The 72089-nt window shown below is 34.9% G+C and overlaps 3 protein-coding genes, 1 non-coding gene and 1 pseudogene across 14 annotated transcripts; 1 reads left to right on the forward strand and 4 right to left on the reverse strand.

Annotated features, from left to right (window-relative positions):
• Nucleotides 1–5217: 5217 nt before the first annotated feature.
• LOC126716292 (small nucleolar RNA R71) lies at nt 5218–5326 on the reverse strand. The gene has a single exon (XR_007652094.1). It is a non-coding gene; the product is annotated as a small nucleolar RNA R71 (small nucleolar RNA).
• A 7776-nt stretch (nt 5327–13102) lies between these two features.
• Nucleotides 13103–13435, reverse strand: LOC126699846 (uncharacterized mitochondrial protein AtMg00310-like). Its single transcript, XM_050397824.1, has one exon. It carries the CDS (start codon nt 13433–13435, stop codon nt 13103–13105), a length of 333 nt encoding a protein of 110 aa, XP_050253781.1.
• Nucleotides 13436–15556: 2121 nt separating this feature from the next.
• LOC126706603 (nuclear transcription factor Y subunit C-4-like) lies at nt 15557–18348 on the reverse strand. The gene is made up of 7 exons (XM_050406142.1): nt 18105–18348; nt 17916–18009; nt 17540–17610; nt 16486–16689; nt 16313–16396; nt 16073–16165; nt 15557–15760 (listed from the first exon to the last, which is right to left on the reverse strand). Exons 1-7 carry the CDS (start codon nt 18264–18266, stop codon nt 15758–15760), a joined length of 711 nt encoding a protein of 236 aa, XP_050262099.1. The 5' UTR covers nt 18267–18348; the 3' UTR covers nt 15557–15757.
• A 17371-nt stretch (nt 18349–35719) lies between these two features.
• LOC126713841 (zinc finger CCCH domain-containing protein 14-like) lies at nt 35720–44676 on the reverse strand. 11 transcript variants are annotated; one of them, XM_050413721.1, is made up of 3 exons: nt 43340–44674; nt 42185–42550; nt 35720–36233 (listed from the first exon to the last, which is right to left on the reverse strand). In XM_050413721.1, the coding sequence occupies exons 1-2, from the start codon at nt 44027–44029 to the stop codon at nt 42221–42223; spliced, it is 1020 nt and encodes a 339-aa protein (XP_050269678.1). In that variant the 5' UTR covers nt 44030–44674; the 3' UTR covers nt 35720–36233; nt 42185–42220. The 11 variants fall into 11 exon arrangements, with proteins under 11 accessions (XP_050269678.1, XP_050269682.1, XP_050269687.1 ...); XM_050413725.1 differs by lacking the exon at nt 35720–36233 and adding an exon at nt 36246–36509 and having other exon boundaries at nt 42533–42547; nt 43340–44676; XM_050413719.1 differs by lacking the exon at nt 35720–36233 and having other exon boundaries at nt 41677–42550; nt 43340–44035; nt 44271–44674.
• A 6476-nt stretch (nt 44677–51152) lies between these two features.
• LOC126699856 (protein FAR1-RELATED SEQUENCE 11-like) lies at nt 51153–53535 on the forward strand (annotated as a pseudogene).
• The last annotated feature ends 18554 nt before the right edge of the window (nt 53536–72089 follow it).

The raw sequence follows: 72089 nt of genomic DNA on the forward strand, positions 1-72089 counted from the left end.
GCTATTCTCGGTCCGCACAATAGCCCCCATGATTCCATTGCCAAATCATGGGAGTGGGATCGTGGTCGTGTCCTCAGCACATGGGAGATCGTGTTTGATGTAACCATTGCCTTTCGGGATGCCACACAACAGGTAATTAATGCACCAGATTTGACAGCCTACCCTTACTCGCATGCATTGAGCCAACTATCTAGATCAATGATCAAGATTGCCTAACCATTCAATTACCGAGGCGCGTTTGTATTGAAAGGCATGAGCGAATGGTAATTTTCTAGGTGAAGCATTAATTACTCCACCCTTATAAATAGTACCTAGGTTTCTCTTATTTGCTTTCTTACATTTCATTCTTCGCTCTCAACCTCATACCAAGGCCTCCTAAAGTTCTAAGCCTCCTTCTCGAGAATACTCTTCCTCCCGAGAATGTCTCTCTCCTTTGTAAGTCTTCTAACCCTTACCTCCTTCATTCCTTAATTTCCATAATGGGGTTTGCCCATCTAGTTAATACTGCTGCCGCCATAAAGGTCTTTAAGGCCAAGTACAATATTTCTCGATACATATTCATTGAATATTTCTTGAGACCAAAGAGTGTCAAGGGTGGTCTTTATTCCCCTAATGGCCGTCCTCGAGGGTAGGGTTAGGTTCCTATTAAATCCCTTGTTATTAGAAACCCTTAGGTTTTACGGGTTCAGCCCCAACCAGTGTCTACCCAATTTTTATAGGGTGGTTAGTTGTGTTAGTCGGTTAAATAGGCTCTACAACCTAAGACTCACCCACCACAACATAAACTTTCTCTACAGTTGTTGTGTTAGCTTTAAGAATGACAACTACCTCAAAGTCCAAGACACCTGAATAAGGCTGATTTCTTGCCTCTTAGGCTTTAACAAGAATTCTTAAGGGGAATTCATAAAGGTGAGCAGAAACTGGCTTGCTGATGAGCTTACTTGCCCGACTTCTCCTTAGAGGGCAGGTTGGTATTCCTAGGTTTTTTTTTTTTTTTTTTTTTTTTTTTTTTTTTTTTTGCATTCCCCCCCCCCTTTTTTAACTTACCATATTGTTACTGCAGATTCCAGGCACACTAAGCCGAACATCGGCCTTGTCTAAGTTCAGGATCTAAATAGGATCCTCTGTTCTGAGGTGTTTGTACACACCGACAAGCAGCTCTAAGCTTCACATCAAATTCTCGGGTGCACCCCCTCCTACACAGGGTTCCAAGATCCGGGAGACGTGTTTGGAGCGAAACATCCCCTGTTGTCCTATATCAATGTCAAGCTGAAAAAGTTCCTGCCAGACATCTCGAAGAACGAGGCTTGGTAAAGAGGCCCCTGTAGAAGAAGGGCAGATTCCCCAAAGCCATTTAATGACGATTCGGGGGATATAGTGTTCCGAGCAGAAGCTTGGCATATTCCTGTGAACGAGCTCGAGGAAGTTCAAGTTGACGAGGCAATGGTCCAACGAAAGGACATCCAACTGTAAAACTATTTCCCTGGGGCTCGAGTTCTTGCGAGGTAAACACCTCCTCCTCAGCCCACGATGGTCGCCCCTACACATGGAAGAAAAAGGCCGAGGGTTGTTGATAGCCCAAAGGGCTCAGACCGATGCTCCACCACTGTTGTAGCCAATCCACTAGCTTCCTAGCTAAGAGTGCCCAGTCAAGGGCCGGCCAACCCCCTACTGACCGTCGGGATAGAGAGGGCCTCATCCTTTACTCCCCTGCCTTCGAGCTATAGCCCCAAATTGTAGGCCCACCCATTGAAATAGTCTTGGCCCATCTCAACCCATATAGCCGAACAGTGTGAAGTTGGCTGAGCATATAAGGAAGTATCCCCAGACATGTCGTGAACATGAGGTAATGCCTTAAGGGAATCTTTCCACTAAGTAATAACCGGCGTCAGGCACGAGTTACTAGGAGGTAATGTCTTTAGCAAAAGGTAGGTCCCCTCTGATCAATGATATGATATGAAGGGACCCACCGACATGGGAAATATCCTCTCATCATGACAACCCCACTGAAAGAATGATATAAATAGGGGAGGAGAGATAGGAAGTGGGGGTTGGGAAAATTTGGGAGAGATACACAAGAGAAGTAAGGAGAAAGAAATCTCGGGGAGAAGGAAATCCTATTCGGATTCAAGAAACGGAGTACGACTGTATAGTAGTCTTCCTGGCAGAGTTAAAATGAAGGAAGTTTAATGCCTAAAATGATACTAGAACTCCGTCAGTGACACCAACAATCACTTCTTAGACATCCCATTATGGGATAAGCTCAACCCAAAGTACAAATAAATTAGGGGTCCAGGTCCAAAAACCCAAGGTTATTTGGAATGAACTACCATACTTTTTATCTCAGTCCAAATCCCATTATCTCATGGATTAGCATTTTAAAATTTTATTTTAAAGGAAAAGAGGCATATTTGGGTATCAAATCTATGCACAGCCCCCCCCCCCCCCCCCCCCCCCAAAAAAAAATTGAATAGAATAAATTAAGAAACAAAAGCCTTAACTTGGGCTAAATTGTTAGAAGCCTTGCAACACTACTAGTTGGTACCACTTACCTCTTAGTATTTTTAACGGAGACATTAGGACTTAGATAGTCTTTGTGAAGATTATTAGAGGAACTTTGATGTTAATTAATCCGATTCTTCACGTACTGGATCAAATATTTTGTTATCGATTTCCAATGCATTCTAACTTCTTTTTTTTTTTTTTTTTGAATATCAAGAATATTTCTACATTAATTCACTCAATCTCCTTTTTAGAGATTTTTTTTTTTTTTTATTTTTTATTTACATGGATTAGTTAATAATGAATATATTAGACATTGACTGTAAAAGGTAAAAATAATAGAAGGGATAGCCTTTAAAAATATATATATAAAAATATAAAATCGTGTTGAGCTTAGTTGGCACATAAAGAATACCTCATCATGACAAGTTAAAGGAAGGATTTAAATAAAAACAATATATAACATTAGGTTTTTATTTTATTTTATTATTTTTTTTTTTTTGCCTTTATGAGAATTAGGGGTATGGATGGACAACCTGACCTTGGTTCAAATTCCACCGATGGCAATTTTAAGAATTATTTCTAGGATGATTATTAGGAAACTTTAAATTATACAAAAATCTAATAAAAATAGAACTTCATATATTGACAACCAAATAATGATAATAATAATAATTAGGGGTGGCAATTCGTGTTTGATGTGCATTGATAATAGCTTAATTTTGCATCTTTATATCATTGTTAGAAAGCATTATCATACTTATTTTGAGTCATTTCATGCATTTTATATATTTTTTTGGAATAATGTTGAATAATCAATTTTGTGCTTAATTGAATCTTATTGCATGAATTTGCCTTTTGTAGGAGAATGGAATTAAATAAGTGGATTTGTGCAAAGAAGAAAGCTAATGGACTTTACTTTTACAAGGGCTATGATGAAGTTAAAGAAAGTCAGCCCAATTAAATCTAAGTCCAATTCGGATTAGGATTCCAAACTGCACATCAGTTGGTATTTTTGGCACAACTTTCGGCTTAGAAGTCCAATTGAGATGATTCAATTTGGAATGGAAAGTTAACTTAAAGGGATAAAACTTTGTAGTTTACTAAAAGTCCAAATTCTAACGTTAAATGGGCCAAAATCATCCGTTAAGTGAAGCCTATAAATCTGAGATTTTCTCCAAACGGGAATTCAACTTGTAATAGGATTCCTTGACCTATTTAAAGGCTCTTTAGGGCAAAATTCAGGGAGGCTAGTGCTAGGGTTGAGGGCTGAATGTATAGAGAGCTGTGGCTACCTCTTCCATGATAGTTAGTTTTATTTATTTGTCTAGTTTAATGCTTAGTATTTTATTTTTGTATTTTCTTTCAATTACTATGAGTAGCTAAATTTATAATTAGGGTTGAGGATGAAACCTTATTAAGGATTATTAGTAATATTTATGTGATTTGATTTTTCCCACAACAGTTGTTCTTTAATGATTTAAATTGTTCTTGCTTCATATCAATTGACTCAGATGAGATTCTAGATATGAGTTCAATAATATTTTTCTCATGATTTAGGATTTATCTTAATTAATTGAATTCTTGGTTTATTAATTCTTGATTATAGAATTGGATATCACTTGTGATTTTTCTGTCAATGGATAAAATTTATGATTTGATTTTTAGATTTGGATATATCTTGTGATTTGTTCGACTATGGATATAATTGATGATTTGATTTTATACTTAAGAAGCAAAGAAAAACATACTTTAGATATTTAAATAGAAGTTTTAATGATAATATTTTCCATGGTAGTAAGATTGATTTCTAGATTATCATGTAGTGGTTGAGAAAAATTAATGATAATAAATATATGTTGATATGACTTACAAGGTGGATTCCAAAATTTTAATTCCTTTCTCTAGATTGTTTACATCTCTTTACTGCTTTATATTATATCTTTACTTAGTTTAATTTTTTGTTTAGTTTATTTAATTGCAAACAACCAATTTTTATTAAACTTGATTAGGATTAATTTGGTTAAGTCTTAATTAATTTTCCTACGTTCATTCAAGTCCTTGTGGGTTCAACCTCATTCTTATCAAACTATACTTTGGTACGGTTTGTACATTTGCGAGTACTTTAAAATTCACAAGTTTTTGACGCTGTTGCCGGGGACTTGGTTAGAAAAATAAATTAGGTCTTAATTGAATTTTTTCCTTCTACTAGTTGTAGTTAAAATTTATTTATTTTTTTAAATATAATTTTTTTTTTTATTTCTTTGTGCTTGGTGTATGAGAACTTGGATATGTGATAAAGAAAATCATTTTGTTAGTTTTGATTATTCATTCACAATGGGAGAAATAGGAGATGATTCAAAAACTCTTAGGGAGTTGTTCTCACCCATAACCACCAACCCTCCATCTTGCATAGTATTGCCTGCAATCACTGCTACACATTTTGAATTGAAGCCACAGATAATCCACTTTCTTCCTACTTTTCATGGATTGGATAGAGAAGATCCTTATATGCATGTGAAGGATTTTCGTGAGATTTGTGCTGCTTGTAAGTTCTAGAATTTCACGGATGACTCTGTTCGCTTGCATTTATTCCCTTTTTCCTTGAAGGATAAGGCAAAAGCATGGTTTAATTCTTTGTCACTGGATCTATCACTTCATGGGAATTGTTGGTTACAAAATACCTCTCTAAATTTTTCCCAATGGCCAAGACCAATGCTTTGAGGAGAGAAATTGCAGATTTTTATCAGGATGAACAAGAGAAATTTTATGAGAGTTAGGAGAAATTTAAGGACTTGATCTTAAAGTGTCCCCATCATGGTTTTGAAACATGGAGACTAGTACAAAATTTTTATAATGGTTTGACTCAGACAAATCATAACATGATTGAGTCCATGAATGGTGGTGGATTTTTGAGTCTTATGAATGATGAGGCATACAAATTTCTTGAGAATTTATCAGAAAGCAAAATGGGATTTTTCCAATCATAGAGAGAGATCTGCCCCTGCAATTAAGAAAGGGAGGATTGTATGAAGTCAGTGAAGATTTAGACATAAAAGCTAGGTTGTACAATCTCACTCATAAGGTTGAAGCTTTAGCTTTAGGTAGAAGGATGAATTCTGTCAATCAAGTTCAAAGTAAAACATGCTCTATTTGTGCAAGTCCTATGCACACAACACAAATGTGTCCTTCCACAGTTGGTTACTCTGAATACTGTATTGAGCAAGCAAATGCACTAAATAATTATGGAAGGCCACTTGCTAGTCCATTTTCAGAGACATACAATCCAGATTGGCAAAACCATTCTCCCACAAATATAGGTGGATAACAAGTGCATCAACAAAGTCAATTTCGTCCACCTACTCAAGCATTTCCTCCCATTCCTCAATCAACTCCTCATTATGGCACCACCAAGACAACAATCATCTTTGGAGGAGTCTCTCAAAACTTTCATGCAATCAACTAGCCAAGCCATTCAAGAGATAAAAAGTTCCACCCATTTGAATACTCAAGCTATTTTAAAGTTGGAAAATCAAGTTGGCGAGTTAGCAACCCAAGTTGGAGAGAGGGAAAAAGGAAAGTTTCCTAGTCAACCTATACCTAACCTAAAAGGGCAGTATGTAATTAATGGTTCTTCTAGTTCTACTCATGCACATGAATCTGTTCAATTTATTACTACCCTTAAGTTTGGTAAGCAAGTTGATAATCAAGTGAAAATGCCAGAAGTGGAAGATAATGAAAATACTATGTTAGAGGAAAAAGGAAGTCACAGTTCAGAAGATGATCATAAAGAAAAGAAGGGCAACTCAACCTCAATTCCAATTTAGGATCTTAGTTTTCCCCTTGGTAGGAGGTTTGTTACTAAAGCTCCATTCCCTTAAAGTTTAATCAGTCCTCAGAAAAGTGTACAATTTGGAGATATTTTAGAGGTTTTTAAGCAAGTGTAAATTAATATTCCATTTCTTGATGCAATTCAGCAAGTTCCTACTTATGCTAAGTATCTAAAAGATCTTGTGACAATGAAGAGAAAGACAAATGTTCCTTAAAAGGCATTTTTGACAAAGCAAGTTAGTTCAATCATTTAGAATAAATATCTAGTGAAATGTAAGAACCCTAGATCTCCTACAATTTCATGCAAGATTGGGGATTGTCTCATTGAGCGAGCTATGTTAGATTTAGGGGCAAGTGTGAACCTAATGCCATATTTAGTTTATTCACAGCTAGGTTTGGGGAGCTGAAACCCATAACCATGATACTCCAGTTAGCTAACAGATCTGTGAAAATTCCTAGAGGTATTGTTGCGGATGTGCTAATTAAGGTGGATGCATTCTATTTTGCTGTTGATTTTGTTGTGTTAGAGACTAAGCCTACTCTGAATGCCAGTACACAAATCCTTGTCATTTTGGGTCGCCCTTTCTTAGCCACATCCAATGCTTTGATAAATTGTCGAAGTGGTGTGATGAAGATTTCTTTTGGGAATATGACTGTTGAGCTTAATATCTTTGACATAAATAAGCAAGTACTAGACAATGAGGATATATGCGGAGTTAACATGATTGAGGGCCTAGTCCATGATGCTTTCATAGAATCAAGTTGTGAGGATTCCCTAAAGGCTTGCTTAACCCGTGTTGATTGCAATTTGGATACTGAAAAATCAATTGAGGAGGTCAATGCATTATTGGATTATGTTCCTTTCTTAAGTATTAATAGCTGGCAGCCAAAAGTGGTCCCTATTCCATTTTCTTCATCATCACTTCCATCTACTGTAAAACCACCAAAGTTGGATGACGTTTGGGAACATCAATTGGTAAGTATACTTCAAAAGCATAAGGAAGCTATAGGTTGGACAATTGTTGATATTAAGGATATTAGTCCCTTTGTGGTTACGCATAGAATTCACATGGAAGAGATTGCTAAAGCCTCCCAACATGTTTTTGACCTAGGTAAGTTACAATCTCATTGGACTAGTCCATTCATAATATGCATTATTTATCTCCATGGTGTTGTTGAGGTTTGGATGGTCTGTTTATCAAGATTGATCTCTACTTGTGTTAAATCTTTTTGCCAAAAGAAAAAAAAAAAATCTTTTTCTTGTTTATTTTCTGATTTTCGATTAATATATTTGTGTTTATTTTCTTGTTTAGTTTTATATTATTTTGTTCTAGCTAATATTTGATAGAAATTAAAATTAATAACAATCAGCTTGATCAAGGTAAGTCTCTTCCTTCTCCTTACCTTACTTGTTTCTACTTGGTTCTCATGTTGCATATTAATTTTTTGCTTTCTTTTCATTCAAGACATATATTTGAGAGTATCATTTTTAACATTGAGGACAATATTTTGTTTAGGTTTGGGGGGGATGTACATAGATTTCTATCTTTTTTTTTTTCTTTTTTTTTTTTTTTTGTGTTGTGTTAAATATATATATATTGCCTAGCTTGAGGTTTATGTTTTGAGTTCGTTATACTACTCTTTCTTAAAGAATTTCATTGCTTTCATACTCAATTCATTGCACATGCACGTAGCCACTCAGACACAACTTGTTGTTGAAGGATAAAAGTGATTAGAAAATCTTGAAGATAACAATGTGGAGACTGTAACCCTTGTGAGTTTTGAGCCAATCATTATTTTTTGGAGGGTTATTTATTTTTCTAATCTTAAAGTTCATTTGGAAGTGCGTAACATATTTCCCTAGTTGTAATCTCATTGTTCTTTCTTTTGGTCAAGAAAAAAAAAATGATTTTATGCCACACTTGAATCTTTTGAAGCCATTGATGTTGAATGAACTATACTAGTCTTTGAGAGATGAGATTAGGCCATTTTTGTCTACTTTGAGCCATATATGTGTTTATCTTTTTTGATACATTATCGCTAGTCACCCCATTGAGCCTTTTAATTAGCATTTCTTTCTTAAAACCCTTATCCATAGTGTTTTAAGATGGAATTTGACCAATTTGTTTCAATGTGGTGGTTTGTGCAAGAATTCAAAAAAAAAAAAAAAAAAAAAAAGGAAAAATGTCTAAAGGAAGAAAATAAAAAGGGTTCTCATCAAATTTTGAGAAGTGAAATGTAAGCAAGAAATACTGCTTTGAAGAAGAAGAAGAGGTGAAAAAAAAATGTTGAATGGAAATTCCAAAAAGAGTTGACATTCCAACAAATCTTGAAAACACTTCTTATTATTTACCTTCACCCATTTTTATTTCATTCCCTTCGCTTTTACCCTACATTGCATCCTCATAAAGTCTTTATTTAATCTTGAAGATTGTGTAGTTCAAATATTGATATGACTGAATAAAAAGTGTGGTATAAATTCTTTTTGGCATCCTTTCATGAGACTACTTGTTCTTTCTTGATTAAGCATTTTTTCATGTGATTTTTATGTGAGGTGCTTGATTTTGCTTACATTATTATGCTCACATATATTGTTGAGAGTGTTACACCCCATTTTAGAGTGATTTCATTTGTTGAGTGATAACACCAGAGAGATTTGAGTTGAAGCATACTTTCAAATAGAGATTTGAGTCAAGTTTATTCTAAAACTAAGAGTATGTTTGGGTTGGCTACCACTTTTCACTCACGTTGAGTTTTGATGGCATGAGAAATTTCTTTAGCATTTGTAGTGTTTTTTAACTTGAACTAATCCTCTTTGCAAAAGGAAATTGAAATTTTTTTTTTGATTTTCTTTGTTTTGTTTATTTTTTTAGTATTTATTCTCAAAATTTTGTGGCTATATTCCCTGCAAACCCTCACGAGACTACAACTCGTCCACTTCTGTAAACTAGGGGTTTAAAGGCTTGTTGCATATGCTAAATGCAATCGAAAATTCCAGCGAAAGTGGATTAGTTAGGATTTCCTTTTTCTTTGTTTTGTTGTACTCTTTATCTGTTTTGCTCAAGGACTAGAAAAATGTAAGTTTGGGGGTATTTGATGTGCATTGATAATTGCTTAATTTTGCATCTTTATATCATTGTTAGAAAGCATTATCATACTTATTTTGAGTTAATTCATGCATTTTATATTTTGTTTTGGAATAATGTTGAATAATCAATTTTGCACTTAATTGAATCTTATTGAATGAATTTGTCTTTTGTAGGAAAATGGAATTAAATAAGTGGATTTGTGCAAAAAAGAAAGCTAATGAACTTTACTTTTACAAAGGCCATGATGAAGTTAAAGAAAGTCAACCCAATTAAATTTAAGCCTAATTGGACCAGGGAATCAAAGGAAATTTGCATCAAATCCAAGTCCAATTCGGATTAGGATTCCAGACTGCACATTAGTTAGTATTTTTAGCATAACGTTCAGCTCAGAAATCCAATTGAGATGATTCAAGTTGGGCTGGAAAGTTAACTTAAAGGGATACAACTTCGTAGTTTATCAAAACTCCGAATTCTGAAGTTAAATGGGCCAAAATCGTCAGTTAAGTGAAGCCTAAAAATCTGGGATTTTCTCCAAACGGGAATTCAACTTGTAATAGGATTCCTTGACCTATTTAAAGGCTCTTTAAAGCAAAATTCAAGGAGGCTAGTGCTAGGGCTGAGGGCTGAATGTATAGAGAGCTGCAGCTACCTCTTCCATGATAGTTTTTGTAAGGTTGAATTTGAACTTTCAGTTTTTTTTTTTTTTTTTTTTGAGAAAGACCTCTTCCATGATAGTTAGTTTTATTTATTTGTCTAGTTTAATGCTTAGTATTTTATTTTTGTATTTTCTTTCAATTACTATAAGTAGCTAAATTTATAATTAGGGTTAAGGATGAAACCTTGTTAAGGATTATCAGTTGATAGTTTTTAAACCCCTTAAAACAATTGATTTAACCTAGGTAATTAGCCAAGTTGTTACTTAGTCCAATTTAACAAATCTAGGTTATCACAATAATAAAGATCATATCATGCAAAGCAGCGGAAAATAAATAACACAAGATATGATCACCTAGGAAACCAAACCGATAAAAACCTTGGGAGGATTTGACCTAGCTATCCTCAAGGTAAACTTGAATCCACTATCTTGAAAGAATCGAAATTCATACAATAAGACTTACAAGCCCCCACGCTCGACTTCTTATTGCTACCAACCAGTAGAACTTACTGACACGACCATGTGCAAACTCCGAATCCACGGACTCCTTCTTTCTTGGATTCACCACCAGATACAAACACACCCGCTTGTGTTTTCTTTAAACTTCAATGACAACAACTGAGTTGATCATCAAGGTGTAGATAAATCTTCTCCTTGAAAACCCTAAGTTTGTGTAAAGGAAAACTCCTCTAGATCTCACAAGAGATTTATACAAACAACAATATGAGCAACACTAAAACGTGGCTAGGGTTTGCCTTTTATACTTAGGACAAATAAGAAACCCTAAAAACGTTTTAAAACAACTAGGGCTGAGTTGGAAAATTCTGTAGAAAAAACATTCTACCCAAGCTTCGATCGATTGAGCCAGGCCGAAATGCATAATGCTTTCCTACATCAGCTCGATTCCAACTTTACATAAACGCACAACTTTGAGCAAGACTAAAACACTTCTAAACACATTGTTTTGATCATGGTTTGCCAAGAATACAAATTAGAGTTCTAAATACATAAATACTTAAGACTTTAGAACCTAACATCAGTAATATTTATGTGATTTGATTTTTCCCACAATAGTTGTTCTTTAATAATTTAAATTGTTCTTACTTCATATCAATTGACTAAGATGAGATTCTAGATATGAGTTCAATCATGTTTTTATCATCATTTAGGATTTATCTTAATTAATTGAATGCTTGGTTTATTAATTCTTGATTATAAAATTGGATATTGCTTATGATTTTTCTGTCAATGGATACAATTTATGATTTGATTTTTAGAATTGGATATATCTTATGATTTGTTTGGTTACAGATACAATTGATAATTTGATTTTATACTTAAAAAGCGAAGAAGAACATGCTTTAGATATTTAAATAGAAGTTTTAATGATAATATTTTCCAAGGTAGTAAGATTGATTTCTAGATTATCATGTAGTAGTTGGGAAAAATTAATGATTATAAATATATGTTGATATGACTTACAAGCCGGATTCCAAAACCTTAATTCCTTTCTGTAGATTATTTACATCTTTTTACTGCTTTATATTATATCTTTGCTTAGTTTAATTCTTTGTTTAGTTTATTTAATTGCAAACAACCAATTTTTATTAAACTAGATTAGGATTATTATTATTATTATTATTTTTTTATGTGAATACTGCACTTTTATTAAACTTCAAACCAAAAAAGATACATCATGGATTAAAACTTGCTCAAGAAAGCAAGGACTAGCTTCCATCCAAGTTTCATAATCAACAATGCCTAAAGCATGTTTTGCTAATAAATGGGTTGGACTATTACCCAGTCTTTTAATGTGAGAGAAATCAACCTTGTAGCAAGACCCACAAGCCATTAAAACCCCTCTAACTATAGATTCCACAACAGTAGGTGGATTAGATAGTCCACTTAAAGCATTAAACAGCACCAGTGAATCACCTTCCTACGTAAAGTCATAGACACCAACCTCCCTAGCGAACTTCACACCTTCCTCCCATGCCTTCACCTCAGCTTCCAGTGGACCCAATGGGGCATTGATCTTCTTGCTTATTGCAGCTACCACCTGACCATACAAGTCACAGATTAAAACCCCAACTCCAGCTGATTTCTGTGCCGCAAAAACCACTCCATCCACGTTGACCTTATACCATGTAGCAAAGGGAGGAACCCAGGCCACCACATGGTTACGATCAAGGTGTGGAAGACCCACGTTTGCTTCATTAAATTCCTAAAGGTACTGCATCGCCGAGTGGACTATCTCCTTCCCATTTTTCCTCCTACCTACGTGTCTAACTTCATTCCGGTTGTGCCAAATTGCCTAAGCAATCATCACCACCACTTTGGCCGAATCCTCATATGGGTTCTCAGAAATTAGTAACAGCCACATCATATCCTAAAAAGACCGAATCCTGTGCTACTCAAAGTTAAAATGGAGCTTCAAATTCTGCCACACTTCCTGAGCTCGATGACATGACCACAATAGGTGTCCCTCTGATTCAGTTTCTTCATTGCACTAATCAAACTGATCATCGTGTATCACTCCACGCTTCTCCAGGTTCACTTTCGTTGGTAAAATTCCTTTGACTGCTCTCCATGAAAAATGACGAACTTTATGAGGTATTTCCAAGCACCATAGTTGCCTCCAAAACTTACGGATTCTGCCATTATCTGAACTTGATCCACTCTGTTCAGCCCTTGCTTGATCCATTGCTAACCTGTAAGCACTGCGCACACTAAAAACACCATTAGAAGTTAGAGCCCAAATTAGCTTGTCCTCTGGTAGTTGTAAGCTTATGGGAATGCTTTTAATCAGCTCTGCTTCATGAGGTAGGAACACTGCATCCAAGGCTCCACCCTTCCAACTAGCCACATCCGGATCAATAAACTCACTGACCCTTGTATCTTTATGTAGGAAAAGCTTTGGTGAGACCACTTTGTGTGTTGACGTGGAAGGAAGCCACCTATCCCCCCAAACCAGTATAGATTCACCATTCCCCATAGACCACCTTAGACCTTGCTTCACAATGGATTAAGCCGCCATAGTACTCCTCCAAGCATATGAAGGATTATGACCAACAGAGGCATGAACAAAATCAGTTTGGGGAAAGTATCTAGCTTTGTAAACTCGGTACACTAGGGAATCCCTCTTAGTTTGCAACAGCCATCCCTGTTTAGCAAGCAAAGCAAGATTGAATTGTTTCAACTCTCGAAAACCTATACCACCCACTTCTTTAGGCTCACAAAGTTTTTCCCAACTAAGCCAAGCCATTTTCCTCTCATCTCGCTTTCTACCCCACCAAAAGTTTTGGATCATACTAGTCATCTCATCACATAGAGAGTCAGGGATTTTAAAGCAACTCATAGTGTAAGTAGGGATAGCCTGAGCAACAACCTTAATGACCACTTCTTTGCCCGCCTTTGAAAGTAGCTTTTCTTTCCACCCAGCTAACTTTTTGCTCAACTTCTCCTTTATATCATTAAAGGAATTCCTTTTACTCCTCCCCACCAACAAAGGTAACCCCAGATACTTTTCGTGTTGTCATATCACCTGTGCCCCAAACATATTTTTAATCTCCTGTTGAACATCACCTGGTGTGTTGATGCTGAAAAAGAGAGAGGTTTTGGCACGATTCAACTGTTGTCCAGAAGCTTGTTCATAAACTTGAAGAATTCTTTGTAATGAATTGCACTCATCCACAGAAGCTTCTCAGAAAATAAGACTATTATCGGCAAAGAATAAATGTGAGAGCCTAGGGCCACCATGAGAAACAGCCAAACCCTCCATGTCACCATTCTCCACTGCCCTAGATTAGGATTAATTTGGTTAAGGTTTAATTAATTTTTCTACGTTCATTCAAGTCCCTATGGGTTTGACCTCGTTCTTGCCAAACTATACTTCAATACGGTTCATACACTTGCGAGTACTTTAAAATTTCACAATAGTATTCATGTGTCAGGTTTTTGTCATGTCTAGCCAAGAGTATTCGGTTATATGAGTTGACCCAAACCCAACCTATTTAGTAAATGTGTCGGGAATCCTCAACCCGAACACGACCTATTTATTAAACAGATCAACCCAACCCAATACATATAACTCGTTTAATTAATAAGTCATATAAATGTCAATACAAATGACCTGTTTAATAATTTATTTAATTAATAGGTCATACTTAATCTATATAATTTTTATCAATTCTCATATATCTAAAATTAAAATATAATTACAACTATAAATATAATAATAAACATATAAAAATAACCATAATTTAAGTAATAATATCAAAATAACTAATAACTTTATAAGCTAAATGGGTTAAACGGGTTCGCATGTTGAACATGAACATGATTTGTTTATTAAACGGGTTAGCTGTGTTAACTCGAATATGACCAAAACCCGTTTAACTTCAACCTATGACCTATTTATAAACAGGTTAGTCGTGTTGGGTTCATGGGTCGTGTCAGATTTTGCCACCAATAATAATAATAATAATAATAACATACAAATGCATAAAATTTTAAAATTTTCTTCTACAAGTTTTCATATTTTCAAATCGTTACATGATAGTCATATTATCAATGCTGTAAGCTACTCCTCTTTCAAATTTTAGTTCAATTAAAAAAAAATTGGACTTTTTCTTATTGTTTGAAAGGACTTCATATCTTGTTAAAGAGACCAAAGTTTAATTTTGTTAAGCCTAAAAAGATTTAGGAACAATTTTTTTTAAGGGTAGAAAAATCATAAATTTATATAAATTCATTTTTTTTTCAAGTCAGGGTGGTCCTATAATCACCATAGCACTAATAATATTCACTTGGTATCTTAATATGATGGTAAGACAATCATTATGAATCTGATTCTATATGTTCCAATTCTATAATATCAACCAAAAAAAAAAAAAAATCATTGTTTCATTCCCATGTATTTGGTTGGAGGAACACACTGTAACATAGAAGGAAAATTCTAAGTTACTTATTTATTGGTACAGTAAGTCTCCATAAACAATTTCTAATAGGATATGTAACTCGTGTAGAGCTTCAATATAAGGACAAATGAACTGAAGTCCTTTTCTATCCTTAAGCTTGAGGTCTTTCTTGTTTGTGTTCTCATAAAATACCTGTTATCGATAAAAGGCTTTTGGATAATATAATATATTATTATTATTTTTTTAGAGATAATTACAACATGCTGTTAACCCCGCAACTTGAACTCTTTCTCCCTAAATCCCTCAACACTTTATGCATGGGAAGGTGCCAATTCAACCACAAGGCCTTTAGCATATAATATATTATCTAAATCATCACTCCAGTCACCAAATAGGCGCAATAATTCTTTCTGCAAAGCCTCGTATATCTTTCAAGCTACGCATCACATACATATGGTACTGAATTGGTTTTCATGAGAAACCATAAAAATCAAATTTAAAAAGCATATTTCCAACAAAAGGAAGAGCTCTGTTGCAAAATATTTAATAATAGTTGGCACAGGTTCTTATACTATCATCCATAAAAAGTCAAACATTTTTACCCAAAAAAAGAAGAAGTCAAACATGCATCAATATGTATCCATTTATGTAATTTGCTATAAGATGGTGGTGTCTACGAGCTAAGATGCCTCTTTCCCATCCAGTAATCTTCTCTTGCATCAGGTTCAACAGTTTGCTTTTCTTTGCTTTCGATGGATTTGTCACTGCAAAAACGCAATAGGGATTCTCACTATATATTGACCCACTTTAAAATGGGGGGCAAAAAAGAGCATAAGTATATTGCCATGAAGTACTGGGAAGAAAACATGTCAAGATAACGGTGACATTGATGTCCCTTAAGTGATAAATTTACAAGATAAATTTTGCCTCAAACGCTGTGAATATATAACATAATGAAATTGCACTAAAAAATTTCGTATGGCTTACACAATCTATTCTAGAAATTAGAAAAATGGAAATAATACTTGAAATGTACATTTCAATGTAATATTCATTTATGTAACAAAATTTCTCACCTTGGAACGAGGATCATTCTCTAGTTCGGCACATGACATTGATGGTGCAAACATATATGGTCCCGACAGTTCTGGATTGGTCATGAACAATTCCTATATACAAAAAACCAATCACACAAGCGTTATCATGCACAAAACTACATTAACCACAAGTTTCTCACAATAATATGGTATTAAAATTGAAGGATGTAGAGGTTCAATCAATCAAGTAAATAAAATTATACTGTTTGTTTTACTCACACCAACGTTGGTCATCATAGGAAGATTCAGTGATTCAGCAGTAAGAGATTCAGTTTGTTCTGATTCTTTTTCAGAACCCTCTTCCTGAATAATCATACCATGCACGTTAGTATTCAATATTCCTTGAAATCCAAAATATTTAGAAATTAAAGTAATTAAGGAAAAAGAAACACCTTATTGTAATGCTCTTGATCCAATGAAGCGACATCAACCAAGAAATTAAGATGGTCATCCAGCCTAACGGCCTGGGCGATATCAAAAGGCTGTATTGTTCGCCTTCTACTCTTTTCAGTTTGCAGCCACGCACGAACTGTGAGTTCAAGAATGAAAAGCTCACAGGCTTTGGAGAACACAATAGGAGTGTCTGCGCTGACCATCTAGTGATACATTTTTCATAAAAAGTAAGAAGCTCCACAACATACACAAATGCTATAAGTTCTCACAAAATCCGTGCAAGTTTGCCGAGTTAGAGGGCTTGCCTGTTTGTTATTTTCGTAATAACAGAACCACAAAGTTATTGGCACCTATCAAATTCTAATGGTAAAGTTTATATGGAGCAATTATATATACAATTCCTTATTAGGTGATATATTTTAAGTTAGGCAATAAAATTCAATACAATCATATAGTTGAATTTAATTAAAGAACTAGGTAAAATACGTACGAAACCATACCAAAATTTTGTCTATAAATATGATGATGAAAATTGATTTTATGAAGATGAACTCTGTGTGTAGAAATAACCATTTTTATTCCATGTTAAAAGTTATTAATTCAGTACTCTATGGTAATGATCTCTTCTCTCATATAAATGAATAATGAGTCATTTTATAATTTTAATATACAGAACACGCTATTAGTAATATAAAAGGAGCATTGTTCTTGGAATAATATACCACCTACCAGGAAAAAAAAAAAAATTACACACCAATCATCATTTTACAAAGTACATATTTATAACAAGAAAATTGATTTTTTTTCGTTGCATATTATTTTATTTGTTTCTTTTCAACATTTGAATGTATCTGTATAGCACAGATCTACTTATGTGCAACAGTAAAACTCATTAAGATTTTATTTCCAAGCATATGAAGATTTAGACAATTACTAACTTGAATAGAGAGAATTGGAGGATTCAATAGAAGTAATTCTTTTCCTATTAACAATCTTGACTATATATATATCATAAAAAAGGTGAGAAACAAAACAAATAAAAAAATTGCAAACCTTCACTTCTCTATTGGATTTCATGATCTTTTTGATTCTCGAAAAAGGTAGTTGATGGTGGCTCTTAAACACTGAAACGCATCATGAAAAATCATTATATAATAACCATTAGTTAATGGCCATGTAAAATTACTGCCCTCTATTAAACAAGCAACATGTTTAGCATCACAAAAGAAAAGAATAAAACATTAGTATTATGTATATGTGCCTTTTGTTGTCAGATTGACTTATTTTGGAACTTCGCATTTATAAGTAATCCGTCATCAAAAACAAAAAGAAAAAAATTATGATAGATCTTCTAATATATTGATGATAATTAGTAATTTAAAAAAAAAAAAAGTATAGGTGGGTGTCAATAATTTAAATGGGAAAGAACCTGGAGTATTATAAATCTCAAACATTTGTTGATGCCAGAACAACTCTAAAAACTTCTTATGTACTTGCATGAGACATGCATCCTCTTCAGCAACCTTTAAGAAAAAATTAATTAAAAAACAATGATGGCCGAATTAAATAGGTTGATGAGAAAGGTGAGTATCTAAGCACAAAAGTAAAAGAAGTTCACCTTTTCGCTTTCCTGATGGTCCTGAACAGGCAGCATAAAAGAAGGCATATCAGGCATGAAGCTGTGCACTTGTGGAGATGGACTTGAGGTGAAATCTATTGGTCGATTCAAATCCATTGATTGATTCAAATCTATTTCTGGTCTCTCTACCACACTTTTCATTCAAGAGAGGGTCTTAAATAAGGATGTATAGAATGGATTGTTTTGGGGGAGTGGAGATGTCGGAGAGCTTATTTGATTCATTTGATACTACACTTTCTTCTCACAGGATAAGTATTTGGTATACCGGGAGAAATTGTCTTTACTTTCCACATAATAATGAGTGTTATTAATTAAATTTATAATAGGACTCATTATTAATGTAAGATGTGACATTGCTTCAATAATATTTAATAGTTTTTCTTTTCACATAAATGTGGATCTCATATGTGAGATTCATACTTGATATTACCTTTATGTGAGAGACCGTTATAATGTAACGTAAACCCTACATAATTTCATGGGATGCAAAAGAATCAATGAGCAATAAGTATGAGGTCAACAAGAGCAATTATTAATAAGTTTGACATAATTTGTGGTGGATTTTATCATTAGAATGAAATTATGATATAGAGTCCAATAGTATAAGTTCTCTTGAGCTCTTTTTAATTTTTACTATCAAATTTTATGGCTTGTATTTATTATTATTATTAGATAGATAATATAGAATTTTAATTTATAACATTCACTCCATGATAATTACTATTTCTTATCCGGTTGAGACACTAATCGGTTTTGATGTATACGAGGTTTGAATTCCAAATCTCTTATTTGACTAGACAAAAATGTTTGCTAGTTGAGCTAACTGAAATACATGCTTGTATCTAAATCTACGCACCATAAAATGGTGTGACACACTTTCATTTGTATTTCACTATTTAGATCTAAACTCATTGGTATTTTATAAATTGCGGTCAAAACTTCTAAATTTTCCTTCAAAATTAAAGTGATAACTAATAAGCTTAATATATATATATATATATATATATATTAATTATAAAAAATTATTATGACAAGCAAGAAGAAGAGATTTAAAATCTAATTCTCCATATAGAGAAGACTAGTCAATACTCAATATTACTAAGCGTTACATGGCTTTCTACGCACCATAAAATGGTGTGACACGCTTGCATTTGTATTTTCACTATTAAAGTTTTAGATTCCAATTCATTGGTATTTTATAAAACCTGGTCAAAACTTCTAAATTTTCCTTCATAATTAAAGCGATAATTGATAAGTTTAATATTTATTTTTCTTTTTTTATTATAAAAAAATTATTCTGACAAGTAGGAAGAAGCGATTTAAAATCTAATTCTCCTTATAAAGAAGACTAGTCAATACTCAATATTATTGAGCGTTACATAGCTTTCTACTTATTGTTTTAAATTGATCATTTTTGGCCTAAGCATGTGATTGATGGTTTTAGTTATTAGAGTTCACCACTCAATTGGCAACTTTTCATACACAACGTACTTGGGAGTTCAAGGGGTGAAGTTCAAGTCAAGTTAGTAGCATATTAATGTATATGTTTCTAACTATCTCCAAGAAAACAAAAAAAAAAAAAAAATTTATTAAAGCACAAGTTTTACAATTGAATCTTACTTCCTAAAATAATGGCATTGAATTCATGTTGAGACTTCTATCTTTTTATTAAGGTAAAGTGTTTTTTTTTCTTTGGAGTTAAGGTAATTAAAGCTTGTTGGTAAGCAACAAGAACATTAGTATTATAGAAGTCTTGTGCATAGAGGAATAAAAAATAAATAAAAAAATAAAAAAGAAGAAGAAGAAGAAGAAGATAGGCGTGTCCTTGATTAGTACGTTGACTTCATTTATCCAATTATGGCAGGTTATTTTGAAGTCATAAATAGGCAAAAGAATCTGATTCTTTAGGAATCACCAAGAATTTTTGAATTGTCTGCAAAGAGATTTGGCTCCTCAGTAATAAAACGGTTAAAACCCACTTCGACATTTTTTTTTTTTTTTTGGGTAACAATGAAAAATCAGTGCCAAAGAGTATGCGCAAAGGACTGGGTTGCCATCTTTGCCAATTGCTGGACTTCTTTGAATATGGGTTCAGGAGCAACTTTGATTTGTAGACTTTGAAACATTCTCTTTTGAGTTCGGATGTCTTCTAGGAGGATCTCTGCTTCTTTGTTGCTTGTATTTATAGTTGCCAGCTCTTCAGCTAAGTTTTTTGAGCTAACAAGTAAGAAGGCTTTTCTATATCCTTCCTTCCAAGCAGCGTAGAGCGCCTCGCGAATAGTTAAAAGGTTGTTGTTCTTCTTATTCCTCGCATGTCATGAGAAACATCCTTTCTTGACAGACTGTCCTAAGTGATTTTAATCACAAAGGCTCCTCCATCCCAATTTGTTTTGCCACAAAGGTTTTTGTTTCCTATGATAATTAAAATCTGTCATTCCTTATAGTTTGAGTAATTTTTGTAATGTCTTTTCTCCTGTGGGGTGTCATGGTGTTGCTCTTGGAATATCATTGCTCTGCCATCCCAATTTGTTTTGCCACAAAGGTTTTTGTTTCCTATGATAATTAAAATCTTCCATTCCTTATAGTTTGAGTAATTTCTGTAATTCCTGTGGGGTGTCATGGTGTTGCTCTTGGAATATCATTGCTTGCATCCATTCACCTTGTAATCTTTGGACTATACGCAAAGCTTGATGGATGTCTAGCTCTAGTTTCTCAAAAATAGCTCTATTTCTTGTCTTCCAAATTGTCCAAACAATCGTCCCTTGATCAGTCAATATCTCTATATCCCCGTGACTTTTTATGTTACAATTTTCAATTTGTGACTTCATCTAGCTCACTAAATCTGTTGCGTTTGTCAAGTGAGTTCTCAACCCTTGCGCAGCTCCATACCATATAGCTCTAGCAAAGTGACATGACATGAACAGGTGATCTAGAGTTTCCTGGTATTCTCCACAAACCACACAAGTCTCATCCGTAATAATCTACTTCTTGGCTAATTCGGTTCTTGTAGGTAGCCCACGGTGAAGGATTTTCCACAAGAACGTAGACACCCTAAATGGAATATCTAGTTTCCATAAATTAAGCCAGCACTTTTTCCTTGGTCGTTAAGATTAGAATTTTCTTGATTTATGGCCGTTAACATTTTGTAGCCTTGTTTCACTTGGTATTCACCGCTACTAGAGAAGGGCCAAATTACCTTATCAATGTTTCCAAATTTGGAAAAAGTTGTGCTCAGGATAGCTTCTGCTTCAGGCCTATTGTAAACAGTATTAATCAATTCAATATTCCAGTTCCCCGATGTTGGATCCATAAGATCTTTAACTATACCATACTGTAGTTGAAGATGATCTAAACTATCTGCATTCCTTGGCTTGTACCAAAGGGAGTCTCTCAATCTAATGCTGTCCCCTTTTTCCACTTGCCACTTTGCTTGAGCTAGTGAGGAATTCCTTTTTTGCCATATGTTTTTCCACATATTGCTGGAGTTTCTAGGGACTCAATCTATTTCCCATACATGGTTGATCTTGGGAAAATATTTGCTTTTCAAGGTTTTGGCTAGTAACAATTGCGGATTTTGCCCTATCCTCCAGATTTTTTTTGCTACTAAGGCTTTATTGAAAGTTTCTGTTTTCCTAATTCCAAGACCCCCATTGCTTCTTGTCCCATTGCTTCTTGTCTGGAAAATCTTTTCCCAAGCGATTGTGAGAATCTTTTTCTTCCCAATATTATCACCCCACCAAAAATCTCACATTATTTTATCAATTAGATTGCAAGTATCTTTTGGGAGAAGATGTACCGACATTGTGTAAATTGGCATAGCTTGCATGACTAATTTAATCAAAGTGAGTTTGCCTGCTTAGGATAGTAACTTACCTTTCTAGTTCTGTAGTTTACTTTGAATCTGGTCAATGATTTGATTTCCTATGTCCTTCATTTTGGTACATGGGTCAATTGGAATCCCCAAATATTTCCCAATCTTGTTTTTTATCTGAGTCTTGAACTTGTGTTGCAAATCTTCCCTTTCTTCAGAATTGCAGTTTGGACTGATAGTCATAACAGATTTACTATCATTTATTTTTTATCCAGATATTTTACAAAAGCTTTCCAAGACCTCTTTTAATTGCTCTGGAGTTTGTTTGTTTAGTTTCATGAATAATAGGATGTCGTCAGCAAAAAATAAATGTGATATAGGCATTTCTTCTTTGCGTAGATCAATTCCCTGTATGAATCCTTTATTCTCTATATCCAATAGCATGCGAGATAGAATATTAGCACAAAGAATAAAGAGGTAAATGGATAGCAGATCACCTTGTCTGATGCCTTTTGTTGGTTTGATGTTTTCAATTGGTGCACCATTGATTAGGATGTTGTAAGTTACTATGCTTACACATTGCATAATTGAGTTTATCCACAGTTGGCTGAATCCCATTTTTTGGAGAACAGCTTCCAAGAAATTCCAACTCAGGCAGTAGTAAGCTTTACTCAAGTCTACTTTTATAGCTACAAATCGAGCTTGACCTTTTTTTTCTTGGTTTCTATGGTATGGAGTATTTCATGAGCTATGATAAGATTGTCTAAAATGAGACGCCCTTTGATGAAAGCATTTTAATATGGAGTGTTGATGTCTTCCATAATGGGTTTTTATATGTTTGCCAGAAATTTTGATGTTGGCTTGTAGGCAACGTTACGCAGACTGATTGGTCTAAAGTCTCCAACCATTTACGAACTTAGGCACTTTAGGATCAAGGTAATGAAAGTATTGTAGAGTTCCTTGAGGATGAAGCCTGATTTCAAGAACCCAAGAGTAGCTTGTGTGATTGTAGGTCCCATGGTATTCCAACACTTTTGGGGAACCAAAGCAGGAATACCATCTGGTCCAGGTGCTTTCCAGGCTCCTAACTGAAAACTAGCATCCTTAACTTCCTTTTCTGTGAAGTCTTTGTCTAGATCTTGCCTATGAAGGAAAGACAACCCCGGAAGATTGTAACTATCCAGCTTCCTTCGTATGTCTTCCTTGCTCATCTCTTCTGGTGTTTGGTAAAGCTTTTTGAAGTGTTCTCTAATATGTGTTCTGATAGCTTCATCGTCCTCCAACCATTGCCTTGAGTCTTGTCTAATGCAGACTACACGATTGTTTATTCTCCTTTGCTTTACTAAGGCATGAAAGTATTTTGTATTTCTATCCTCTTTTTGTATCCAGTCTTTTCTAGCTTTCTATGCACAAAAGGATTCTTCCATATCCAACAAAAGTTGTAGTTCTTGTTGTTTCTCTTTCTCTTGTTTGCCTATCTCTGGGGTGTAATGCTGGTTTTGCAAATACATCAATTGGTTCTTCAATTCTACTAGATGTTTATGGATATTTCCCAAGTCATTTTTATTCCATTCGTTGCAAACATGTTGCACTCTCTTAAGTTTTGTTGTCAGTATATATGCAGCTAAACCCGATATTTTTTCCTGCCATGTCTCTTCAATGAGTTTTTTTGCAGCTTGGATGTAATAACCATGTAGCTTCAAATCTTTGAGGTCTTTTCCGAAAGATTTGCTTTTTATGGGTATCTAATATTAGAGAAGCATGATCTAAAATTGATATCGGCCAAGCTTCCAAATTGCTATGTTCATAAGTGTGTAACCAGTCCAGATTAACAGAAACTCTGTCAAGCTATTCACATGCAAATTCTTCACCTTCCTTATTATTTTTCTATGTGTATTGTACTCCTGCAGCATTCATGGGGAGCATGCTTGCTTCTTGGAGACAATTGTGTAAATATATTGCACCTGGACATGCTTAATTCCAAGGAGAAAATTTATCTTCTTGGTTAAGGACTTGGTTAAAATCTCCAATCTAGACCCAAGGTCCTGTTACTGTGCTATGAAATGATAAGAGATGATTCCAGACATATTTCCTTTTATGTGCGGTTGGATGACCATAAATGAAAGTGTAATAGACAAACCCAAGATTTGGCATTTTTATTCTAGTGTGGATAATGTTTTTTGATGCATCCAATACAACAAGATGAATATTTGACCAACATAACAAAAGTTCCCCTGACATACCCACCCTACCCACTTCTTCAAAATTCTCAAAAGACCATCTATGTGTTCAGTATTTGCCTTTACTTTCCTTTTGTTTTGTTTCCATAAAAAATATAATGGATGGTCTTTGTGCTTGGACAATCTTTGAGCATAGATAAACCGTATAGGGATTGCCTAGACCCCTACAATTCCAAGCCAAAATCCTCTTTGTTACTTTGGAGGCCTTTCATGGGCCGCCTCCGATAGCCCCAAGTTGGACAAAAGGTGTAGAATCTCTGATAACATCAAACTAGCTTATAGCTGCTAAGGGAGTGGTCTGTTCCAACTAAAGTTTGGTTCCTTATGTTGACTAGGATTGTTTGGGATTCTAATTCTAATTATAAGCTCATTATTTTCAATACCAGAATGTTGTAAAGCTGCTACTACATTAGACACGGCCTCTACTTGATTATAAAATTCCCACTGAGTTTCAGTACTAGGAATCCATTGATGCTGATCAATTCTTCTTCGGCATGGGCTGCTTATAACTTGTGCTTCATCACATCTTTGCCATTTGGGTGAAGGTTTTTTTGGCTGTTGATTTTGCAGCTTGTTAAAAAAAAAAAAAAAAAAAAAAAAAACAAGGATTATACATCATAACCTCTATGCTTGCATGCTGATTGGATAGAGTAGCAATAGAATGAATCTTGGGATCACTTAGTTGCCTCATAGAGAGACCATTTAACTACATGAATCTTTGTATTAGCCCTTGGAGTTGAATTAGAAGGAAGGCAGGTCTTTGAGTTTTGTAGCGGAGGGAAAGGAAGGTTGATATTGCTAGTTGTGGACTGATCTCCTAAGTGTGTGTGATAAGCTCCAGGCTTCCCACATTGTTGTCTCCATACTAGCAAGTGAAATTATGGGTGTTTATATTCTCATGTTAAGCCTCCCTAGGCATCATTCTAGTAAGAGTTCCTCCAATAACTTGTGTGTCTTCATTGTCATGAGTTATCCCACTGCTTTCTCCTATTTCAAAGTTTGAAAATTTTGGCACTTCTGGTAAGGTCTCAGCCATAGTGACTTCAGAACTTTCTGCATAAATCACCCTAAAGTCAAAACTTGAAAACTCTTCGCCTATAGCTCTTTGGTAGCTAAAGCAGGATGCCTCCCAATCCATGAAGACCAGCTCTACATTAAACAACCCACATAAACCTTCTTCTAGTTCCACTAATTTGATATTTGAGCCTTCAGGAGGGTCCCATGATTGGTTTTGTCTATTAGTAGTCTGATCTGAGGTTTGTTACATAGTAGTGTTAAAGGCAGCATTTGGAGGATCATTTTCATCATTAGTATCAGCAAGAATATTTTTTTCCCAATGGCTATCATTTGTAGGACTATAAGGATTATGAGCTTCCAGATCACTTAAATCCCTTACCAAGAGCCAGTCAAAGCTCAAGTGCCCAAGCGTTGTCCTCTGGCTTTGAGAATGGGTCCTGCTTTATTCACCTGGATGAGGTTGGTTGTTGTTTAGTTATGGCTGATTGTTGGGTTGTTGGTGACGGTTGGTTTGGTGTTGGTTGTTTGGAGGTTGAGGAGCACCAGGTTGTTGATTATTAGAGATGTTTGTTGGGCTGGACTGTGACTCAGCTTTATATCTGACTTGAGTTGTTCTTCTGCTAGGATGGCATCTGAAGATTGTCATTAGTGTACAAGACTTCTGTGATATCTAGGGAAAACTCAATGGGGTATTGAGATCGTGTTCAGAAAGCTTGATCTCTAAGTAGTTTTTCCACATCCGTAATATCCATGTGACATTGGCTTTAAGAATGCCCAATCAACCCACACTTTTTGCAGATTTTGAAAATGTGTTCATAACAACACTCTATCCACATGTATTGACCATCATCACATTTTAGAATGAATCCAGCAACTAGAGGGAGCCATGGATCGATCCTCACTTGCAATCTTAGAAAACGGATGTTTCGAGGGAAAGTGGGCTGCCAGTCCATAGAGACATATTCTCCAATTAGATCACCCATAAAGTGTGCCAAATCAATGTCATGATACTCCAATGGTAGATTGTGCACTTCAACCCAAGCAGTAAAGAAAGTTAACTGGATTCGGTTTAGAGCCAGATTGGGAGTCCACTGTTCCACTACAAGCAAAGCACTATCAACGGACCAAGGTCCCTCACGAAGGATGTATTCCTGGTCTGTTGGATATTCAAAGTGGATGATATAGTAACTCTCTTGCCTCCCTACTATTCGAATGCTACCTTTAAGCCTCCAAGCAGAGTTTAGAATGGACTGCATTCTTCTTACAGAGAAACATCTTCTGTCAAGAAGATATCCCACCAAGCAATGCCTCCATAACACTCTGTTCTTTTCTAGAGAAACATTGTCTAGTTGACTAATAGGTCCCCTACGAAAGATGGTATTGGTAAGGATGTCATCATTGTTGTGATTTTGTGTATCACCCATATCTTCATCATCTTGCCAAGCTTTTGAATTGCTGCTATTGCTCCATCCTATTTCTCTGTTGTTCTAACTTGGCTCCATGGGTTTAGAGTAGAGGTGGTTGGATTGGTGATGGGCAGGGGTGCAGAGTTTTTCCTTTGCTTGGTTGGGATGACTAGTGTGGGAGATAGATTTTTGGGGTGGTATATGGGGTGAGTTGTGTGTAAAGGGTTCAAAAATTTTATCTAAATATTTGTAAGCCAAAGTATAATGTTTTTCAAGATGTTTAGAGATGGGTTAAGTTTTGAAAAAAATTTTAGGGTGAAGATTGTCTATATAAGAGCGGTGGTGGAATGATTTTTTTTTCGAAATTTCATTGGCTGATTTAACGGTGGGATAGTAGAGTTTGCTTGAACATAGGGGTAAGAGTTAAACAGCTGGGTTTAGGAGCTGGGATGATCGTGGTAATGCATGTGTGGAGGAGGAGACATTGTACCCACACTGATTAGCTATCAAAATGGATGTTTAAGTTCCTCAAATATAGCTGTCTTTGGGTTTTGGGAGTTTAGAGAGTAATAATTAGGGGGCTAATCTCACCTAGAGTGGGCGTGGGTTTGAAAGTTGCTTAAGAAGGGAAAAAAATCTATAAAATTGGGTTTAGACTACAAAGGATAATCATAACCACTCTAGGCCAATAGCAGAGCACCAAAGATGATGATGAAACTTGAATACACGAGCTTATAGAAACAAAAAACGTATTTTAGGGTTTGGGTTATGAAGAACTATCATTGAAAAAAGGGGTTTTTAGGGTTTTTTTATTGCAATAATTATCAATTTGGTGAAATCAGAAGATTATATGGAAAAACGGGTCAGGGGGGGAAAGTAAACACACAACAAAGAAAAGATTGAACAGCTAGATTAAGGGAAAAGTATAGATTAAGGGTTTGAATAGGAAGCGTCGTGGAGATATTGGGTGGGGCAAAAATATAGGCTGTGTGCTAAGGCTTTGCAAGACAGAAGGGAAAAAAAGTAGGGGAAGTGAAAAGGTGAGCAAAGAAATGATTGAACTGGAGATTTGGATCAGATTGAAGAAGAGTGGAGGGGATTTGGTAAGAAACAACAAAGAAGCTCTCAGGGGAGAGTAAAGTGCTCTCAATCAAGAAGAGAGAATCGTGGAATCAGTTGACAATGATAATAGGAATCCTCACTTCGACATTTTTTAAAACCCATGGCATCCATCAAACCTTAGTCAACTTATATAGTTTATAAACGGATCATGGGAGAAGTTGGATTATAGATTAACCCCAGTTAAGTTAACCAATTACTAGAATTGATTAATTAGTTCAAATTACATGTAAATCTTGTTAAAACACAATTAAATCGCTAAACTAAGTTAAATGAACCGAAAAATAAGTTTGACACAGAGATTTGGTCATAATAGAGAAAACTCTCACAAGCAAAATCTCACTGAGTGAATTTCAAATTATCACTCCCAAAAAATCCACTAGCAAGAATAGAGGTGACAAGTATAAGAAATTTTAACCTATTCTGAAGTATCTACCTACAATAGAATCTACTGATCTATAAGGAAGCTTAGCTTCTATCCCCAATTGGACTACTTCTTGCAAAAGATTTCTCATTTGTACGAATCTCTTATTTGTGACTAACAATACCACAATAACCTTTTGATTGTTGTAGCTTTTGCAATGTTTTTCATAAACACTTTGATGAACTGGTAGTAGCTTGACACAAAACCCTAGGCGCACAAAACATTGCAGTAACTACTAGTATGTGTGTGCGTCTCTTTGTGTACATGATGACGGCTATAAAATATCACTTTTTATATGTTCTGGAATCCTAGCGTATAAATTCCAAGATAGGCCAAGTCATTATGGGCTAAAATAGAAATTACTATTCAGTTTTCTCGTAGCTTGATAAATCGAGAGGTGTCAAGCCAGGTATCAAGATTATTTATTCTTGATAGATCGGTAGGTATCAAGGAGGTATTGAGGACCTATATTTTAGTTTTTTCTTGAGCAATCATGTGTCTTCAATATTCATACCAACACTTAAATTTAGAATCAATTACATAAAATGTGCGTTTGGATCTCAGATATGCCAATATACAAAAATATAACCCTTGCGGAATCACTTGATAAGTGTATGAATGCGTTATGCTCTAGGAAGAATAACATATATAAACCATTACATGAGTAATTTTAAGGATCCAAATAACAACCATCTTTGATAATTCTTAAGTACGAGTATTATTTTTTTGCCAGTACGTACTTAATAATATTTTACTATGAACTAAACAATTTAAAATGATTAACAATTGGGAGACAATCTTTCACCGTTTTTCCCTTCACAAGCCCAAGCTCGCATAACATTAACAACAACAAATAAACAAACAAACAAAAGAAGACAAATAGAGAAGCTTTTTGCGATTAGAAAAGGACCATGATTAGTGCACATCAACAACGTCCACACTTTTTCAAGAATATTCACATTGTACACAGTATGTATGATGTGTGAATATAGTTAACTGCACAGTAGTAATTTTCCATTAGAAATTATACAATATTACTATTTATGGTAGTAAACTTCGAGCGTAATATTGCTAAATTATCCAAACGTCACTAAAAGAAATGGCAAATTCAAGCTCTTAACAATATATCATCTCCATTGGTGACAGGCAATCTGAATAGGAAGGCAAGAAATTGGTATAGTGGTTGCGAATTTACAACTAGCTCCGGAGAATCCAAAGTACTTGTTGATGATGCCAAAAAATCACCAGTGAGCCACACAGTCCTTGCACGCTCGCAACAACACCTATACAACAAAAAGAAAAGACCTTACAAAGAGCACCGGTGTGGTGCCGGCCAAGTACTCTCCGAAGGTGGAGTTAGAATCTTTTCATAACTCTAGAGTGCTAGAGCTAAGATCAGTTATGCGTACCTTTTTTCTGAGGGTCTTTGGGTTTTTATAGTAGAGTAGAGCCAAACTCCTTTACTTGCGTAACAAGTCTTTTCCTAATAGAGAAGATCTCTATTAATGTACGTATATTCCAGAATCCTCCTCATGTTGAAATTCTATTCATATTAGGACTCTATGGACTAGGGTTAGTCGTGAGACACAAGTCATTTCCATTTAGGGTTTCTTGGTGACCACATAACGACCAATTGAATACCACGTGGCCTTTGATTCATCCACCTTGTGTCCATACACATTGGACCCATTCACTATTAGCCTATCTTGTTTAGCACCATCAAGCCCATTTAGATGGATTCGTCCTCTCTAGTTTTTCCATCTTCAGCTGCGCCCTTACCCCATGGGCCCGCGATCTGGAAGGACTCGTAGGGTGACGGTTCAATCCATCCTCCTGAGGAACACACCTAGACTGGGCAGGCTGGCCTAAGATCATTAATGACGAAGGACACGTGGCGCTTATTGAATGGTCACTCGCTTGGATCGAAGTGTCCCTTCGTCTTCTATGTCATTCCCTCTATATAAACCTACCTTTCTATCTCTCATTTCTTTACTTTCTACTAAAATCCACGATCAGAGCACTTTTGTCATCCTTGTCAGACAAGCATATCGTCCAGCTATTGCACCCATCACCACCATCCCTTTGCTATTCATTTTGTACCTAGTTAGTGCTCTTCTCCTTCTATTTAGAAACGTTTGTCTTTGCACTACTGTCATCTATTATATACCAATCAGAGTCTTAGGGTTTACCGTCACGTGTAGGTGATAGATGTCTAGTGCCTCGAGTAACCAGTCATTTGTTCGCGACGGGGCAGGCTACAATAAAGTGTACTCGTCAAGTCACAAAGACCTTGACAGTCCAAATGAAAAAAGGAGTCTGTCAAGCACTTCTCCTTCCTCAAGAGACGAGGGTTTAGAGATGGATAGGCCAGAGGGCGATTCTAATGATGGCCTAGACGATGCTGAGCCCTCACTCCAATTTGTCATAGGCCTTGACGGACTAAGGGAGTTCATTATATTACCCATATGGACGGTCAATGACTTTACCTCTACAATTAAAGAGCCTTACTTCAAAACACTTAGGCAGAAGTACCAGATACTCGTCAACATACCCCTCCGTCTAACCTACAAGTCAGAAAAATGTTACTACGAGGGTGTCCAGGGCGTTGGGGTCTATGAGTGGATGCTGAAGGCAGGGTTCAGATTCCCCCTAAGTTCTCTTCACTATCAGCTCGTTTAGTATCTAGGTTTGGCCGTCACCCAAATCTCCCTAAATGCCTGGAAGGTCTTCCTCGGCATGGAGGTTCTGTATAAGGCCATGTCTAACAGAGCACGGAGGTTGACGGTGAAAGAATTCTTTCACTGCTATCCAAATGAGATAGCCTAGTCAAAAGGAATGTATAGCTTTGTGCCTAGGAGCCCGATGTTGAGGCTCGTGTGTAAGACCCCCAACTCTAATAGGAACTGGAAGAGTCGATATTTTTTGATGGAAGGTGACTAATGGATGTGTCGTCCCAGTGATACTAAATATATGCCCTTCGACACAACATGGGGCATTCTACCCCCCTCTAGTATGCATCCGTCCATATTCAGTCCTTTTTTTTTTTTTTAAATGAACAGGACATTAACCGTCTTCTTTTACAGTTCGAGACCATCCACAAGTTTCTCTTGAGGAGTTGAGTTTTTTGGAGAGAATTTTTATCAAGTCCAAGCTAGAGTAGAGGACGTGGGCCAAATTGGTCATGTTGACACCTTACATTGGTATTGTGATGGACCAGAACCTACTCCAACAGCCCATCGCTACGACAATCAAGTGCGCCAACGTAAGTCTGTCGCTAACACTTGGTTTTGGTTTTTTAATCTTTCACTATCTAGCTAAGAATGTCCATCCATTTTTGCAGAGATGGATGCCACTAAGAGGAGGGCCTTTATCAAACAACAGGCAGCCAAGAAGAAATAGGATGAAAGTCAACTACCCAAGGGGACGAGTTCGTCGGACCCGTCTACCAAAAGGAAGCTGCTGGAGAAGCAAGACCATCTTCCCAAGAAACCCAAAATTACCCTGAAGCTCGTTGTGGGGCTAAAGGCTGGGGGTAAGAAGACGTTTACCCCTGTTGGGCAGGGAAGGGGTAAAGGCTTGATAAAGGGCCCATCTACTGTCTCCGAGAAGCCATCCATCCTCCTCCGTGAGGATTCTAAATATGCTTTGGAAAAGCTTTTGTCCATCATCTCTCGCAACGACTACGAGGACTTAGGCAACCATGCAACGGAAGCCATGGGGGAGACGGGGCTCTTCTGTATTACTCAGGTAAGTTATGTCTGTCCACTTCCTATCTTTCCCTTCCACTCTCCTCCATCTCTAACCACCTTTGTTTTCAGGTGATGGTGATTATAAAGGGGCTAATGGGATGGTGCCTGAACCAGGAGACGACGCTGGACCGTGTAAGGGCGAGGGCCAATGAGACGGAGGACGAGTTGAACGGTCTTAAGGCTTGGAAGGTTGGCATGGAGAAAAAATTTGACACATCAGAGAACGTTATGAAAGAACTTGAGCAACACATGGAGACGATGAGAAAGGTCCTATTTTACCATAAATGATCCCATCCACTATTGTGACTTGATAACATTTCACCTTCCTGGGATGAATCCGTCCATTATATGGACTTAATGATTTTTTATCCTTCTTGGATGAATCTGTCCAATTTACGGACTTAATAACTTGTCCTTTTCATGGGTTTTAGAATATTTCATCCTCCTGGGATGAACTGTCCATTTTATTGGACTTCGTAATAAATTTGCCTATTAATAATAGACTCGTCTACTTGTTGGACTTAATGATATTTTCAACCTCCTGGGATGAGCCGTCCTTCTTGTGGATTTCTTCCATTCTTCACAGATGAATTCGTTCATTATATGGACTCAATAATATTTCATTCTTCCTGGATGAATCTGTCCAATTTGTGGACTTTGGTTATTCCATCCTTCTTGGATAAAACCATCCATTCTATGGACCTAATTATTCCATCCTTCTTGGATGAATTCGTCCACTTTATGGGCTTGATAAAATTTCGTAGAAAAAACTCACTTGTCATATCTGAATACTCCTCTTATTATATAAATCATTCATTCGTAGAAGGGTAATTCTCTAGGGAGAAGCTTAAAAAGATACTTAAAAATAATTGTAACAAAAATAAATTGTCTAAATAGTGAATTGAAAAAATGTAGCAAAAATTAACTAAAAGTAAACTGGAAATCTTGTGGATGTTGCTTTCCACACTATCATCTCTATTGGTAGTACTTCCTTAGGTGCTCGGTGTTTCATGGATGGTGCAGCTTTCGTCCGTCTAGTGTCTCAAGGTGGTAGGTGCCTTTCCTTTGCCATGACGTAATTCTATAAGGCCCTTCCCAGTTAGGGCCGAGCTTCCCTTGGGCAAGGTCTCAGGCGGCACCCATTACCTTCCTTAAGATGAGGTCTCCGACTTGGAAGTCTCTGTGTCTGATCCTGGAGTTATAGTGTTTGGCCATGAGAACCTGATAACGTGCTAGTTTTTGTTCAGCTATCTTCCTGACCTCGTCCAGTAAATCGAGCTACAGATGCATAGCCTCGTCGTTCCTCCCTTCGTCATAATTGTCCACCCTGTAGCTTGTGAGTCCAACTTCGGCTGGGATGGCCGCCTCGCTTCCATATGCTAGCCGGAACGGCGTCTCTCCTATAGGTGTTCTAACTGTCGTTCTATAAGCCCATAGTACGCTCGGTAGCTCCTCAGGCCATATACCCTTTGCCCCCTCGAGTCGAGTCTTAATAATTTTAAGCAAGGATCGGTTCGTGACTTCAACCTGTCCATTTGCTTGCGCGTGGGCGGGCGACGAGTAGTGGCTCCTAATCCCTAGTTGTGAGCAGAAGTCTCTGAACGCTTCGTTGCCAAATGGCTTTTCGTTGTCTGAAACAAGCACTCTGGGTATACCATATCTACAAACTATGCTCTTCCATACAAAGCTCCGTGTATTCTTTTCTGTGATGGTGGCTAAGGCTTTTGTTTCTACCCATTTCGTGAAGTAATCGATGCCGACTACTAGGAACTTTAGTTGCCTGATCACTGTTGGGAAAGGACCCATGATATCTAACCCCCATTGAGCGAATGGCCATAAGGCCGTCATAGGGGTGAGTTCCTCGGACGGTTGTCTGATGGCGTTGTTGAACCTTTGACACTTGTCAAAGGCTTTGACATAAGCTTACGCATCCTTCTGCATGGTGGGCCAGTAGTGTCCCGCTTGAATCAGCTTATGCACTAATGATCGTGCCCTCGAGTGGTTTCCGCAGATCCCCTCGTGAATTTCTCTCATGACGTACTCTGCTTCCTCGGGGCCTAAACACCTTAGGTACGGGCGGGAGAAGCCTCTTTTGTACAAGATGTCCTTTATTAGAACAAATCACGATGCTTGGATCTTCAATTTCCTTGTGGCGTCCTTTCCGTCCAGTAGCATGCCATTCTTTAGGTAGGAGATTAATGGCGTGGTCCAGTTGCTTTCAGAACCTATCTCCTGCACATTTGTACCATCATCTATAAGTGATGAGACTTGGATGAAAGATAATACCAGATTAGGGACGAGCATGTGTTCGGCTGAGGCAGCCTTAGCCAGTCGATCAGCACATTCGTTCTCCTCCCTTGGGATTTGGACAAATTTTACTTGGAGACTACCAATTCGACCCTTCACCTCCTCGAGGTATGCTTGGAGACGTCCTCGAGGTATGCCAAAAAATCACCAATGAGCCACACAATCCTTGTGCACTCGCAACAACACCTGCACAATAAAAAGAAAAGATCTTACAAAGAGCACCTGTGTTGTGTCGGCCAAGTACCCTCCGAAGGTCAAGTTAGAATCTTTTCACAACTCTAGAGTGCCAGAACTGAGATCAGTTATGCGTACCTTTTTTCTGAGGGTCTTTGGGTTTTTATAGTAATGTAGAGCCAAACTCATTTGCTTGCGTAACAAATCTTTTCCCAATAGAGAAGATCTCTATTAATGTACGTATATTCCAGAATCCTCCTCATGTTGGAATTCTATTCATATTGGGACTCTATGGACTAAGGTTAGTCGTAAGACACAAGTCGTTTCCGTTTAGGGTTTCTTGGTGACCACATAACAACCAGTTGAATACCACATGGCCTTTTGATCCATCCACCTTGTGTCCATAGACATCGGACCCGTTCACTATTAGCCCATCTTATTTAGCACTGTCAAGCCCATTTTCACTGAGGGCAAATGACTAGGTTGTTGGAGAACTTGGAGATAATTGGAAATGGTTCTAAAATTCTAATCCTATTCTTAAAGTGTCTAGTTTCAGCACGTAATGGCAATAGAAACAATACATCATCTTCTATCTAGTTCAACTGCTCAGTTAAATTTAGGGGGGAAAAAACATCTGGACCATGAATCAAACTAACAATCCCAAAATGTTTAATGCTTTGTCCAAATATTGTAGTAACAATTTTCAAAGCAGCGAGAGTGATTGAAACTTCCATGGATTTGACTTACTTCCAGTACTTTTTAACTAGAATCTCTTTTGTTTTAACGAAAAACTATCACATCATTCACTAACTAAAAAAAAGTGGAGATTAAGGCCCTGTTTGGTACGCAAATTCAAACACATATTTTCAGTTTTTAAACAACATTACACGTATTTCCACACTTTTTCACCCACACGTATTTCCAAAAAAATTGAAAACTATTATTTAAACACACGTACCAAACGAGCCCTAAAATCCACTACCATCTATTATTGTACATTTAAAACAAAAATGATAGGTCCAGTTAAAAAGATATTAAAAGTAAACCAAACCTAACTTCTCCAATATAGGTTTTTAAAAAGGGTACATAAGTAAGTATAAATTTAATGGGAGGGCAAAGAAGCATTATCAAACAGAGAGCGGCAAACAGATAAAACATCATGCATGCATATCATTCATTTTCAAATCATATCCATTTGGTACTACATAGTCGAATTTCAACAATTCATGTGGAAAAAGAAAATGACATTTGAAGCCAAAGGTTCAGCTACCAATCACAGGATGTAACGACGAGCAACAAAATAGTCCTTGTGTTGTCTACACAGACACACATCCATATCCAAAACACAGAGAGAAAGAGATGAATGGTAATTGCTGTAACTAACTTGAATTGAAAGTTGCGTACTACTGCTACTACTACAACCACTTTGACAAAAATCATCATTACAAACTCTCAGAATTTGGATGTTTGGTTAGATAGGTTGATGTAACCGCAACCATATGCGTATAAATAATACATGCATATATGCACATTGCACCATCCCAAAATTCAATTTGATTTCTACCAGCAGCTGTACACACAACCTTTTTTTTTTTTTTTTTCTTCTTCAACAATAAAACCACGGTACCAACATTCCCATCATACAAGCTAACACTAACTAACTAATATGCATATTCTTCTTCTTCTTCAATAGTGTCTTTTATTTTTTATTTTTTTTATTTTTTTTCATTTTTTCAATTGTTGTCTTATTTTGTCCCTTTCTTTACTACTACAATATGAAAAGATGAAAAATATGTACAACCCCCAAACAGCGTAGTGCAGCTTCAAGCATCATTATCATGATGATGTGTTATATGAGTAGGTGGTGGTATATAGTTGGAAAATGTTATGGTATCTATCAACGTGGAGGTGGGGCGAACAAGAAGGACCTCACTTGGTCGGTGAGAGTGTGGCGGAAGTGGCACCTGTGGCCGTAGGGACAGGTGTCGCCAGCAAGGAAACATCTAATTAAGCAATGCGTGCCGGTCTCTTGCCACTTGTTGCACAGCTCTGTCTTCATCATCCCTTGATTGTATACCTCCAACTCCACTGCCTCTTTATCCTCCTCTCCCTTCCCTGCCATGTACACCCTTTGCTGCTGCTGCTGCTGCACAGCCACACAAATTATCAACAAATATAATTAAACACAATACAATACTAAACTACAACACTCTCGGAATCCAAGTTTTAATTTGTCCAAATTCCAATTTAATTTCATCAATAAATAATAATAATAATAATGCTACAATTTAATCATGTAAATTAAGAAAAAGAAAACTGTACTTGTGACTTCAAGTCCAACTATAAATCATCATATCGAATTGTTTTTAAGGATATGTATAAAACTATATGTGTACCCAAAAAATTGTAACAAACTATAAGTTCAACCCAAAAAAATAATAATCTTACATTAATTAATCCTATATATATTAAAAAATTGTAACAAACTACATTGGTGTATAGTTTCAATTTTTCGTTTTTATACCTAATTATATCAATTTTGTCATGGACTATCAATAATTAGATCAATTTTAGCACTCAATTTTTAAAACTAATTAATTCAATTTAATGGATAAAATTGCTGAATAATATTAAAAATATAAAGGAAAAAAAGGGTCTCGATCTCAAAAATGATTTTGGAGAGGCCATATATTAGATGTCAATTCAAGTCAATTTAGTCTGTAATCAAAACTCCACGTGATAAATGAACAGTAATTTTTTGTTGAAAAAATTTAGAAAAAAAAAAATCAAAATTGACATAAAGTATGAATCTAATTTAACAAATTAAAAAATATAAGTAAGAGGACAAAATAAATTCTAGCATTTCAAATTAACTTTTTATAATGGAAAAAAGGAGCTCTGGCAGTTACAAATTAACAACTTTTGAAGAATGAGGAAGAACTCACCGATGCAGAGCCGAGTTGGCTTGGCGGGGCACGTGATTGAGTCGAGTAGCGACTCGAAGTCGGACTAGTATTAGCAACAGGAGGAGAAGGAGGAAGGAGGTTCTCCTTGGTGAAACTAGTGGACCGGACCGAGATGCTCTTGGGGAGCGAGAACTGGTTATCGAACAGGTTGGTACGGTAGCATTCACCAAGCAATAAAGAAAAAAAAATGGGAGTAAAGAAAGTTAACTGCATTCGGTTTAGAACCAAATTGGGAGCCCACTGTTTCACTACAAGCAAAGCACCATCAACGGACCAAGGTCTCTCACGGAGGATATATTCCTAGTCTGTTGGATATTCAAAGTGGATGGTATAGTAACTCTCTTGCCTCTCTGCTATTCGAATGCTACCTCTAAGCCTCCAGGCAGAGTTTAGAATGGACTGCATTCTTCTTATGGAGAAACGTCTTCTGTCAAGAAGATATCCCACCAAGCAATGCCTCCATAACACTCTATTCCTTTCTAGAGAAACACTATCTAGTTGAATAATAGGTCCCCTGTGAAAGATGGTATTGGTAAGGATGTCATCATTATTGTGGCTTTGTGTATCACCCATATCTTCATCATCTAGCCAAGCTTCTGAATTGCTGCTATTACTCCATCCTATTTCTCTGTTGTTCTAACTTGGCTCCATGGATTTAGAGTAGAGGTGATTGGATTGGTGATGGGCAGGGGTGCAAAGTTTTTCCTTTGCTTGGTTGAGATGACTAGTGTGGAAGATAGATTTTTGGGGTGGTATATGGGGTGAGTTGTGTGTAAGGGGTTCAAAAGTTTTATCTAAATATTTGTAAGCCAAAGTATGCTATTTTTCAAGATATTCAGAGATGGGTGAAGTTTTGAAAAATTTTGTAGGGTAAAGATCATCTATATAAGTGGGGTGGTGGAATGATTTCTTTCGAAATTTCATTGGTTGATTTAACGATAGGGTAGTAGAGTTTGCTTGAACATAGGGTAAGAGTTAAACAGCTGGGTTGAGGAGCTGGGATGATCGTGGTAATGCATGTGTGGAGGAGGAGACACTATACCCACTCTGATTAGCTATAAAAATGGATGTTTAAGTTCCCCAAATATAGCTGTCTTTGGGTTTTGGGAGTTTAGAGAGTAATAATTAGGGGGTTAATCTCACCTGAAGTGGGCGTGGGTTTGAAAGTTGCTTGAGAAGGGAAAAAAATTAAGTGAGTAGAATCTATAAAATTGGGTTTAGATTGCAGAAGATAATCATAACCACTCTAGGCCAATAGCAAAGCACCAAAGATGATGATGAAACTTGAATACATGAGCTTACAGAAACAAAAAACATATTTTAGGGTTTGGCTTATGAAGAACTATCACTGAAAAAGGGGTTTTTAGGGTTTTTGATTGCAATAATTATCAATTGGGTGAAATCAGAAGATTATATGGAGAAACGGGTCAGGGGGGAAAGTAAACACACAGCAAAGAAAAGATTGAACGGCTAGATTAAGGGAAAAGTATAGATTAAGGATATGAATAGGAAGCATCGTGGAGATATTGGGTGGGGCATAAATATAGGCTGTGTGCTAAGGCTTTGCAAGACAGAAGGTAAGAAAAGTAGGGGGAGGTGAAAAAGGTGAGCAGAGAAATGATTGAACTGGAGATTTGGATCAGATTGAAGAAGCGTGGAAGGGATTTGGGAAGAAACAATAGAGAATCAGGGGAGAGTAAAGTGCTCCCAATCAAGAACAGAGAATCGTGGAATCAATTGACAATGATAATAGAAATCCTCACTTCGGCATTTTCTAAAACCCAATGGCATCCATCAAACCTTAGTCAACTTATATAGTTTATAAACGGATCATGGGAGAAGTAGGATTATAGATTAACCCCAGTTAAGTTAACCAATTATTGAAATTGATTAATTAGTTCAAATTACATGTAAATCTAATTAAAACACAATTAAATCACTAAATTAAGTTAAATGCACCAAAAAATAAGTTTGACACGGCGATTTGATCATAATAGAGAAAACTCTCACAAACAAAATCTCATTGAGTGAATTTCAAATTATCACTCCTAAAAAATCCACTAGCAAGAATAGAGGTGACAAGTACAAGAAATTTTAACCTATTCCAAAGTATCTACCTACAATAAAATCTACTGATCTATAAGGAAGCTCAACTTCTATCCCCCATTGGACTACTTCTTGCAGAAGATTTCTCATTTGTACGAATCTTTTAATTGTGACTAACAATACCACAATAACCTTTTGATTGTTGTAGCTTTTGCAATGTTTTTCATAAACGCTTTGATGAACTGGTAGTAGCTTGACACAAAACCCTAGGTGCACAAAACGTTGCAGCAACTACTAATATATGTGTGTGTGTCTCTTTATGTACATGATGACGGCCATAAAATATCACTTTTTATATGTTCTGGAATCCTAGCATATAAATTCCAAGATAGGCCAAGTCATTATGGGCTGAAATAGAAATTACTATTTAGTTTTCATGTAGCTTGATAAATCGAGAGATGTCGAGCCAGATATCAAGATTATTTATTCTTGATAGATCGGTAGGTATCAAGGAGGTATTGAGGACCTATACTTAGTTTTTTCTTGAGCAATCATGTGTCTTCAATATTCATACCACTTGTCAATAAATTGGATACACTTAAATTTAGAATCAATTACATAAAATGTGCGTTTGGATCTCAGATATGCCAATATACAAAAATATAACCCTTGCGGAATCACTTGGTGAGTGTATGAACGCGTTATGTTCTAGGAAGAATAACATATATAAACCATTACATGAGTAATTTCAAGGATCCAGATAACAACCTCTTTGATAATTCTTTAGTATGAGTATTTTTTTTTGCCAGTACGTACTTCATAATATTTTACTATGAACTAAATAATTCAAAATGATTAACAGTCGGGAGACAATCTTTCACCCTTTTTCCCATGACAAGCCCAAGCTCGCATAACATTAACAACAACAAATAAACAAACAAACAAAAGAAGAAAAATAGAGAACCTTTTTGCGATTAGAAAAGGACCATGATTAGTGCACATCAACAATGTCCACACTTTTTCAAGAATATTCACATTGTACACAGTATGTATGATGTGTGAATATAGTTGAGTGCACAGTAGTATTTTTCCATTAGAAATTATACTATATTTCTATTTAATTATGGTAGTGTTTGAAATGTAAACTTCGAGCGGAAAGACTGCTAAATTATCCAAACGACACTAAAAGAAATGACAAATGCAAGCTCTTAACAATATATCATCTCCATTGGTGATAGGCAATCTGAATAGGAAGGCAAGAAATTGGTATAGTGGTTGTGACTTTACAACTAGCTTCGGCGAATCCAAAGTACTTGTAATGTAAAACTTTGCTAATTTCCTATGTAGTGAGATTTGTGATACATCATAAATGAATCACAACTGGTTCATTAACAGGTACTGGCTGGCACCTGTTAACAAAATCCCTAATTGCAATAAATTAGCTTTCTTAATAAGTAAGTGTAGTAAATTAGAAGGGACTTGGGAGGGATTAATAATTTAATACTTATGTTTCATTGAGGGCAAATGACTAGGTTGTTGGAGAACTTGGAGATGATCACTACAAGAAAAATGCCTATTAGCAACCAAGAATTTTTGACGGACCCAAAATTCTAATCCTATTCTTAAAGAGTCCAGTTTCAGCACGTAATGGCAATAGAAACAATGCGTCATCTTCTCTCTAGTTCAATTGCTCAGTTAAATTAAGGGGGGGAAAAACATCTGGACCATGCATCAAACTAACAAGCCCAAAATGTTTAATGCTTTGTCCAAATATTGTAGTAACAATTTTCAAAGCAGCCAGAGTGATTGAAACTTCTACTGGTTTGGCTTTCTTCTAGTATTTTTTTAATTGTAATCTCCTTTTGTTTTAATGAAAGACTGCCACAACATTCACTAACTAAATAAAATATGGAGATTAAAATCTCCTACCATCTATCATTGTACATTTAAAATAAAAGGATATGTCCAGTTAAAAAGGAATTAAAGATGAGTCAAACCTAAATTCTACAATATAGGTTTTTGAAAAGGGTATGTAAGTAAGTATAAATTTAATGGGAGGGCAAAGAAGCACTATCAAACAGAGAGCGGTAAACAGATAAAACGTCATGCATGCATATCATTCCTTTTCGAATCATATCCATTTGGTACTAAATAGTCGGATTTCAACAATTCATGTGGAAAAAGAAAATGACATTTGAAGCCAAAGGTTCAGCTACCAATCACAGGATGTGACGACGAGCAACAAAACAGTCCTTGTGTTGTCTACACAGACACACATCCATATCCAAAACATAGAGAGAAAGAGATGAATTGTAATTGCTGTAACTAACTTGAATTGAAAGTTGCGTACTACTGCTACTACTACAACCACTTTGACAAAAATCATCATTACAAACTCTCAGAATTTGGATGTTTGGTTAGTTAGGTTGATGTAACCGCAACTATATGCGTATACAATAATACATGCATATATATGCACATTGCACCATCCCAAAATTCAAGTTGATTTCTACCAGCAACTATACACACAACCCCTTTTTTTTTTCTTCTTCAACAATAAAACCACGGTACCAACATTCCCATCATACAAGCTAACACTAACTAACTAATATACATATTCTTCTTCTTCTTCAATAGTGTCTTTTATTCCTTCTTTTTTTTTTTTTTTTTTTTCAATTGTGGTCTTATTTTGTCCTTTTATTTACTACTACAATATGAAAAGATGAAAAATATGTACAATCCCAAAACAGCGTAGTGCAGGTTCAAGCATCATTATCATGATGATGTGTTATATAAGTAGGTAGTAGTATATAGTTGGAAAATGTTATAGTATCTATCAACGTGGAGGTGGGGCGAGCAAGAAGGACTTCTCTTGGTCGGTGAGAGTGTGGCGGAAGTGGCACCTGTGGCCGTAGGGACAGGTGTCGCCGGCAAGGACCATCCTGCAAAGCTCGGTCTTGTAGCGTGGGTGCCTGATGACAGGACGTAGTTCAGTGATGCCGTGAGCGAACTGGCAGTGGTCACCGTATGGACACGTGCCGGTCTCTTGCCACTTGTTGCACAGCTCTGTCTTCATCATCCCTTGATTGTATACCTCCAACTCCACTGCCTCTTTATCCTCCTCTCCCTTCCCTGCCATGTACACCCTTTGCTGCTGCTGCTGCTGCTGCACACCCACACAAATTATCAACAAATATAATTAAAAACAATACAATACTAAACTACAACACTCTCGGAATCCAAGTTTTGTCCAAATTCCAATTTAATTTCATCAATAAATAATAATAATGCTACAATTTAATCATGTAAATTAAGAAAAAGAAAACTGTACTTGTAACTTCAAGTCCAACTATAAATCATCAGATCGAATTGTTTTTAAGGATATGTATAAAACTATATGTGTACCCAAAAAATTGTAACAAACTATAAGTTCAACCCAAAAAAATAATAATCTTACATTAATTAATCCTATATATTAAAAAATTGTAACAAACTACATTGGTGTATGGTTTCAATTTTTCGTTTTTATACCTAATTATATCAATTTTGTCATGGACTATCAATAATTAGATCAATTTTAGCACTCAATTTTTAAAACTAATTAATTCAATTTAATGGATAAAATTGCTGATTAATATTAAAAATATAAAGGAAAAAAATGGTCTCGATCTCAAAAATGATTTTGGAGAGGCCATATTTTAGATGTCAATTGAAGTCAATTTAGTCTGTAATCAAACCTCCACGTGATAAATGAAAAGTAATTTTTTGTTGAAAAAATTTAGAAAAAAAAACAAATTAAAATTGACATAAGGTATGAATCTAATTTGACAAATTAAAAAATATAAGTAAGAGGACAAAATAAATTCTAGCATTTCAAATTAACTTTTTATAATGGAAAAAAAGGAGCTCTAGCAGTTACAAATTAACAACTTTTGAAGTATGAGGAAGAACTCACCGATGCAGAGCCGAGTTGACTCGGCGGGGCACGTGACCGAGTCGAGGAGCGACTCAGAGTCGGACCAGTATTAGCAACAGGAGGAGGAGGAGGAGGAGGGAGGTTCGCCTTGGTGAAACCAGTGGACCGGACCGAGATGCTCTTGGGGAGCGAGAACCGGTTATCGAACAGGTTGGTACGGTTTTCGGAGTGTTCTTCGTCTTCGGTGGAGAGGCGGCGAAGGTCTTGGAGGAAAGAGCGGTTTGGATACGAAGAAGAGAGGAGGAGATTGTGGAATGAGGCTTGGGATGAGAGAAGCTTGAGAAGCTCGGCGTTAGCGAGGCGGAGCTCAGCGTTCTCGTGGCGGAGAGACTCGGCCTCAGAGAGAAGATCGATGAGGCGAGCTCGGCAGAGATCGTAGTGGTCGTTGAGTTCTTGGTACTGGAGGATCAATCGAGCTTGGTTGAGGCGGTTCTGAGTGGACGAAACGGCGTCGTCGATGGAGGAGGAACACGTGGAAGGGCTGCTCATGAGGGAGATCGAGGTGGTGGTCGGCAATGGTGATTTTGGCGGGAAAATGGAGTGGTAGAGGGAAGCGAAGTCGGTGCCGAAGTTTTGGTTTTCGAGGTGAAGAGTAGTTTTGACAGTTTCTTCACGCGGTGGAGTTGATGCCGCGGTGGTGGTTGATGGAGGAGACGCGTCGTTCTCCATTTGTGTCTGAAATTTTCCCGAGAAACAAACAGGAAAAAGAAAATCTTAGAAACAAGTTCTAAGTTACAGAATCTTCTAGAACGAATGAAACAGGTTCAAATTAAATTAAGAAAATATAATGATGAGAAATTTGAGTGTGAAAGTAATTAAAATTAAATAAACAGAAAATAAAGAGCAAATGAACAATCCAGAATCGATATCAGAAATGGAATTCTCAAAAGATTAGAGAATAGAAACCGACCTGATGAGCCTCAGAACAGAAGAAATGAATTAAGCGTGAGACTGAGACTGAGACTGAAAGCGAAGCAAAGGAAATCAAGAAAAAAGGAATTTATAAGGACTAGTTGGGCGGGAAGGGTGAGGCTGCAAGAGCAAGAGCAAGAGCAGGGAAATTGTATAATTAGAATAAATTAAGTCACTATTTATTTTTCCTAATTTTAATTTATCGGACACGTGGAATTAATTTATTGGTTTAGGAAAGAAGGGGAAGCTGGTGCGACATAGACCTGATTATCTCTCAGTAGAATGGGGTTCCCTCCCTCCACTGAGACCAGAGCCAAACCGTTACAGAACAGAAGCCCCAACAGAAAATTAGTAGAGAGAGAGAGAGACTCAAATCTCAAAGAATGGGTCATGTGAGTGAGGCTTAAGTTAGAGAGAAATATATATATATATATATATATATATATGAGTTTCGGTTAGAGTTTGGTGGGAAGGAATATTGTTGGCGTGGCATGGAAGTATTTTGAGGTGGTGGTGGTGGTAGTTATCTTACATGGAGGTTTCATTTTCATTGTCATGAAGGTGGACTAAGATGTGCTTTTTTACAAGTAATAATGAAAGTATGGTTGATATATATAAATATATGTACAACAATTATTATTATTATTTTAGAACTATGGTTTTGCTTCTTTATTACAGCTTTAACTAACACTCTATGCCCCTCTTTTTTTGGTATCACCATCTCAATCAAGTTCTATTTGGTAATGTCTTCATTGTTATTGAACCAACAACCGCTTTGTCAAAGAAAACAACATTTTATTTTATTTTGTTCAGTTCGTCTTAGGCTAACTGCAATTGCTGGTACTCATCATAAATTAAAATGGCCAGTTCGGTCCAGTCCCGTACCCTTTTCTAACCTAGAAAAAGAGAGGGATTATTATTTGGAAATTTGTATGAAAATCAAGGAACCAAATATAGTTGCACTATGTAGTCTTTGAAATTGTTTCTTTAAAATTTGAATGACAGGCTTTAGAACTATAGACCACAAGTCTTATAACTTAATTCGTTAATATTTTCTTAAGTGTAAGTTTGGATCCACGTCTGAGTTTTACTTTTGCGTTTTGCGTTTTGCTTTTTTTGTTTTTTTTTTCTACACGCATTTCAGGGGACAAGCGCAACAATAGAGTACTGTTCAGTACTGTTTGGCCCTGTTTTTTTTACTTTTCTGTCAATCAGTGGGTCCGTGCACTGTTTATGGACCCACAAATTTCATTTTTTATCAATTTTTTCATTAAAAATGGGTCCCACAGTACTATTCACATATTTAAAAATTATTTTGCTACATTGTTTTCAGTTTTCAATTTTCAATTTCAGTAAAATAAGTTCTATCCAAATACACTCTAAGTTTCTAACATGGACATCTAATAGGTCCTTTCACCTTCCTTACCTGTCAAATTTTTAAAAACGTTTTATATCCATGGACTAAAACTCTCTTTTATCATTCTGGGGTACGGTGTCCAATTGCAAATGAATTATATGGGCTTGCAAATGGCCCACGAGCCTACTAGCACTTTAAATCTCTCCACAGAAATGTGTTTAGTCCTGCACAGGGTATTAAATGGAGATTAGGGAGGAGCCCATGAATTGAGTCGGTAAATAAAGTTGTAAGTAATTAAGGTACCATGCATGAAATGAGTTCAAGTTACACCTAGTGTAACTCTTATAAAATTATACATTTTTTATACCATAGATTTGTAAATGATCTAATGGCTAAAAAAATATCATTAAATGCTATTACTTTCCATCTCATTCATAATTAATACTAACATTTTCTCTCTCTCCTTATTTATTGATTTTTGCTTGATTAAAGGGCATACTGCCATTTTTAACAACTTGCATTTCTATACTTGAAAATATATATATATATATATATATATATATATATATATATATACAAGAAAAATATCTGAGATAGATAATCAGTGAGGAATAGAATGGTCAAGTAACTTCAGCTAAGTGCTTGAAAATAGTAGTTCATTTTTTATTTGATCGATTAAGAAGAACAAGTTTATTTTCAAATGGTAGTTCATATATATATATATATATATATATATATATATATATATATATATTTTACCTATATGTTAAATGTCTATTACGAACTCAGTAACACATGGAACAAAACAATTATGAATAAATAAAAAATAAAAAAAAGAGAAGAAGAAGAAGAAGAAGAGAACATGATAGAGACGAAGAAGGCAGAGATTTGCATAAAGGCTGTACGCTTGTGAACTGTGAAGACACTTTTTTTGTTTTTTTGATAACCATTGAGAAGATACCTATAATTTAATTACATTTGGGCTTCTAATCAACAATCAATTTTCTAGTGTACATCAACTCCAAATATGGAGGAAATACTTTTTTGGGTTCCATTGACATTGATATGAGATGGGTTCAAGTTACACCTGATGTAACTTTACAAGAGGTACACATTTTTTGGACCATTGATTACTATTAGATTTACGAGTCAAAAAACACTCATAGTAATGTCATTATTACTTTCTAAAAATTAGTGATTTAGGTATTAACTCTTCTTATTAAAGAGAGAGAGAGAGAGAGAGAGAGAGAAAGAAACTATAGCATTAACTCTCCACTAACCTCCACGTCATCATATTCTTCCTCTCATCCTCACTCACATCTTTCTTCTTGCACGATGTACTTTTAGGCCATCACCATTGATTTCTAGGGAGTAATATATTACTCACTTGGTCTTTTCTTCCCAACAAAAATCAAAGAACCTTTTTTTCTTTATAATCTGGAAAATAAAGAACTTATCCCATTACGTACCTAAAATCTCATAATTGGTATGATCTATAAGATCAAAGACTGAAGATTTGTAACTAAGGCTACGTTTGGTTCTATGTAAATCGAATTCTGAGTGTAAAATAAATGCAGGGAAAGTGAATTCCCATAAGGAAAATGAAATCCAGATGTGTGGTTCTGCAATGGAAAATAGTCCAGAAAACAATTTTCGATGTTTTGTAACATTCTGAAAATGCTATTTTCCTACAAATTTTTCACATTTTCTCAATCATTTTCTCAGCTCTCAAACAATTTTCGTGTGAGGATTGTTTGTGAGTGTGATCTTGCCGATACTGGGGTGCGACGAGAACGGTGAGATCTGGGGTTGTGGGCGGTGGTGCGATCTAGGGTTGTGGGCGGTGGTGCGATCTGGGGTTGGGGGCAGTGGTGCGATCTGGGGTTGTTTCTAGTGCGATCTTTTCTTGCTGTTTCTCTCTCTTTCTCTCTCTTCTATTTTCCTGGGGTGGAAATCATTTGAAGGTAAAATAAAACCTTAAATGGTTTTACGGGTGAAAGGCCTCATTTTACAGTCAACATGTAAAATGATTTCCGTTTGACCCAATTTTCTATAGGTACCAAACACATAAGCTGGTATAAAATGATTTCCTAAAATCCTTTTTAGGCGAAACAAACATAGCCTAAGAAACATGGATTGAAAGAGAAGAAATTAGGAGGACAAGTTTTGAACTATTAAGGGAGACTAGGGTGAGAGAGAGTGGGAGGTATGAGTGCTTAAATAGAATGAGGGTTAAAGCTGTTGAAATGGGCTTGGGATAGGGGAATAATTACAAAAGTGCACCTTGACTTCCTTTAGAATGATGCTTGAACATGAACAGTTGAAAGGGAAACAGGGACAAATACTTGAAAAAAGGCTCTGATTTTGTCGATTTATTCACTAAAATGCTCTTCTGATTGACTGACTGGGCATAGTTTGAGTAATAATAATGATGACTTAAAAGTACATAGTGCAAGAAGAAAGATGTGAGAGAGGATGAGAGGAAGAAGATGATGATGTGGAGGATAGTGGAGAGTTAAAGCTATAGTGTTTTTTTTTTTTTTCCTTTCTTTTAATAAGAAGAGTTAATGCCTAAATCACTAATTTTTAGGAAATAATAATGACATTACTATGAGTGGTTTTTGACCCTTAGATCTAATAGTAATCAATGGTCCCAAAAATGTGTAACTCTTGTAAAGTTACACCAGGTATAACTTAAACCCATCTATAGATATATATAGATAGATATATATGAGATGGGTTCAAGTTACACCTAGTGTAACTCTTGTAAAGTTACACCTAGTGTAACTCTTGTAAAGTTACACCTTTTTTACACCGTAGATTTCTAAAAGATTTAACGGTTAAAAAAATATCATTAAATACTATTACTTTCCACCTCATTCCTAATTAATACCAGCAACTTTTTCTCTCTCCTTATTTAATGTTTTATTATTTTTCACTTGATTAAAAGCACACGCTATTTTTAACAACCTAGAAACCAAACTAATCTACTTCAGAGCTAATGCACAACAGCCAAAGCTTTTTGTTGGGATGATTCTTATTCTTATTTTTTATTTTTGCCAAAGAACTGGCTCTCTATGGTCTTATTGTTGGCATCATCCTTTCTTCCTGAGCTGGTCAGTCTAGAGCTGACTGAAACTAAGAGAGCACATTCTTTTGTGTGGTTGTAGTTGTGGTTGTATGGTTTATAGCTATTAATTTGAAAGTGTTTTTTTACTAGAGATCCTTGTGGCTGTGGGTGAGTGTAATTGTTCTACCAATATATGTTTTAGGAAGTTGCCTCGCTATGGTGATAGGATATAGAATTAAATATTAGTTTCTACTCTTAAATTTTAATGAAGTCTTTTCTCATCTTTGTGATTCAGAATTGTGATGATTTAAATTTAAAGTTAAAGTTGTGTAGAATTATTGTATGAGTAATGTTACAGACACAAACTATTTTACAACATTTTTACAAACTGCTAATGTAGCGAATTCTTACTAGTTCTAATATAGCTTCATCACTAATATCACATTTTCACTTACAATAACTATTTGGAAAATGCTAAAGCCATATCAGCAATTTGTAAAAATGTTGTAAAATAGTTTGTGTCTGTAGCATTACTCTTTCTGTATTATCATTTTTTGAAGGATTTGTCCTCGTGCCTTTGTTATTTTTATACAAAAAAAAAACCATGGCCAAATCAAGTGTGTTGGGTGGAGAGAGTTTAATGACTCATTTAAAAAGTGGGTTGCTGAAAATGGCAAGTGACCTTTAATCAAGTGAAAAACAATAAATAAGGAGAGAGACAAAAGTGAAAAGCAATAACATTTAATGGTGTTTTTTTTTAACCATTAGATCTTTTAGAAATCTACGGTGTAAAAAATGTGTAATTTTACAAGAGTTACACCAGGTGTAACTTTACAAGAGTTACACCAAGTGTAACTTGAACCCATCTCTCTCTCTCTCTCTCTCTCTCTCTCTCTCTCTCTCTCTCTCTCTCTCTCTCTCTCTCTCTCTCTCTATATATATATATATATATATATATACTCATTTGAAAAGTGGGTTGCTGAAAATGGCAAGTGCCCTTTAATCAAGTGAAAAACAATAAATAAGGAGAGAGACAAAAGTGAAAAACAATAACATTTAATGGTGTTTTTTTTAACCATTAGATCTTTTAGAAATCTGCGGTGTAAAAACTGTGTAATTTTACAAGACTTACACCAGGTGTAACTTTACAAGAGTTACACCAGTTGTAACTTTACAAGAGTTACACCAGGTGTAACTTGAACCCATCTCTCTCTCTCTCTCTCTCTCTCTCTCTCTCTCTACATATATATATAAATATATATATATATATATATAAATATATATATATATATATATATATATATATTTATATCGGTTTCGTTAACAGGTGCCAGCCAGCACCTGTTAATGAACCAACCCCTCGATCCCACCTGCATAGGAAATGGGCTAAAAATTAGGTTATGTTTGGTACCAGTTTTTGTTTTCTATTTTCAAAAACTTGTTTTTGGGAATATAAAGAAAAAAGAATTTTCTTGTATTTTTGAAATCAAAAACATGTTTGGTTAGTTGAAATTAAAAAGATAATTTTTTGAAAGAAAAAATAGAAAATACTAAAATATGTTGTTACTAAAATTTGAACTCTAATGTTAACTCATTAAATGAGACAAATTCATTAAATTAAATGCATGTTTTCATTAACTTTTGAAAATTAGAAACTGAAAACTGCATTTTGCATGTTTTCAGTTTCCTTCACATATGGAGTTTTGAAAACAGCTTTTTTCTGTCTATTTTGGGTTGCAAACAAGTTTTTTGTTTCAAAAATAGAAAATTATTTTTGAAAATAGAAAATAAAGAGAATAAAAAGTCACCAAACATACCCTTACTTTTCATCTTTGGTTTGTGTAAAACGTGTATCTTGGTTTCTTCAGTAATTATAGGACAAAAATGCCCCTTTAACACATTTCCCTCCATTTCACTTTTTATTTCCCTCCCAATTTCACTTTATCAATATTTTACTCTTCATCTTCTTTCACTTTACCAATATCAAACTCACTTTCATTCACTTTACCATTATCAAACCCACTTCAAAAAAAAAAAAAAAAAAAAAAAAAAAAAAAGATGAGAAAAGTTCAAATGTTCAATGAAGGATTAAGCAATTATTTTGCAAGGTACAATAATTTTATTTTATTAAATTCATATTTATTTTTAAATGTATTTGAATATGAGGTTAATCTTTTTTATTTGTATAATTTTTTTTTTCATTTATCCTAAAATATGATGTGGATTGTTTTAATCTTGTTTTAATGTAGCACCAAGTTAAGACTCATCAAGTTGGATGAGAATTTAGTTATAAGTGAGACTCATCAAGTTGTTGAAAGGAATTGTTTTAACTTAAATGAATTACTTCAAGAATGAACTATTATTTTATTTTATTTGTATCATTTTATTTTTCGTTTATCCTAAAATATGATATTGAATATTGATTGTTTTAATCTTGTTTTAATGTAGTACAAATGGATGACAATTTAGTTGCAAGTGAGACTTATCAACTTGGTCCATTGAATTACTTTGACTTAAATGAACTACCTCAATAAGGTACTATTATTTTTTATTTTATTTGTAATCCATATTTCATTTAACGTATAATATGATATTGATTTTTTTTTTTTAATTCTTGTTTTAATATAGCACAAATTGATGATGATTTAATTGCAAGTGAGATTCATGGAAGTGTTTCAAGGAATTGTGTTGAGTTAAATAAGTTTTTGGATGATGGAAAAAATAATAACACATGTGGAGGGGAAATAGTTGATTGGAATGAATGTCCAATAGATGAGATGGGCTTATTGAGGAATATGAGGATATACATTCAATCGAATTGAGCCTTTTGTTGGTCAATGTTTTTTTAGTGAAGAAGAAGCTTTCATTTTCTATAAAAATTATGCAAATTGAAATGGTTTTACAATTTGAAAATGTCATTCGGAGAAAAAAATGGAGAAATAGGAAGACATAATTTCTTTTGTCATCGGGAAGGTAGGCAACCACTAAAAATGGTGGATCCATCTAAGGAGAAATGAAATAGAATGTCTTTAAAATGTGGATGCAAAGCTCGTCTAACTATTGTATTGCGAAAGTCAATAGACATTTTTCCGAAAGAATGGCATGTCACTATTTTTTGTTGTAGATCACAATCATGAATGGTTGTCCCCTTCAAGTGTACAATTTCTTCCGACCAATCGAGTTATCACTGAAGATGATAAAAATTTCATTCTCTTATACAAAGAAGATGGAATTTCAATTAGGTAAATTATACATGTTATGGAACTTAAGAAAAATGTGAAACATGGACATCTTCCATTTTTTCAATGGGACTTTCGTAATCTTTATGTGAAAATGAGAAAGATGCATGCTGTGAATGATGCTATGGATCTCTTACAATTTGGTAAAGTTGCTAAAGAAAGGAATTTTAAGTTTCAATATGCATTCACAACTGATGAAGAGAAAAGGTTAGAGCATATTTTTTGGTCGCACCCTCTTAGTTTTGTACCAAAAATATGGAGATGTGGTTGTCTTTTATACTACTTACAAGGTAAATGCTTATGATATGTCTTTTGGTATTTTTGTTGATGTCAGTAATCATGGAAAGACTATTCTCTTTGATTGTGCACTTCTTCGAAATAAAACAACTAGCACTTTTTGATGGCTAATAAAGGTACTCTATTTATCTTATAACTTTGTACAATCATTTTGCCATTTTATTTAATTAATTAGTGGAATAATATTAATACATATCATTTGAAATGTTTACATGTTCTAATACAAATTTTTTTATTAGCAGAATTTTGCATGTTTAATGAAGAAACAACCCAAGACAATTTTGACAGATCAAGATCCATGGATTACGAAGGCAATATCAAAAAAATTACTACTCACAAAACATGCCTTTTGTATATGGCATATTACCGCTAAGTTTAGTGGTTGGTTTACATTTATTCTTCGTAATCTATATTCAAATTGGTGCATAAAGTTCTACAAGTTAGACTCATGTGAAGAATTTAAGGGTCAATGGACTCAAGTTATGGAAAAGTATGACATACTTACTAACAAGCATGTAATTGGTTTATATCAAATCAAGTACTTCTGGGTACCATGTTACCTTCGTGGAAATATTTTTGGTGGAATGATAACAACCGGAAGATCGGAAAGTATAAATGCCTTTATTAAACGGTTTGTTAGTTCTCACATAAACTTGATTCAACTTATTAAACAAGTCAATACTTAGCATTGATTTCTTTTGTTGTATAATTTGTTTTATTTTTTTATTTGTTAATATTTGTAGTCTATATATGTCATATAAAAGTTTTTAATTGATTTTGTTATCTATAATCTTAGGTTGATCTTGCCATTAAAGATATTGAACAAACACAATCACATGATACAATATTAGAGATATTTAGAGGTTCTTCTTTAAGAACATTGTCACCATAAGAAAACCAAGTACACAATGTTTTGACACCTTATGCTTTCAAAAATTTTCAAAAAGAGTTTGAGAGAGCAACACAATATTCAGTTTATCAAGAAAACTGTATTAAATTTGTACTACAATATTATAAAGATGAAACTAGTAAAAAACACAAGGTCTTATGGGATGGTGTGGTGACTAATTGTAGTTGCAAACATTTTGAATTTTGGAGTATACTTTGCTGTCACATTCTTAGTGTATTATTTCACAAAGATTGTTACCATATTCCACCATTGTATTTACCTTCACGTTGGTGTTGTGAAACTTCATTAAGTGAAAAAGAATTGCTAGTGTTGGATGATGAAAATTTAGTAGGCAAGGAAAATGTGATTGATGCCAATGTTAATGGTGTGATTGATGGAGATTTTTTCTAAATACTCGAAAATGTGTGAAAAACACAAGAACTATTTAGACCCCCAATAAAAAAAATACGGCTAGATTACTTTTACTCTAACTTATCTAAGTGCGAAAACAAGAGTAAATGAAGTGCAATAAACCGATACTACTCTAGTGCATAAGCATGAACAACAAGCATTAAAAGTAAAGCACAAGAGTAAGGGAAAAGAGAATGCAAACATAAGATAACATGCCGATGTGTTATCAAAGAGGAAACCGAAGAACTCGGCGAAAAACCTCTCTGTCGCCCTCTAAGCGATAATCGATCCATTAGACAATTAGTTGGGATACATGGGTTAGCAAGAGACCCTCCAAGCCTAATCTACCCAATGTACCTAAACCCTCCAAGTTCCTACTCTAACAAGGTTTCTCGGAACCGTGTCTTGTCTAGCTTTCTGGATCCCGCAATACACCCGATTACATCCGCCAAACCTCACTGGCTTCTTTTGGCAATTCTCCAAAGCTTCCCAAGTTCCAAAACACTCTCTACACTCTGAAAAGGTGTGGGTTGTGTTTGGGTACAAATCTTCTCTCAAGGTATGACAATGGGAAAGGGAAGGAGAAAAGGCTACAATGATTTCTCACTAAGGATGAGTAGCTCTCTCTCTCAAAGATGGGTGTGTGTGTTGTAGAAAACCTATCTAGGGTTTTTCTCTCTGAATGGCCTCACTTACATTTGTGGGTAATAAGGGTATATATAGTATGGGTGAAGGGTAAGAAAGTCACTCTTAAAAGTCCTCCAAGCAGAGAGTCTCACAAGTATCTCACGGGAAGGCCTTACCCACGAAATACTCGCGAAATTGACATCCTGGCACGACTCTTCAGCTTCCAGTTATGTGCTTCTCACGTGCCTTTTCGCGAGAACCCTTCTCCCGAGCTAGTCACAAAATGCACTGATCTTCAGTTAAGCTTGAGTCTTCACCAACTTAATACTAAACCCAATACAATAAAATCTCACAAAATACAAGGGACAAAATTAAAGCAATTATAACACTTTTTGTCATGGAATAAAGCCAACATAAAACATAGTTGTAAATCACAACTTTACAGTTTCATTAATTTTCCTCTGCTATCAAAGACAAAAGGTTGTCCAAAGCAAAAACAAATGAAAGGCGGAAGAGAATTAGGAAAGCAAAAGAAGACTTGTGGGCTTTGCAAGCATGTTGGTCATAACATCTCTATGTGTTCGGAGAAAGGGACTTGTACTTTCTCAAATGGTGCAAAAAAAAAAAAAAAAAGGAAAACATGCACTTCAAGTGAAATGGGATTGAATCCAATATTTTGTTTGAAATGTTAGGTAGAAGCTCTTGAACTTGTATTTTTGAATTGGGATTGAATCCAATATTTTGTTATATTTGACAATCTTATGCCATTTTTAATTGATGCTCCTCTTGGTTTTTTCCTTTTTCTTTTTTGGGTGTTATATTTTTATTTTGAGAATATTATTGCATTATACTTAAATTTTTTGGTTAGCTAAGTACTCTTATTGATTTTGACTAGTTGTGATCATGATATTTTAAATTATACTAATTATGGTTAAATATTCTTGAAAAATGAGCAGCAAAACAAAATATCTTTTCATTATACTTGCTAACATGTAGAGTAGTAGAAGTGTTAACCATATATAAATTACGAGCCATAGCCATTTTAATGTTGCCTATTATTTTAGGTTTTGTTGATAATATTTAGATAGATACAATTGTAGGTTGTAGTTGTATGGCACCAACCAACTAAATTTACTTCTCAAAGATGAAAACCAACTAAATTTAATCTCTTTTTGAATTCACTACATGTAAAAATAAGGATTAGATGAATCAGATGAAGAATTTGGATGATAATACACTACGCTTAAAAATTAAGGATTAGATAAAGAATTTGGATTATAATTAAATTAAGATTTTTATCAACTTAGAAATTATAGTAGATGGATTAGATGAAGAATTTGGATTGTAATCAAATTAAGATTTGTATCAACTTAGAAATTATAGGAGAAGAATTTGAATTGTAATCAAATTATCAATCATATGAGATATATATATATATATATATATATATATATGTCTAATATTAATATAATATTAGTCTAATGGAATTTTATAACAAACTTTTTTTTTAATAATACACAGGCGTCAAGTATATTTGATTGTTACAGAACCTATTACATGTGAGCATATAATCACTAAGCAGTACTAGTGGCGGCAAACTCTGATACAACCCGTGAATCTGACACTATTAACCCATTTATAAATAGGCCATGGGTTGATGTTAAATGGGTTCAAGTCATATTTGGGTTGACACGACTAACCCGTTTAATAAATGGGTCGTGTTCGTGTTCGACATGCGAACCTGTTTGACCTGTTTAGCTTATAAATTTATTATTTATTTTAATATTATTGCTTCATTAGTGGTTTGTTTTTATATGTTTATTACTATATTTATAGTTATAATTGTATTTTAATTTTAGACATGAGAATTGATAAAAATTATATATGATAAGTATGACCTATTAATCAAATAGATTATTAAATGGGTCATTTGTATTGACCTTTACATGGCTTGTTAATTAAACGAATTGAACATGTCAGTTCGGGTTGACCTGTTTAATAAATAGGTTGTGTTCGGGTTAAGGATTCCTGACACGTTTACTAAATAGGTTGGATTCGGGTCAACCTATATAGCCAAATACTCATGGCTCAACACGACACGAACCCAAGCCGCGAACATAAATTGCCACCCCATTGCAGTACCCCATATCACCACATTATGATCTATCACCGCATTAATTGCAATTGTTTTTAGAAGCATTAATTGCAAATTAAGACCATATGCATTGTTTTTCTGGGAAACAAACATCTCAAAGCTCAATCCATAGATGTGAGTTCCAGTTATCTCAACTTGTAAAGTCTCTGATGGTTGTATAAGAGATCTAGAGTTCAATCCTCACCTACACCAAAAACTAATTGATGTCTCGGTCTGATGATAAAGAGCTATCATCAGGAGTGAACGCCATAGGTTGAAATTCTCTCCCAAAAAAAAAAAAAAAAAAAAAAAGCTGAATCCATATATGCAAATGTTTGGTACGTTGCAACTTTAAACAAAAAGTCTAAGGTTAATATAATTTTATTTCAATTTGAATACATAATCCTTAAAGGAAACTACATGGAGACATATTAAGCACAACAAGTGTAATTCAACTATAATCAAATTAAGATTTGTATCATGTGAAACAACTTTTATTTAGTTCTTTAAGATTTTTATCCATTTAGAAATGATAGGAGAAGAAAAATTATATATATATATATATATATATATATATATATTTTCTTAAAATCTAAAATTTTAAAAAATTTATAATTTGGTGAGGCCACTTGACGCAACCATTGTGTTTAAGTGCAACTTTTATTATATATAGTATGATATAAAGTATTGTAGTTTCTTTCATAATTTTTTTTTTCGTTTTTTTTAATATCAGGCCTTTTATACTTAATTATATCTTAGCATTGGTAACACCATGAAATGTATATCTGTCATAGTCCCATCAATCATTATATTAAATTATATTTTTTTATTAAATAAAAGGTTTTTTTTTTTTTATACCCTTACCCAACACCCACCCACGTATGACCCTTTATTTTCTTTTCTTTATTTTTTTTAAATTTTTTTCCTCTTTTTTTCTCATCCACCCATTTCTTCACAAATATCCACTTTCTTCATCTCCTTTATTTGATTTCCTCAACACCTTTATCTTCTTTCTTCTTCTACATTTCTTCATTTTCCTTCACGCACACACATTTTCAAAGAACTCACTCTCTCAAATTTCTCATCCATCCTTTTACCTGCCAATTGAAAAGCATTAAGAGTTAATTTTTCTCAATTTCACCCAAGACCAACTCCTCTCTCACTCTGTAGCCCCAAAACCAAATTGGAATTGAAGTTACATGGATGCATCAGAGCTACTCCTCATCATCTTGACCCAATGGTGTTAGAAAATTCAAATATGATGTTAGAGTGAGATCAGTGATGGTTCGATGGAGGTCCTTGTCCATACCCAAATGTTGCTATAATTTTCTCTATATGCCTTTTCTATGTGTATCTTGTGGTTATAGAGTGGGGATAAATTTGGGAGTTCATAATAAGGCTGAGGGTAATTTAGAGATAAAAAACACGCTTTTTCAATTTTGGGTTCAAGGGCATTTTGGTCCAGTTGCAAAATGATTTGATTTTCTCCATCTAGACTGACACACGAGTTTCTCAAAAAAAAAAAAAGACTGACACATGCCTAATATATACACACACACATATTTTATTTGAATTTTTATCACATTAATGGGTGATGTACAGAACCTGTTAACAACACCCTATATATATATACACACACACACATTAGCCTCATCACACACACTTTGCACATGCAATGAAGTTTTCTTTTTTTGTTGGGATTTAGTGTCATAATTTTTTATTCATTACAATTTGAGATTTACATGTTTATTCACTAATATTATGCATTTAGAACTATTAATACAGCCAAGAATGTGATGAGGTTAGTTCCAAAAAATGAACACTGAAATAGCATTGAAATCATATGTTCGTATATAGATATGTTCATTTTTTGGAAGCTAACCTCATCACACTTATGACCATATAGTAGTTTTAAATGCATAATATTTGTGGATAAACATGTAAACCTCAAATTGTAATGAATAAAAATTATGACACTAAACCCCAACAAAAAAAGAAAGCCTCATTGCACATGCAAAGCGCATGTGATGAGGCTAATATTAGTATTATGGAGGCCACAAAAATATATCTAAATGGTAAATTATCAAATTGTACTGAATACACATATTTTGGGCACTAGTTCAATATCAAGACAGCTACTGTAGTTATCAAATGATAAACTTTTTTTTTTTTTTTTAAAGTACTAAATATTTTTAACATACACAGGGAGAGAGGGGAAAAATGTCTTAAAAAATGATAAACTATTAAAAGTATAGAAATCAAAAATTGAATATTGCATTATATTCTCTAAAATATACCTATTCAATATTTTCACAGGAGGTGCACCTAAAATCAACATCACTAAGTTGTGTTAATAAATAAAAAATAAAACAACCATCATCTTATTTTTCAAATTTTCTCAGCAACAGTATTTATTTATTTATTTTTGCTCGTCTATATCTCATTTCAATACCAACTGAGTGCAGAGTTGTGGCTCACCTATGTACAAATTAATGTGCCATACTAAATATTGAATCCCTTATTTCCCATGCTTCCTCACCAACCAATCAAAAAACCCACAACTATAATTTCACTTTCCTTTTATCTTTTCCTATTACTTTAATTTCAACACAAAGAAGATTAATCTCAGCGATACCCATCTCTATCCTTTTTCTTTTTTTTCTTTTTCTTTTTTTCCTTCTCTCATATGTACACAACAACAAAGTTACAAAACATGCATGTTCAAATTAACCAACACCTGCCAAATCATATAAGCAATAAAAAAAAGTTCCACACAAACATATATTTTTGTAATATATGCATACAAAAACCTGAGAGAGATTCCTAAAAAAAAACTGAGAGATCAAAAATGAATCGAATCATTTGAGGAACCATGTGGAGTAGATACAATCTTTGTCGAGTTTGGATGGTGGCACTTGTATCTCAAACTGTTTGTCTCTCCCTGTGCATTCTTTCTGGTTGCATTAAGGTTAATGAATGGTTTTCAGTGAGATCTGGAAAAAAAAAAAAAAAAAAAAAAAAAAAAAAAACGAGAAAAAAGAGTTTAATCAAACAAAATAAAATTAGATAAAGAAGGTGTATAAGCGTTTCACTTCACAAAAACTATAGAGACATTACAATTGCTAATTCAAATATCCTATGAGACATTTATCAAACAGCTTATTATGGGTTTCATCAAACACTATAGGTAGTGCTAATCAAAAATAACATGAAAGTGAAAACATAGGACGAAATTCACAAATCTATTTAGAAAATTATATATCGGAACCAATACCTCTTACAAAGGGAAAATCTATCCGCTTTTACTTGTACTTCGCCGCAATTTCAAAGTAACCTTCAATATTCACCCTTCCCTTGACAGATTAAATTATCAGTGGGCCAAAGGATACAACTTAAAATCGCAAATGTATCTTAGGGGCGGGTCACAGCAAAACAGCAATTACTAATTCCTCACTGAAATAAACAAATTGCATTGGCTTAGATTGTAGATGAAATAGTGAAAGCAGATTGAGAATAAAGTAAAGAAAGTAGGCATCAAAAGTTTGGGAGAATTGAGATTTGGGGGCTGTGAATATATATAGTATCCCAACTCCCAAAACTTGCCTGTACTCTCTTGTTGTTGTGGAAAATATCTTTTTCTTCTTAGGATTTCCAATTGAGAGAAGATGACAACAGTGGTATAGATTACGATGAAAGTCGTAAAACAAACTTAATATGAACTTTGAAGAAACTAATTGAACGTTTAAATTTCTATTTGTAAACTAATGAGAGAGTACAACTGTTTTACTGGGCATTTTTTTTAGGGGAAGTAAGTGGGAAGTGGGAGGTTTTATTTATTTATTTAATTTTAGTGGGATTTTTTATTTATTTTTTAAATAGTAGCATAGAAAAACTTGTGGCAATATCTTTTTTTTTTCTTTTCTTTTTATAGGACTTGTGGCAATTTCATTTGGAAATTAGGAAAAATAAAAAATAAAAGAAGAAGAGTACATTAGTGGGAAAAAAAAAAAAAGCAATTTTATTTTTATTAAAAAAAAAAGTTGAATTATACTTGACTACTAACATGTAAGAGAAATGTAGAGGTGAGAGAAATGTGGTTAGAAAAAACTGTTTTTATTTTTATTTTTTTTTAATTTAGGAGTTTTTAAATCAGTATTTTTTTTTTTCTAAAAATTAATAATAATTCAAAGTTACTACATTTTCTAATCATAAAATTACCTAAGGGTGTGATGAGATTTATACGAAAAAAAATTATTTTACCCTCAATCGCATACCATTCATCACATCCTTAGATATTTTTGTGATTAGAAAATGTAGTAATTTCGAATTATGATGAATGAAAATTATTAACATTTAGAAAAAAGAGAAGAGCCTCTCTTACAGGCTAGTATTCTATAATCATCATATGCTTTTGGCAATTCTTATAATGTGATTATCAAAGTTTCAGTGATTGGAAGATGATATTTTATGGTATTACTTAATCTTTGGGCCAATATTTTTATTTTAATGTACTCTAGGCTAATATTTACTTAAATGGATAATTTGATGTAGAAAAAAAACTTGATATTATATATATATATATATATATATATTTTTATTTATATCTATCTCTAAAATCTAAGCCACCCAATTTTCATGAGGATAAAAATATAATTTTTGTAACTTACAGGAATAATGGGAAAAAACACACACACAAATCATTTTAATGTGATTTCTTTTACCATCTAATATCAAAATCCCCCTTTCATATTGTAAATGTAACTAAATTGGTGACATGTAGAACATTTATTATTAGGCAAGACTTAAGTGCAGTACTTAAGTGCTATACTTAGGTGTTGTACATAAGTTTTTTCCTTTATTATTTAACCACAAATATTAAAAAGAAAAATGCAAGTAATAACTAAAAGGAAAAGAATTACTAAAAGAATTGCAAACAGTCTAATATGCTTGTAGAGTAAAAAAATAAAAATAAAACCTTGAATACATTAGTTAGCTCAGATTTACATGGCTTTGACTTTTGATAAAAGATGAAACTCACTCATACTATGCTTGAAAACTATTGAATTTTAGGAGAGAGAAAATAGAATGAATGAAATGCTTTGCTTGATTATGATTGAAAACCTGATTAGCTTATATACATTGAGTCACTAACACATTAACAAACTTAACAAACTAGTCTACTAATAACTAACTCAAATATCACATGATCAACACGTGATGACTTAAACAATAGTAATAGTAAGCTTAAAACTACATGTAGCACAACAGTGACATTTAAACGACTTGTAGCTTGCACCAAACTTGACTAGTACTTCTTCAATACTCCCCCTCAAGATGGAGCATATATGTTACTCATGCCCATCTTGCAAAGTAAGTTGCTAAACTGTTGATGCCCTAGAGGCTTTGCAAGCAAGTTTGCCAATTGATGCTTAGTTGAGACATGGAAAGTTTTGACTAGACCATCTTGTACCTTCTCCCTCACAAAATGACAGTCAAGCTCTATATGTTTAGTCCTCTCATGATAGACAGGGTTAGTTGTAATGTGAATTGCAGCTTTACTGTCACAATATAGAAGAGCAAGTTGATCATGACTAATTGAAAAGTCTTTAAGTAAACCTTTTAGCCATACAAACTCACTAACAATGGTAGCCATAGACCTGTACTCTGATTCAGCAGAAGTCCTAGACACAGTATGCTGCTTTTTGGACTTCCAGGAAATTAAAGACTCACCCAGAAATACACAAAATCCAGTGATAGATCTCCTTGTATCAGGATAGCTGGCCCAATGTGCATCACAGTAACCTTTCAAGTGCAAATCTGAGGTTGCTGAGAAAAAGAGACCTTGTCCAGGTGTTCCTTTTAAATACTTAAGAATCCTGTTAGCTGCTTGGAGGTGTGGTTGTCTAGGCTGTGCAAGAAACTGACTAAGTTGATGCACACTGTAAGCAATATCTGGTCTGGTCAATGTCAAATATTACAGCTTCCCAACAAGTCTCCTATATTGAGAAGGATCTATTAACAATTCTCCATGATAGTTTGATAGCTTGGTATGTTGCTCTATAGGAGATTTAATTGGCTTGGCTACTAACTGTCCAATCTCTGCTAGAGGCTATAGAACATACTTTCTTTGACAAACACTTATGCCTGTGAAGGATTGGGCCACCTCTAATCCTAGAAAGTATCTCAAAGGACCAAGATCCTTTAGCCTAAACTGATCATGAAGAAACTGCTTGAACTCTAAAACAGCCTCATGGTTGTTGCTAGCCACCAAAATATCATCAACATACACTAAGATAACAATGATTACATCATTATGAACTCTTGTAAACATGGAGTAGTCAGATTTGGACTGAGTGAATCCATGGCTAATGATTGTGGTTGAAAGCTTCGAAAACCATTGACTACTAGCCTGCTTCAATCCATACAAGGACTTAGTGAGTATGCAGACTAAACTAGGCTCCCCCTTGCTACCAAAACTAGGTGGAGGTAGCATATATACTTCCTCATCAAGGTCTCCATGCAGAAAAGCGTTATTGACATCTAACTGAACCAAATGCCAATCAAGAGCAGCTGCAATAGCTAGTAGAGTCCTAACAGTGACAAACTTCACAACTAGACTAAAAGTTTCATAGTAGTCCAAACCCTCTTGTTGAGTGTACCCTTTTGCCACTAGTCTAGCCTTGAATCTCTCAACACTCCCATCAACTCTATGCTTAACTTTAAACACCCATTTACAACCTATAGGAACCTTACTAGCTAGCAAAGGTGTAAGCTGCCAAGTATTGTTGATTTCAAGTGCATGTATCTCATCAGACATTGCTGCTTGCCACCTAGGATCTCTTGCAGCCTCAGCATAGGACTTGGGCTCAGCACAAATAGAAAAAGCAATAGTGAAAGCTCTATGAGGGGTAGATAGTTTATCATAGGAAAGAACATATTCAATAGGAAAAAGGAGTAGTACGTAAGGGCAGGGGTTTGGTTGAGGCAAGCTAATAATGGAAATCCTGAAGGTAAGCAGGTGCTTTGTGAGGTTTAAAGGAACGTTTGGGTGCTAGTGGAGCAGGATTAATAGGCTCAGGGACAGGTTGGACAAGTTGGTCAGGAACAGGGTCAAGTGTGACTAGATTAGGATTAGGATTGATAGGTTGGTTAGGTATATCAAGTGGAGAATGGATAGTGGATTCAGGTATATGGGGTGTATGGGTGTCAATCACTGGTTCAGAAACTTCCATTGGTGAATCATCAATATTAAAAGTGGGAGGTGGAAATAAGGAACCAGCAGAAAGTGGAAGAGAATTAGTAGGATTATTAAGATGAAAATCCATGGAATGAATGGGAAAAATATGCTCATGGAAGACAACATCTCTGGACAAGAAAATGGACTTGGTTTCAAGATTGGACAATTTATATCCCTTGACACCATATGGATAACCAAGGAAGACACAAGGAGAGGCTCTAGGATCAAATTTAGATCTATTCCTAGAGAGAGTGGATGCAAAACAAAGACAACCTAGGACCTTAAGGTGAGAGTAAGAAGGAACAGTACCCAAAAGGATTTCATAGGGAGTTTTATTATTCAACAAAGGGCTAGGCAATCTATTAATAAGATAGACTGCTGTAAGGATGCAGTCTCCCCAGAACTTCAGAGGCAGATTGGCTTGAAACCTAAGGGCTCGAGCAACACTCAGTATATGTTGGTGCTTCCTTTCAACAATTGAGTTATGTTGAGGTGTATCTACACAACTCAATTGATGTAAGGTACCCTTGGAAGAGAAAATTGAGGCATATGAAATTTAGGACCATTATTTGATCTCAAGGATTTAATTTTGATATGAAATTGAGTCTCAACAAAGGAAAAGAAGGACTGAATAACAAGTCTAGCATCATATATGAATTTCACCAAATATACCCAAGTACATCTACTATAATCATCAACAATGGTTTGAAAGTATTTAAAACCATTAATAGAAGGGACAGAAAAAGGTCCCCAGATATCACAATGAACAAGATCAAAGATGGAAGAAAAAATGTTATTCTCATTAGGAAAAGGAAGCCTTTTTTGTTTGGCTAAAGGACAAATAGTGCAAACAAGAAACTCTTTATCACAGAATGTTACATTAGGAATTATTGAGCTAATCAAGTGCAACCTAGATGAAGAGGGATGACCCATTCTATTATGCCACAAAATAGAGTTTGAAACAGTGGAGCTATTACATGAAACAAGACTACAATCAGAAGCAACAGAGGAAGGAGAGTAAACACTAGGATGTGAGAGGACAGTGGGCATGAAATTGGAAAATTGAATTGGGACAAAAAGCTTTGCAAAGTTGGTTTGCTGTAGAATATACAGGCCACCATGCTTTCTACCCAAACCAATCTTCTTCCACTAGAGTAAGTCCTGTATAAAACATAATTGAGATAGAAAAAAGCAACAACATCTCAGATAATGTGTTGACTTCTCAATAGAGATAAGATTGAATGAAAAGGAAGGAACACACAACACACTGTCAAGAATCAAATCACATGATAGTTGCACTTGACCAACATGAGTGACTAAGACAGATTCACCATTTGGAAGCTTTACAAAGATGTGAGCTACAGAAGTGATTTTGCTAAGATATGAAATGAAATGAACCATGTGGTCAGTAGCACCACTATCAATAATCCATTCATTAGGTAAAATGGTAGGTGGAATGACAAGATTAGAAGAAAAAACTGAGTGATCTAAGTTGGTGGAGGAATGCAAGCAAAGAGGCATGGAAGTAATAGAGTCTAGGCATTTAGGTTCATCTAAACTGTCAATATTAGCTATAGGTAAAGTACCTGCAGTGTGAAAAACACCAGATGGCAAAGGTTTGGTGACAGGAGCAGTTTGATTGATAAGTGTCGTAGCTTGGTGAGTTCCAAGAGAAGAATCTTGATTGCCTTGTGATCCCAAGGTATGGGCCTGCAATATTGACATGAGTTGGTGGCATTGAGATTAAGTAAGAGCCACTGTAGTCAACTCCTCCATACTATCTACATTGTCTAGATTGGAACCCAGTGAAACTTGATTGGTTGAGTGCCCCTTTCCTTTGTTCTTATACCCAGGAGGGTAACCATGAATCTTATAGCATTTGTCCACCACATGCCCAAGTATTCCACAGTGTGAACAAACTGGCCTTTCCCTTTTATCATTAGACTTGTTGGCATAGATACCCTTGTTAGATGAGGTATTAGAACCTCTAGAGAAGAGAGCAGCAGATTCAACTGCAATGGCATTAGAACCAACTCTTCTTTGCTTCACTTCTTGAGTGATGAGAGAGAAGACTTATTTCAATGAAGGCAAGGGCTTCATCAGTAAGATCTGTCCCCTAACAGTTGCAAAAGATTCATTAAGCCCCAGCAGGAAGTTCATAGTACACTCCTCTTCTTGATACTCAACCCGAGCAGCCATTGAACCACAAGTGCAAATACCACAAGAACATGAGGGAATTGGCTTATAATTGACCAATTCATCCTAGATTACCTTGAACCTTGTGTAATAACTACTCACAGAGAGATTATCCTGAGAGAGAGTACTCACCATTCTTCGAAGTTCAAAAACCCTAAGGCCATTGCTCTGAGAGAATCAATTCTTGAGGTTTGTCCAAACTTCTTGCGTAGTATTCAAGTAGATAACACTTAAAATCAGATCCTTGGACATCGAATTGATCAACCAAGAGAGAACCATTCTATTACATTTCTTCCAAGCAGGGAAAATTGGATCTGAAGAACTTGTTGGAGCTTTAATGGTGCCATCAACGAAATCTATCTTGTTCTTGGAATCAAGAGCATAAATGATAGATCGGCTCCAAGTAGCATAGTTCTCTTCAGTAAGAGGCTGATTAACCAGAATCAAGCCAGGATTCTCGCTACTATGCAAAAAATAAGGACTGGATGGTTTTTCCCAAGCAGGCACAGAGGTTTGAGAAGTAGATGATATGGAATTTGTATTGGCAACTGTGGAAGCCATTGGAGAAGCTTGAACTAGGTTTTAAAGTGAACTTAGTTTCAAGAACCAGAAAGAAAAACGTGAGCAAAGAATTATAGATATTTTGCAAGAGGAATCAATGAAAGAAAAAGAACCACAGAGTGAAAAGAAAGCTTTAAGAAAACTCAACAATGGAGGATGAGTTAGGAATCAATGGAATACACTGAGCCAACTCGCTCTGATACCATATTGAATTTTATAAGAGAGAAAACAAAATGAATGAAATGCTCTACTTGATTATGATTGAAAACCTGATTAGCTTATATACATTGAGTTACTAACACATTAACAAACTTAACAAACCAGTCTACTAATAACTAACTCAAATATCACATGATCAGCACGTGATGACTTAAACAACAATAACAGTAAGCTTAAAACTACATGTAGCACAGCAGTGACATTTAAATGACTTGTAACTTGCACCAAACTTGACTGGTACTTCTTCAATAAAAACAAACAAAATCACTTTCCAACAACTCAATGGCCATGTTTTAGAATAATCAAACCTCAAGATCAAGATCTCCACAGATAGAGAGAGTGAAAAAGTAGTGAATTTTGATAATGGGGATTTGTACATAGATCATTGAGATCGATGTATGAGAATGACTCACCTCCATAAATTCAACCACAAATCCAATCCAAATTCAAACCTATCTTCATCTCTCACTTCAATTCACATGTCACCACAAACTTCATCGTGTCTAGAACCAAAATACATTCGTCTTCACCGTTTTCTTGAAAGAAAAATCATAGTGTTGGGTTTTGACAGAATTACATATAACCATATGTATTGGTCACTTATTCTATATATGAAACAAAGGATGAAGAAAAATTCAAGAAATTAAAGAATTACAAAAATTCGTAACTTTAGAGTATATGAAGAGAATTACAATTTATTGACAATTTCCTATCAAGATTTGGGGATCACAACCCACAGAAATCACAACATTTGATAATAATTCAAATGTCAATAACAAAAAGAAAGATTTGAGTAGTCTACCTTCTTCTTCTTCTTCTTTTTTTTATTTATTTTTTATTTTTTTTTATTTTTTAATTCTAATTTGATCGTTGGCCTCCTTTGCAGTCCTATCTTTTATTTTATTTTATTTTTTATAGAACTTTGCAATCCTAACTTGCTTGTCTTTTAATGTAGCAATTTTTTTTTATAAGTTTTTTTTTTTTTTTTTCCTTTTTTGAGAATTTGTATAAGTTTTTTTTTTTTTTTTTTTTTAATTTTATTTTAACTAAAACTTAGGAGTTTTTAAATTACTAATTTTACATATCTAACCCTATTATACTGGTAAATTTGAGCATATTTTGGGTATCAAAATTGAGGAACCCAAACAGGGGAAGCCCCTTAAATAGTAATATAAATATTTAACCCTATTATATAAGCTTTACAAACTAGTAAATGTGAGGATTTTTTAGACATCAAAATTGAAGATCTCAAATGGAGAAAACCCCTTAAATAGTAATATAGATATATAGCCACTTCGCATACAGAATTCGTGTGCTCTAAGGCCCTTTCTTTTATTTTTTAAATTAAAACTCATAAATTTTTTCTTTCGTGGTTCCTTAGAAATTGGATCATTTTAGATTAATTTATGGGTTAGTTTCAGCGATTAAGTTGCTGTTTGAAGGGGAAAAAAATAAGGAATAAAAAATGAGAATGACTTTGTGGTAATATTTTTAACTGCATAACGTAAGGATAAAGAAGAGTGACTACTTTTTTTTAAAACTCTAGCAACATGTGGATAAACTACATGAGAGCAGTGAAGATGAGTGAACCTAAGTTTTGTTTTCTAGCCATATGTGACGGATGTAATGTGAAGATCATATGATCAAGTTTCTACCAAACCTTGGTTTAGGCGAAGGTGAGTGGTGGAAGACGAAGGAATGGGGAACAGAGTTTCAAAATTTCTAAAATATTAGAGATATGTCCATTATATGGTCACTGCACAAACCACTGGTACTCGACTAAGGTTCTGCTCCTCGTTGCGTTGGTTAATCAGTTGGTGGCTTGACTAGCATGTTGCTTAAACATCATAATTCAGACGTTGCTCATATTTTTTCACACATTGGATTTGTTTGTACTGCCTCTTGGGCTACATACTAATGGTAGCCATGTTCTTGCAATGGTCCATTGTTTTGATTGTTGTTCTCCTTTCCGGTGTTTTCTTCTTGTTTATCTATTTTGGCCTTGATTCGTTGCGACATGTAGTTGATGCAGTGAGGCAATGATACTAACAAAAACTAATAAACAAGTCCTCTTTTAAGTAAATGTGTGTTTGGAACCAACTTATAACTTATAAGCAGGTTTCTTTAGGAAATTATGCTACTATTTGCGCAATCATGTGGGGCTCGCAAAAACAAAAGCTTTTTTTAATTTACATTTTTACTTATTGTAAAAAAATGTCATTGTTTGGGACTTGAGGATTTAACTCACTAATCAACTGAGCAAGCTTATAGCCTTATATACGGCTCATCGTTTGTGGACCTCAAGTTATGAATCACGCACACAAGAATAAAGAATTCACTATCCTTGCCACAATGATTCCTCATAATTTTGTTATAATGCACGACAGCCATGATATGAGAAATGGATTTTCTAGATATAACATAAATTATATGTGCATGTGAGAGTAATGGAGGAGGATATTACGATGATGTGACACGTATCATTTTTTCTTTTGATGAATCAGAGATCAAAGTAGTACGTAACAAAATCACATAATCAATATGTGGGATAATTTGCACATTGTAGGACTTGGTTTGTTACCATTTTTGTAATTAGCATTACTATCATGGTTTTATTTTTTAATAGTAAATCTAGTTGATGACTTTGGTGAAATATTTATGTTAATTATGACATAAAAAAATTGATGGTAAATTTCAGTAAACACAAAATTTTCTTCGTTGTTGTTCAATATTTAATTTTTGCATTTGGGAGTCATTTTGGATATCCAAGCATTAAAACATATAGTTGACACACAACTTTTTTCTATAGTACTTTTAGCAGAAAAATAATTATTCTATATTTGATTTTTGCATTTGGAAGTCAATTTGGATATCCAAGCATTAAAACATAGCTGACACACATAGTTTTTTTCTATAGTAATTTTAACAAAAAAATAAAATAAAATAAAGTTAAAATCCTAAATCTCTTATTCGACAATAAGAAATTTTACCAGTTGAGCTAAATAAGACTCCCTTAACTAATGCACATTGACACTTGTTAACAAAACCCTACTAAATACAGGTTACAAACTCATATCTCACTGTCATCTCCTTGCCAATTGAGGGTTGGGTTGGGTTGGGTTTTTAGTTGTGCTAGTTGATTGTATCCGTTGCGCCTTTAGTTGTGTGCAGAAATTACTAAGGAGTAACCGAGGAAAGAAAAAAAAAAAAAAAAAAATTATGCTGCGAAAGGCGTTTGTATTTTGGAAGCCACAGATTGTGCTCAAAAAATAAAAGTAAATTAAATTTTAAATTTGATTTTGGTTTACGATCGTTTGGTCTCATTTCCAATTTTTATTTGTTCACTCCCATAATTATCTCCCCTTTAAAAAAAAAACCATTTGAGTACCTTTTATATTTATATATATATAGTTTTTTATTTTTCTTTAAAGGGTTGAACTTCAGTCCTACAAGAGTTATTTATCTGTTTGGTCAGCGTTATTGCATTTAGGCCAAAAATCACAATGTTGTTATTATAATGTGTATTTTTTTTCTTTTCTTTTTTTTTTCTTTTTTTTTTTTATTTTTTTTGTGAAAGGGAATATAAATTAAACAAAAATAAAGATTACAAAGCTAAGGCCAAAAACACTCCAGGCATTGGCTAATAACTGGTACAAAATAAAGGAAGGAGAATGGGAATACAAAGAAAATAAAAACCATCACTAGAAGAAAATTCTTCCTTGGCTAAAAGGTCCACGCATTGATTGCCTTGCGGAAAATGTAGAGGAAAATGTACATGGTGGATGTGGGCTTCCTCAAAAAGCTAGAGGAGGGACTTACAATTAGGGATCAAGGCACACACAAGTGAGATGAATCAGACAGAGAATCATGGGATGTGTGATGCAGTTCAATTTTAAATCTATCTATTACTAGCATTTGTTGTATAATAAGTAATGTCTTGTTTTACTTTTAATAGCATTTATCACTTGTAACAGAAAGTTAGTTAGCTGATAGGTTGTTAGTGATAAGTGCAATAGCCTATTAGTTAGTTAGAAAAGTTAGTTAGGCTTTGGCCAAATCACATGGTAGCCACAAGGTGGGATCTTGTAACTAACTCAGCAACTTGCTTATGTAACTATAAATAAGCAAGGCTGCCTTCATTGAAACTAGTTGAATTTGAATCCAAGAAATCTACCTATGAGGTATTATTCCAAGAGTGTGTCTCTTGAAGAGATAGTTCATTCTTTCTTTTCTCTAAGCAACTTAGCTTTCTAAAACATCTTTCCATTTCACCCTTTTTTCCTCCATCATAATTTGGTATCAAAGCTTGAGATCCTTAGGATTCAAGTTGGTTTGTGATTTGTTTCTTCATTTCTATCATCAAGAACCTATCAAGATACTATCTTGATTTCATTTTCTTATCCTCTACTAGTGAGCCTAAGAATTTGTGGAGATGGCATCAATAGTTTACAACAAAAGGAACAAGAAAGGTGTTGTAGTACATGAACTTGAGGTGCAGGTTCAACCCAAGCAGCAGCCGCAACTACACCAAGAAGGAGAACCACAGGTGACATTGGAGCAGACTGTGGAGTTGCTAAGGGGAAATCTTGCTACCTTGACTGAGGAGGTGAGAAAAAAACCGACATTATCATCCTAGAAATGATGATGAACCTACTAAAGATGCTGAAATTGACATTCACAGCAACTTTAGTAACCCAATTGGTCAACCTAGAGGAGGTGTTCCAAGGCAAGTGCCTAGTCCTCCAAGGGGAGAACCAAAATGGGAATCAAACTTCAAGATTGAGTTACCTGAGTTCTATGGTAGCTTGAATCGTGAAGAATTCATGGATTGGCTTAACCAAGTGGAAAGAATCTTTGATTTCCATGAGGTGCCAGATTCCAAGAAAGTGAAGTTGATCTCTATCAAGCGAAGGGGGAGAGCTTCAGCCTAGTGGGAACAGCTCCAAGTTCAAAGAGTTAGGAAGGGTAAAAGAAAGATCCAAGATTGGTGCAAGATGAAGTAGAAAATAAGAAACCAGTTTCTGCCTTTCAATTATATGTAGTCCTTGTACAAACAACTACATAATTTGAGGCAACATGGTAGTGTCGAAAAGTATACAGAGGCATTTTATCAATTGATAGCTTAAGTAGACCTAAATGAGAGTGAAAAACAGATGGTTGCAAGGTTCTTGAGTGGTCTTATACCACCAATTCAAGATGCCTTATCTTTGCACCGACTGTGGCCTATTTCTGAAGCTTACAATAAAGCCTTGATGTTTGAGAAGAAATTTGCAAGAAAAGCTTTTGTGCAATTCCAAGCTTATGGTGATAGTAGAAGTACCCAAGTCAGCACTCAAGGAAGGCCAACTACTTACAGTGCACAACCTTTCAAGATTGAGAGTGTAGGTCTATCTTCAACTTTTGGTGTAGCCAAACCAATCCCTAAAGCAGCACAAAGTTTTATATTTAAGTGCTACAAGAGTGGAGAAGTTGGGCACAAGGCCACAGATTACAAGAAAGGGGGAGTTAGTGCTTAAGGCAAAGGTAAAGCTTTGATGATTGAAGGTTGTGAAGACCTAGAAGATGAAGAATTTCCAATGT

This window comes from Quercus robur, chromosome 2 (genome assembly GCF_932294415.1).
Source record: "Quercus robur chromosome 2, dhQueRobu3.1, whole genome shotgun sequence".
NCBI lineage: Eukaryota > Viridiplantae > Streptophyta > Magnoliopsida > Fagales > Fagaceae > Quercus > Quercus robur.

Excerpts from the sequence above, each read along its gene's own strand:
- LOC126699846 (XM_050397824.1), bottom strand. The coding sequence starts at position 13,435 with ATGAGTTGCTTTAAAATCCCTGACTCTCTATGTGATGAGATGACTAGT.
- LOC126706603 (XM_050406142.1), bottom strand. The coding sequence starts at position 18,266 with ATGAAAAGTGTGGTAGAGAGACCAGAAATAGATTTGAATCAATCAATG. Across the intron at positions 18,010-18,104 it reads ACCATCAGGAAAGCGAAAAG|GTTGCTGAAGAGGATGCATG; the intron begins GTGAACTTCTTT and ends TTTTTCTTAAAG. Across the intron at positions 17,611-17,915 it reads TGAGATTTATAATACTCCAG|TGTTTAAGAGCCACCATCAA; the intron begins GTTCTTTCCCAT and ends GATGCGTTTCAG.
- LOC126713841 (XM_050413721.1), bottom strand. The coding sequence starts at position 44,029 with ATGGAGAACGACGCGTCTCCTCCATCAACCACCACCGCGGCATCAACT. Across the intron at positions 42,551-43,339 it reads GTCAACTCGGCTCTGCATCG|CAGCAGCAGCAGCAGCAAAG; the intron begins GTGAGTTCTTCC and ends GTGGGTGTGCAG.